The sequence below is a fragment of the Melospiza melodia genome, chromosome 6 (genome assembly GCF_035770615.1).
Source record: "Melospiza melodia melodia isolate bMelMel2 chromosome 6, bMelMel2.pri, whole genome shotgun sequence".
Classification (NCBI taxonomy): domain Eukaryota; kingdom Metazoa; phylum Chordata; class Aves; order Passeriformes; family Passerellidae; genus Melospiza; species Melospiza melodia.
Window position 1 is genome coordinate 47749657 of NC_086199.1, and position 72089 is coordinate 47821745.

Below are 72089 nucleotides of genomic sequence, written 5' to 3' on the forward strand. Positions count from 1 at the left end.
GAGCACCTAAAAGAATGGTAGCAAACCCAGGGTTACTAGCTCCCTTGAACAGCATTTATTCTGCAGGTGGCCCATTTCCCCAAGACAACTCTTTGTAGGTGGAGAATAAATACAGAAGTCATAACAGCACTGTACAAGTTATGACCCAGGGCTCAGTGGGACTGTTGTAATAAAATCCCAGGTCTTGATTTCTGCATTCTCATGTCCCAGGCAGAGACTAAAGGCACTAAGTCATGCAAAGGACTCTTTTCAACTTTTCAGGAAATATTTATATTAAAATAAATATTAAGAAGTAAATATAAATGTAGCTTAAAGCAATGAGACCATATTCTCTCTTTGTCTAGATTAGGAGAATGGGGACAATACAAGGAAAATAGGTAAAAGGAAGCATTGCAGGCAAAATGAGCTGTTTATTTTAAGGTTTGTTTTTGTTTGACTTCATTCAGAGGAGTAAAAACAACATGCATCATAGAAAAGTGCTCTTGAAAGAAGTTTTGGGTTCTTCCCACTACCTTTATGCTCTGTTTCTGTGTTTCATAAATCAGTTTCATGCGAGGATAAAATTTCATTATATAAACTCTCTTCAAACTAAAACACAAACTTGGCCTTTTATTTAAGTCAACCTTAACTAAAAGGAAGCAGGCAGAAGTGGTTCCCAGTTAAAAAAATTAAGTTAATTTTATTCAAATGCCTTAACATGCAGAAAAGATTTCATTAGTGTTCCAAATGCTCATGTTCTCTGTATTGTTTAGAATTTGTTTATTGAGGAATGTTACTGTTTAGGACTTTTAAAAGCACAGTTCCTGATCTGACAAGCTTGAGAATAAGCACCAAAGAAAAGACTCACACTGTCTGAAGCCTAGCAAGCCTGTATAATCAGCAAGATGAATTATTTCAAAGAAAGGAGGAATTAAAATAACATGAAGTTTCCCACAAGCGGGGTAGGATATTTTTTTCCATTTAAAGACCCAGTCCAAAAGCAAAGCATCTCAAATTAGTCATGGATCAGTAGGCAGGTCCTGGGTGTTTACCTCAGCCGTGTGACAGTATAAACAGCTGCATGTTCTGCTTCTCCTGCGAGCCCCTCTGCCTTCCCCACACCCGAGGAATGCCTGTTACATCAGCTGTGTACAGCAATCACACCAGGGCCCAGCTCCGAGCCAGGCTGGGCTCTGATGGATTGTTTTTGTCCAAGAAATGCACTGCCTTACAGCCTTGCACCCCACACCACTCTTTCTCCACCTACAGAGCATTTAGTCAACTGGTGAATCACCAGATCTCATCAGCAGCGGGATTTGGCAGCATCTCCCAGGCACAGCACAGCTGCAGAAGGCTGCTCAGGCCACATGGTGTGTGAGAGAAAGCCCAGAAACTTCCTATCACGCCTTTGGGGCCAGGTTAGGAGCCTTTGGGGCCAGCTCAGGCCCATCAAAAACTATGCAAGTGAATGTGAAGCTATAACCACAGCAGCAGCATCCACAGAACATCCCAGACAGCACTTTTAGGAATAAACAGTCAAGTGGCCTCTCTTTTCTCCAGGCATCTACTTAGGAAAGTGGTGGGAAGCACAACAGAGCTGAAGGTAATACATCCCCTCAAATACTCCCATAATGAAAGAGGCAGCTGGGCTGGAGGAAAGAGTAAGGGAAGGAAATGCAGAGAAAAAACCATTTTATGTAGTTGGTGGGAAGAGAGAAACAAAACCAAAAAGAGATAAAATGATCAAGCTGACATTTCAGCCTTCTTAAAAGGAAGTAGGAAGACCATGTCCTTCAGCCAAGCAGTTTCCTGGGTAAGGCAGGCTGGGTTTGCAGTGCCCATCAGAGAGCTGGGCAGTTGTGGCATTGCTCCAGCAACATCTGGCTGATGGACAGTCTGTGCAGCACAAGGCAAGCTCCCTGCCATGGCTCCTGACATCCACGGCCTGCAGCTGGTACAGGACATCACTCCTGGTCTAAAGTCAGCTCATGGAAGACGCCTGATTTCTCCACTTTTTCTCCTTTCTGTCAACTGTAGTCTTCTGCAAGCCGCACTTCAGAGGAGCACTGAGATGAAACATGGTAGTCTGCAGGTCCTCAACAAACCCCAGACACCCCAAAAACTTTGGAACAACCTGCCAGTTATAAGCTGTGTTAGTGATAATAAAAGTTTTAGTTTTGATATTTTTCACATTCTGTGCTGCTTTAGTGTGTGGGTCTGAGCTCCACATTCAGGGATGGTGAGCTCTGTGCACAGAGCAGGGAGACAAAACAATTCCTGCTCCAGCTGGGCACCAAGGACAAATGATCCCAATCTCAGCCCCAGAGCACAAACCCCGTGGGCTGCAGAGAGAAAAACAAGCAGGGTGGGAGTGCCTGGGCTAAAGCTGGAATGGGACAATGAACTGCAAGGTGCAAATGGAGCAGAACTGATCCCAGGGAGAGAGCCCGGGAGCGCTCGTGCATTTTGGGGCCATTTTGGGTCATCTTGGGTGCAGCCCTGGCTGGGCTCTGGTGCTGCCCAAGGTGGATCCATGGAGGAGATGCTTTGAATCAATCCCTGCTTTATTCTGTAGCTCCGTCCAGCCTCTGCTCCAGGGCAGCCTTCCCTAGAAATGTCTAGAAATAAACATTTGAGCTTTAGTGCTTTAAGAAAGGGACCTGCATGTCCATGGTGAGACATTGCTACTGCCAGAGCTGATTACAATGAAACAAACAAGGTGTGAGGGGTCAATAACTAAGCAAGTTCTCCAAGACTGACTCATTTACACAGAGGGGATTTTTGCTATGCTGCAGTCAGTACAGAAAGCTAAGGAGTAGATACGCATGCAGCTGCATGAAAAAATTGTTCTTTATTTGCCATTTTTTAACCTTCCTCACAAATGCAACCACAGGACAGTTTGGAAAGTAAGTGTAGGGTGTGGGTTTGTGACAGTCAGGCTCAAGCTATCTTGGCAACTACCTTGCTTCAGAGACAAATTTCTGGATGCTTTAATTCAAAGGTAGACTTTTATGTCTTAAAATTTTGGCTTTTGCAAAGATAGATTCAAGTGACATGATCGACTCCTAAACTCTGGTTCACTAGCAAGTCCATGAACCACCCAAATTACCAAACTATTTCTAACTACAGGGACTCATTTCTGCACTGGCCTGAATTTCATTCCAGCTGATCATAAGCTGGAATGAATTTCATTCCAGCTGATCAACAGCTGTTTAATCCCTGTCTAACGTCTAAGACATAGGACATCTCCAGAGCACTCCTTCAAGTAACAAACTGTTTGGCTGTTTACATTCCATGCTTTTATCTTCCTTTTCTAAGTGGGAGCCCCAAATTTACAGGTCCTACTAGCCAGGTAAATTCTCATTGCCAGAACTTCAATGTTTATAAGGTGCAATTATCCTCTTACCTTGACACAACAGCAAGGTCATGTGTTGGCCTTGGAGCACAGAAAACATATTAAATCTGAAAAGACAGCATAAGCCATCTGACCTTTTGTCTAGCAGTGCCAAACATCTCTCCTGTTACTCTGCCTCTGAAGGAAGCTTTGCTGGAGAAGCCACTTCACACCTGCAGAAATATCTTCCCTGAATGATGGGGTGGTTAAAAGCATAAAATATTTTTATTGCGCAAGTTTCCTCACAGAACCAGCGTCTGGCTGCAGGGCACTTCCACCTACAGCCCGACATAAAAAAGATCCTGCTGTATATAAGCTGTCCTCCCCCACTGGGCAGGGGCAATGGGAGAAGGGAATTCTTTAGTTACTACTCTGCCTCGCTGGAAGACAGACATTCCCGTAAAACTGTGTGTGGGAGCCTTTCACACTGAAACCAAAACAGTGGTGGAAGTAAATTCAGCGAGCTGCTTCTCATGCAGCGCAGCTGCTCCGTGCAGGGAGGAGGATATTTTATTGTACACACACCAAGTGCCAGACAGCAGCCCCAGTGCAGTGCCAGAGACACGGCTCTCCCTGCCTCTGCCCAAGGGATGCTGTTGTTAAAGCTCTTGGACCTTCACATGTCAGTCCCAGCCTGCCCCTTAGCACCCTGAGGAGCTGGGAGCAATGGGTTGTTTCTGATTGCAGCTGTTTTAATCCAATTAAATCCGTGTTTGGGGACTGCACAGCCAGCAGAGTGAATTGATGTGGCGCTCTTGACTTTCTAATTGCACCAGATTGATGCTGCTAGGAGAAGGAACGTGGGCCAGCCATGAACTCATGTGACAAATCTGTTTCATGGGAAAAACTCGTTGCACCTCATTCCTTCATGCAGCACCACTCCAAGGACATAGTGATGCCAAAACCAGGTCTTACTGCAGCCATGAGGCACCACATGTTACACGTTACACAGAAAGATCCTGTTGAGATGGTGAGACACAGTTTTGTTTTGCAGGTTTTAAACTCAATATGGGAGAATAGGAAAGGTTCATTCTCTGTCTTAGACCAAACTGACAACATTGAAATACTTTATACTTAATAGAATTGATTTTACACCCACCAAGAGAATAGTTAAACACTAAAAATCAATGCCAATCTCTAAAGTCCTATGTTTTTGATCACATTTGACTGGTCTGTAACAAGGTATATTGAAAAGTGTCAAAGTAAAGAGGAAAAGGTAGCCGAGGGTATAATGCAGTCAGCACCATCACACCCTTCATAATAAACAGAATATCAAAATATTAATGACAATATAATTCTGCCTGGCAATAAAACTAAATTGGCAGTTTAGGAGACTGGTATCCTAAAGCTGGCCTGTATTCCTGCTTCATATCAAAGGGAAAAAACTTAGAGAACCTGGCAATTCTGTGAACATCAGTGAAGCACAAGTATGGCTTTGTACTTGGCCTGAGCAAGTCCAACTACTGTTTATCTGTAATTTCTAGCCAAGAAAAACCTACTTTTCCATTAACCACTGAGGTAACTTCCTGTCTCAAACATTTGCAGCTTAGATTTCTCTGTCCTTCAAGGCATAAAGATTATTATTTGCAAAAAATATTTCAAGAAATGTTGACTTTTTTAACTCTAGTAGCATTACCAAACTATATTCCTAGGGCAGTTTAAGAGAATGACAACAATTCGGTATTATTTATAAGGGACACCCATTTCTGGAAGGCCACTGCAAAAGTTACATTGGAGATGCACTTTAACCAAGTACTGTGCCCAGAGCAGCACAACCAGTCAGGAAAAGTCAGGCTTCCTCATTATTATCAGCATCAGATAAAGATACCTCTAATTTGTATCAGGTGTTTGAGAATTCTTTATTAATTAATAAATGGGCATGGTACTTGAGTTACTGATTGCTCTTTGTTGACCTGTGGCATTCATATTCTCTGAAAAATCCCTTCTCCCAGGATTTTTCTTCTGGGAAGCTGAGAAGCCTCAGAGTATAAGGAAAACAAGAATCATCTCATTTGCTTCTCCTGTGTTTTGCTCACATGTGGAATGTGTTTGGAGATTGTTTCATTGGTTTCATGTGAATTGTTTTGACTCTTTGGCCAATCAGGGCCAAGCTGTGTTGAGACTCTGGAAAGAGTTACAAATTTTCATTGTTATCATTTTAGCCTTCTGTAAGTATCCTTTCTCTATTCTTAAGTATACTTTAGTATTTTTAATATAATATAGTATCATAAAATAATAATTTAGCCTTCTGAGAACATGGAATCAGATTCATCATTCCTCCCTTCATCAGGGCACCCCACAAATACAATATTGACCTGTGTATAACTGACCCTAAGGGACAGAAAACAACCCAAATTCTGGATTCAGGCGGGGATAAGGAAGACCTGCAGGGCTGTAGACACAATATAAAGAGATGATGGATCTTGTGCCACCAGCTCCAGCCCTGGGTACGTCTGTCTGGCAAGCTCTGACCACTGGGAGCAGGATGGTCAGAGCTGTCAGTGCCCATGCCAAGCCCACCAAAGCCAAGCTGCCCCCCTGTGCCAGTGGAAACTCCAAACAAAGGCACTCTGTGAGCCCGAGAGCAGAACTGCCATTGATCCTTACAGGGAACTAGGTCAGAGAAACCCCAAGGCCTCTCTGAGCTGCAGAAGCCTACAAAGGGATGTTTCTGCAGCTGAGGGTGCCTTGTGCCAAAGAACAGCCAATTAAGGGTCTTTTCCAGGCACACCCATGCACGGGGAGCAGGAGAAAGACAATGCCCCAGCCCCTCCTCAGTCCCAAAAACATCCTGTGGGCTAGCTGGGGGCAGGGAATTCTCTGCAAATAAATCCCAGTGGATGCCAGAGAGCCTCAGGCTACACTGTGGCACCAGCAACAGCCAAGGACTTTACCCACTGGGGACTGAGAGGACACCAAACAACCTGGGAGCTGTTACAGCCTAATTGCAGTGTGGTTGCAGTGCACTACATGGAGTTTTTAACAGCAGCTTGCAGTTAAAAGGTTCTCTGTCCACTGTCCCAGTCATGAGACAGCCAGTAATCTCTGTGTTTTCTTACAGCAAGTTATGACACACTAGGATTTTTTTTCAGACAGTTTAACAGGGAGATAGAGGACAACATTTATTTTAGGCATGACATAGAATGCTCTTGCTGAAATCCCATTAATGGTAAGAGTGCATATATACAACAGAACAACTAAGAAGGAACATGAAATACAGCTTGGCACAAAGGAAGAAACAATTTGCTTAGACTTCAGCATCTTGCATTGCTTCAGCCTAAACAAATGTTGTAAGGAAACAAGACTGAAAATTGGGTATCAGGCTGCCTGTATGGTATGACACAGAGGGACACTTATATTAACATGATACCTGAATACATTGTCTGGGAACTGCCTCTTACACACCAGGAACTTGTATCAATAGAAAAGCCTTCCTAAGCCTTAATTTTTTTCTTCAATTAGCCCCTACACTCACAAACACAAAACTCCCATAAGGATCTCTCACTGTTTTGGAAAACCCAAAATTGCACATCACAGGTGAAGAGTAGCAATGACAAAGCCTGTGGCAGGTGAGCATCCATATCCATCCAGCTCTTCCTTCACAGCACACAACTGTGTGTGAAACAATTCCCATCCTCCTGCTGCTGCTTCCCAGGAGTTTTAGACAGCACAAGAGCTCCCTCTGAGCAGCCCTGATGGCTCCCTCCAAAAACACCCAGGAGAAGTTTGAGGAGTGATTTTCCCCAACCTATTTCTGCTTGCCAATGCTGAAAAAACAAGAGGGCAGCAATCTGAACTCAAAAAGAAACAGGGCCCCCCTGTTCTTTCTCATGTTGTTAATATTGAAATTCTGCATCATTTTGGAGCACAGACATAGAAGGAAATCAGACAGTAGGAAGAATCACAAATAAAGTACCCTGGACACTCTGAAAACTTCACTTTTTTTTTTTTTTTAATTAATTTCAGCTATATTTTAAATGTGTAGAAAACAGCCAGCCTGCTATCCTCAATCTTCCTTCCCTCCAGTCTAATATATCCCTTTCTCCATCATATTTATCTTTTGGAACCCTTTCCCCTCATTGTCCCTGATGTGGGACAATTATCCTAATTTGCAACAGTCTTGCTTTCTTACCTATCTTCTACAATGGCAGCTGTATCTGAATTGTCTTTTTTCCCTCCCCACCCCACATTAAAGAAGATGTTTTTTCCTGTTCTTCATGTGAATGGGGGGTAACACAGAAGACTCTAGTCTTGGATTTTCTCTGTGCTCTACTAAACAGCAGATTTTACCTGAGTTGAATTGGGTGAAAGGAGAGAAGGAGAGCAGGGATTAGTTTGCTTGAGTTGTTTTTTTTTTTTTTTTTTTTTTTTTTTCATTTATTCTAACCAAGCAGCACAAACAAAAAAGTCTGATGATACAGTCAAGGGTATCCTCACTGGAGATATTTGAGAACATTTTGGCACAACCCTGTGCAGTGTGCTCTCGAATGACCCTGCTTGAGCAGGGAGGCTGGACAAAACCTGCTGTGGTGCCTTCCAACCTGACTTATTCTGTGATTAATCCGTGGAATTAATGGGAAAACTTCCTGCTAGAATAATAGCTCAGTATGGTAGAATGGGGGACAGCAACATCATTAAATCCTCCTGGCCTGGCCATGCAGAAATGGTGGGAAATTGAGACTTTTAATTTTTTTTTAATACAAGAGGTGAGGGAACAGAAGAAAAAGACATTTAAGAAGTTTTGAGGGGCAATTTCTAACAGTATTGTCCATAAGCTACCTACTGAGGGGAAAGTGAGATGTTCCAAAAGAAGAACATTACAGAGATAAGTTAGGGTAAGACAAAATGAACATTTCATCAAATTTATAGGAATTATGGGATCAGAAAGCTCCCTAGACACTGAAGACATCAGGACTTCTCCCATTACTATCAGTCATATGGAGACATAGGAATGAGATACCACAGCACTTCTGGGGGTTTTTAGTTATCACTTTAGTCTTAACTCCAAACACATGGGAATGTAGCATGCCACGCTAAGTTCCTATATAAAATATACAAAGCTCCTATATAAAAAAAATATAATATATAAGATATAATAAATAAATAATAATAAAAAATAATTAAATATATAAAGCTCCTATACTTTTATATAAAGTATAAATAATGAGAGAAAGGACTTACATCCCATTCTAGATAGCAGCAGGTAAAAGAGATGCATTACAAGAAGATTCATTAGCCACGGTGGCCATACAGGAAGCCAGGAAGGATTAGCATTGTACAGTATTCTGCAACCTGAGAAACACAAACTCCAGCTCTGCTAAACAAACAGCAAAGAATTACTCACCCTGATATTTCAGCTGCTCCAGTTCCCTCTTCTTAAACTTCATATCTGCAGGTACATACCATGCAGGTCTTCAGACATCCAGAAGTCCAAGTTTTTCAAGAGCCAAAGCTGCACAAGTAAAATAGCACTGCTGCAATTCCTCATTTATCAACAGCAGGGAAAAAAGACAAGGGAAATCACATCTGTTAAGACTGAACTCAGAGTTCCAAAAGCCAAGGAAAATGAAAGAAGTGCTGCTTGTGCTCACAGACTCTGTAATCTGATCAGGGGTACAGATTGGTTACAGGTGTAAGCAATTGGTTACAGGTGCCACTCTCAAATTGGCTGCAGGTGTCACTCATTGAGACCTGCCCCAGAGGAGCACGATGGCCCTCATGGATACCTCTCATTGTGGCATTTGGGCTGACCTCAGTATCTGTTTAATCTTCTTGCAGTCGAAAGCACACAGTTCAGCTATTGAGGTTTTCTTATCTGAAACTGACGTGTAAAAAAAAAAAAAAGTTTAAAATGATCCACACTAGACTTCTAAGTTACATTGCACAGAAAATTAAAAAAAAAAAAACAAAAAAAACAAAGAAAGCATGTGCTTAAGATATGTCAAAGCTCAGAAAAAAAGTGGTTTTTGTTGGGTTGTATCTAGGGGTTTGGGATTTTTCATTTTTCTTTTTTTTTAATGTTGTATTGCACTAAATATTTATTTGTTGTTTTTATGACATGATATTCTTACATTTTAACATTATTAACTTTTATCTGTGACTACTGACAAAATTCAGTGGAACTCTCTGATTCCACACAGTAAACACGCTCAGAGCCCCCCCACACACTCAAACTCTCTTGATTCAGCTTACAACTAGATGAAGAGCTTGACAAATTCAATGGATTTTGTTCCTGGTATAATCCTTCTGAAGGAATGCCTAACTTTTTTTGCAGCTGGTGTCTCAATAGTCTGTCTGTTTAAACTCTCTGTGCTTTTACCAGAGATGAAATACCCAGCATCCAGCTGCCTCAAACCTCCAGCTCTGCACTTGAAAAGCCCATGCCAGGGAGTGGCAATTACCCTTCAATGACTTTATTGACTAGAAATGATTAAGGCAAGCATGACTGACAAAGCTGAAGTGACCACTTTTATTTTTAACCCAGCACCATTCTGTACCCATCCAGATTTAGCTCCGTGTGGTTCCTGCATGAAGCAATGCCTCACCACTCCTTGTGTCTCTGGGGCTTGGACAATAAGAAGAGTTATCCTTTCATAACTGCTCATAATGGCTTTTGGAAACTTCTCATGGCTTTTTGGGGGGAGTGCAACAGAACTCTGTTGTTGTAAAGCTATAATTTTTTAATTATTTTCTTTCTTTGGATTAACTTATACTGCCATCATGTGGGCAGGAATCAGACAAGGAAGTATTCAGTGAAAACTCCCAACTTGAAAGTTTTCCTTTGCTTTTAAAACATTCTTCTTGCTAACAATACGAGCACTTACTCAAGGTTATTGAAACAGGGGCAAGACAAACCCCTGATTATTGGTTTGTTTTTGTTGTGACCTCACAGAAAATGTGCCAGTGGAAGGAGCTATTTTGGAGCTGGGCAGTAACTGAGGAGCACAAATGGTAAAGATGCTCCTTGATCCCTTGTGCAGGCTGCCCTGGAGCAGAGGCTGGACAGAGCTACAGAATAAAGCAGGGATTGATTCAAAGCATCTCCTCCATGGATCCACCTTGGGCAGCACCAGAGCCCAGCCAGGGCTGCACCCAAGATGACCCAAAATGGCCCCAAAATGCACGAGCGCTCCCGGGCTCTCTCCCTGGGATCAGTTCTGCTCCATTTGCACCTTGCAGTTCATTGTCCCATTCCAGCTTTAGCCCAGGCACTCCCACCCTGCTTGTTTTTCTCTCTGCAGCCCACGGGGTTTGTGCTCTGGGGCTGAGATTGGGATCATTTGTCCTTGGTGCCCAGCTGGAGCAGGAATTGTTTTGTCTCCCTGCTCTGTGCACAGAGCTCACCATCCCTGAATGTGGAGCTCAGACCCACACACTAAAGCAGCACAGAATCTAGTACTGCTGAGGATAAAGCATGAAAAGACAAAGAATGACCCAAAAGTATACATGTTCTCTTTTTTTGTTTTTTTACAAACAAACATAGTTTGAAAGAAAATTGCCACAGAATTTTAATTGCTTTATACATTCCTCATTATTTTGAAGAACTTAATCATTTTGGAAAAAAACCCCAAAACTTCAGTTGTCAGACAAGCCATTACTTATGACCAGTTATTTATTTGTATGGACTAAAGTTACTTTAAAAAAATTGTAGAAACTGTACAGTTAAAAAAAATTAATATAAACACAGTATAGTGCCAAGAACCCCCAGAACACAGACTGAAATAAGAGTCTGCTGGAATTCCAGAAATTATTCTTGAAAGACCAACAGTTTTCAAGTTCAACTACAGGACAGAAAACCAGGGCTGGGATGTTTGCATCCATATATATTTATTGATAGATATCTCTCAAATTTAGTTTACCAAAAACCTGTAACAGTCTTCAGAGAAGTAATAAAATGTCCAAGTAAAGACTGAATTTGCCAGCTTCATGCTCTCTTTCTGCACAGCCCTTTTAAGCTGTTTCTCATGGCCCCAGCAAGTGGCAGCAGCCTCACCATGAGCAGCACTGTGTTCCTCAGGGTCCCACTGCTCACCCTGGGTTCAGCAGACAGCAGAACATAAATAACATATTGATTTCCCTGGCAGAGAACCTTTTGAAGAGGGATGCCTCAAAATCCATGGAATATTCTTATTCAGGAATCTAACCTATAGCAGAAAATGATATTTCACACAAGAAAACCACATCCAAACTGTATAGGACCCCCAAGTCTGTATGCCGTAATCAGTTTACAAACAAACTTACATTGTGCAATGTAAAGAATGTACACAAAAACATCCATGTACTGCCACACAATTGCGACTTAAGAAATCAATATTATTATGTAATAAACACTGAAAGAATATTTTCTCCACATTTAGGTACTGTAGTTACCATAGCTTTTTTTTCTTTACAACTATTAATAACTGTTTTATTAGGAAATGTTGATTATAAAATCTTCGTCAGTTTAATAGCTTCATGATTGAGCTTTTTAACTGTTTAATATGCAGGTGTAACGTCACTCATTCATTTTCTGGGTGCATTTTCCCCTTGTGTTAAGATCAGATATATTCCCCCAGCTGTTTTGGGGTCTTCAGGACTTGTCATGTCACATCTTGCTGTTATACTTATTACAGCTAGAGGTGAAAGATTATTAAATTTATACCAGGTGTATTTAGTATTGGAATATTGTAGGTAATAGGTAATTAAGGTTACTTAAGGTAACAATAATTCTTTCACTTTCATAGCATTAATTTTTATTAAAATCAGGTTAGTTCTCTCATTCTTTAAAAGTGAAAAGCATTGTTCTCTCATTTGCCTTTAGACACAAGCTTGACAAACTAGACTAAAGGAAAAAATATATTAGAATTAATAGATTAGAATTTTAACAAAAAATGGTACAGTTGCAAAACCAGAGAAGAATTAAAAAATGGAGGGGTGCAAACTCTATACTAAGAATTCTATCAAAGAAACTGACAAATTAGTTATCTCCAGTACATAACAAATTTTTCTGTCATAAGGCTGAGGTTCAAGCTTGACAGAAAACCCAAGACTCCTCCTAACCCATGGATCAAGCCTATGTACAATAAAATAAACAGAAAAAAGGGAAAAGAAAGCAGGCAGCCCTCATTTAATCTACCCACTTCAGGTTCACTCAGACTTAGTACTTTACATTAACAAGCTCACACTCCTCAAAGGAAATACCTTGATAAAAAAGCCTTGTGAGCAGCGGTGCTGGAGGGCATCCAACATGTGCTGCTCATTTCCCACTGAAACTCTCACCAGCCTCAGCTGCAGCCCCTTTTCTGCTCCACCACTTTCCTTGGAAGCAGACATCACTCTCAAGGTGTAGGGAGCTCAAGAGAAGCAAATGCCAGCACAAATGTATCCCATCCCTCTGCTCACACAGTTTCTGTGCTACACAATGTTGAGAAACTCCTCTGGCTTGGCCTGAAGGGAGCTCCATGGATAAACACACTACATTTTCACATGGAGTATGCTTTTAGCCAGCTTGAGAAGGATTTCTCTAAACACAGGGCAGAAAGAATGTTTATTTCTTCTTTTAAGAGAGAAGAAAGAAACTTTCTTTTAAATGTCTTCTTTTAAATTTCTTTAAAAGATTTCAAATTGCTGTCTGGAGTTCTCGATTTGCAGCTGAAAGATGCCAGAAGTAATTTTGGAGTCTCAGTGAGACTCATTCTCTTCAGTTACCTCCAAGAAGAGTCTTGGAGCACTAAAAAGAGCATATCTTGTTAGTTACCCATCAATTCCATCAGAAAAGCTGACAGAATATCTTCACTGTGGTAGTTCCACACTGAAATGCAGCCCCTCCAGTAAAGAGGGACCAGATAAAACACACTGTACACTCAACAGAAAAGAACTTTACCAACACTCAGAGAAGCAGCAAGTGCTCAATATTCCTAGGCAAACTTCTGCCTAGATAAAACATACAACAGAGAAAATAAGTCTTCATCCCTTTGTCTACATTTGATTGTAAAGCAGCAATTTCTAAAAGCTCAAAGAGGCTTGGGTCAGTATCTTGTCACCTTGCCTTAACTTGGAAAAGTCATTTATTTTCTTTCCTCAGTCAGACCACAACATGCAACAGTGGTGAGATAAACAAATTATTTTGGCTAATCAAACCTAAAAAGTATTTCCCCTGTTTTCCATGAGGAAACAAACATATCTCCATTCTCCTCCCCTAGCCCTCCTAGAGGTGAGCCAATATTTTGTAGTGTTTCCTGGGGCTATCTGGCCATTTCCATTTAATGCTCAGAGCTGGTTGGAAAACAGGCAAGGGCTCCCCAAATCTGAGGGGATTCACTGCAAAATGGGGCTCCCCAAATGGGAGGGGATTCACTGCAAAATGGGGCTCCCCAAATCTGAGCGGATTCACTGCAAAATGGAGGTCCACAAATCTGAGGGGATTCACTGCAAAATGGGGCTCCCCAAATCTGAGGAGATTAACTGCAAAATGGAGGTCCACAAATGTGAGGGGATTCACTGCAAAATGAGGCTTCCCAAAATCTGTGGAGATTCACTGCAAAATGTGGCTCTCAAAATCTGTGGAGATTCACTTCAATATGGGGCTCCCCAAATCTGAGCGGATTCACTGCAAAATGGGGCTCCCAAAATCTGAGGGGATTCACAGCAAAATTTGGCTCCCCAAATGGGAGGGCACTCATTGCAGCTCTGGGAAGAACAGAACACAATTTGAGCACAAGCACCAGCCAGAGGGGCTGCTCCAACTGGGCTGTGGCCACCCACACTTTGTGTCCTGCAGCTGAACCCCTCAGCAGGGCATTTCCCCAGAGTTACAGGGCAGAAAGGAGTTAATCTTTTACAATCTTTGCATTCCTCAGTGGTGACCCTCAGGGTCTGGCTGTTTGCCAGCTGACCACTCACACAAACCTGAGAGAGATCCAGGCACTGGTGCTCCCACTCCAGTGTTTCTGGGGAAGAGAGTTCAGAGCAAACTGATTAAATCCAAGCTTGACAAGCTCAGAATCATCTTTATCATAAAGACAGGTGGGGTTTGATAAGCTAGCTGTTCACAAGGCTCAGAATTAGGCACTGCTGTCTCACTGTACATTTCAGAGATAGGAAGTTCTATCCAGCTCTGAAACTTTCTGCGGCAAAACCAATCTTCTGAAACCCTGGTTAGACAAACAAATCCTGGCACAGGTTGGGTGTGTTCATGCAAATAAATGAAAGCAGCTGCAAAAGTACAGTAAGTGTGTTCTCAGTTCTCTTTCTTCTGAATGCTGTACTCCTCTCTCTAAACAGCTTGGGTGTAAGTGATAAATCTGTTTCCTGGGGTGATGGAAAAGAATCCCAGGTGCTTATGTTATAATCAGTTAAGAACTGAGTTGTATATACAAGGCTAAAACTGAAAAGACTGATGAAGAAAATTTTTTTTTCCAAGTGTTTCTGAAATTCCTACCTGAGGGATAAAGAAGATCCTGTCATAACTTCTCTTTATTTAAATAATATTTATCCAATTGTATCCCATAATTAACTTTAAAAAGCTGCCATTTAGTTATTATTTATCTTTATCATTTATATTATTATTTATTATTATTATTATTATCATCACAGTTTTGGGGCAGTTCTGACTTTATACTATTTTTCCACATCCAGTGTAGAAGCCACCCTTAGCAAAACTTTTTAATCTAGAGTAAAAGCCCTAAACTCAGCTCTGCTCCTGGTAATTTGGCCCCTTTGGAGGAAACAACACAACCACGGGCACATTTCTGCAAAGGGCTTTAAAGAGAAATCCATTTGCTCACTCTGAAGGCTGAAATGTAAACGGACTTGGTCTGCAAGGTTCTCCCGAGGGCCCATGCCTTCTTCTGGGCTCTGCACACTGCAGCCCAATGAGGCAAGTGTGGGCAAAGGGTTTCTGCAGCACTATTATTATAATAATAATAATAATAATTATTATTGTTGTTGTTGTTGTTGTTGTTGTTGTTGTTGTTGTTATTTCTAGTGTGACTGGGATGGTTTGCACAAGTCAGAGTAGTCCAGCTGCGCCAAAAGCTTTGATGTGGGACTTCCCTTCTGTCCTTTCTCTGGATTTGTAGTACCTGCTGCTGGGTTTATCCTCCTCTGCAACCTCCCTTCTGTCCTTTCTCTAGGTTTTCATTACATCCTGCTGGGTTTACCCTGCTCTGGAACCTCCCTTCTGTCCTTTCTCTGGGTTTTCATTACATCCTACTGGGTTTAATCCTGCTCTGGGACTTCCCTTCTGTCCTTTCTCTGGGTTTACCCTGATCTGGAACTTCTCCTCTGTCCTTTCTCTGGGTTTGCATCATGTCCTGCTGGGTTTATCCTGCTCTGGGACCTCCCTTCTCTCCTTTCTCTGAGTTTATCCTGCTCTGGAACTTCCCTTCTATCCTGTCTCTTGGTTTACCCTAAACTGGAACTTCCCCTCTGTCCTTTCTCTGGGTTTGCATCACGTCCTGCTGGATTTATCTTGCTCTGGAACTTCCCTTCTGTCCTTTCTCTGGGATTTCATTGCCTACTGCTAGGTTTATCCTGCTCTGGAACCTCCCTTCTGTCCTGTCTCTGGGTTTACACTCATCTGGAACTTCCCCTCTGTCCTTTCTCTGGGTTTGCATCACGTCCTGCTGGGTTTATCCTGCTCTCATGCACAAGTTGTGAAGGAACAAGACCCTGTCCCAGTGAAAGTAGGGATGAAATTTTGGCTCTGCCAGTACCTTTCATGACCCAGGAAAAGTCTTATCTACTTTTCTGACCTAGATTAGAATATGCAATCCCACTGCTGGGTAAGTGGTGGCCCCCTGAAAATCAAAAACCCATCAGAATTGAGAGTGTCTAGGCTGAGCTTTGGGCTCAGAAGCACATGTTCTGAGTACTGGCTTATCTAGAATTAAGGCTAGATAAGGCAGGGGACATCAGTATCCCATAAATCCCACAGAGAACAGGAGAGACAGCACTGGCAGCCAAACTGGGAAAGGGTTTGGAGGGTGTTGCCTTCTCCATTTGGGGATTACCATAAGAAGAGGCACACTATGGCAGATGAAAAATAAATTAGCAGTTTATAAATGAACAAATAATGGTTTCTATTTGTGATCTTACAACGTTATGGATTGCATTTGCAAAACATCACCACCCAAGGTTTAAAAGCCATGAAATTGTCCAACAGGTAACAATGTTTTCTTAGGATAGACAAGAGAATAGAGATGATGCAGAATAAAATAAACCTGTCCTTACTGTTCCAGAAGATGGGATGGCAAATTGTTGTTAAGGGAATTCCCAAATGAAGATTTCATATGAACTACTGCATTTAGTAGTACTCTGAAAGAGAGCTCTTCTGTCCCCTATTTTGTCCTTTATACTTTGGCCTGGCTACCTCCCTTCCTACTGCTGTTTTTAAACAACATTTTATATATAGCCTCTTCAAGAACCCTTTCCAGGACTATCTTTTTTATCTTTCTCTGTTATTTTTACTGGTACTAGGAGTGAGGAAGTTACTGGTGACCATACCCAGGCAATGCTTTCACCAGACTGCTTTTTGAGGTTTCTTTTGCAGAAAAATCTGGCAGAAATCCACCCATCCTTTTAAATGACTGAGGTGCACTTGGCTTTGAAGAGCTCCTTTACATCTGAGAAGGATGGGAGGCAATGCAACAAGTGCCCATCAGCTGATGGAGCAGGAGATTCTAAAGTAAAACACACTGTCCTTTCAGATTTGAAGCGGCAATATTTCCTATAACACACAAGGAGCTCCAGAGAGGCTCATGCCTAAATGCTGCTCCCAGAGAAACAGGAATATCAGATTTTATGCATGTTGGGGTACATTGTCTGATACACTGCAAATAGAAAAGAACAAACTAGTTGCCATTAGGCAAGCTTTTACTTTATCAGGACAATTTAAGCTGATGGTCAAATTTTTATTTTCTTCATGATACACGTCAAGCAACCCTGCTGAAGGCTGGAGATGCCAAAATAAAATCTTAATGAGTTATGAGTCAATAGTGCTCACTCAGAGCAGAAGTTTAGCTTTTTATGTCTCTGTTAAAATCCCCCATAACCAGGTAGAAGGTAAAATCTGGCCTTTTGAAGGCACACTGAGTTAATGATTCATTAGTGTAACTAATTGAAACACTTAAAACACTGTGATGAATTGAGGGCTCAAAAGACTTGTCAGGTAAATGAAGGCAATTATTTTGGCTTGGTTGAGAATGCAGACTAGGCAGTGACAGGTCAGCACAAACCCAATAATGTGGGAGATCTTGTGACAAATCCTCAGGGAGGCAGAAGCATTAAATTTAGATGGTGGACAAAAGAATTAGTTACATTAGAGTAATTGAGATCAATTGGAACACCATGTCCTTTCTGGAGTCACGGTTCCCCTTGTAGTCTTGCAGAACAATTACTGTTTTATCAGTGCAGGGATTAAGATAAGAGCTTCAGAGCTGCTTAATTGAGGTGATATACAGCTGGAAGGTTTCTTCACAGAAAAAAACCCGGAGTTTCCTGATGCATCACCTGAACTGGTCAAGAAAGAAAATACTTGTTAAAAACTCTGTTCCTAATCACATAAAATGAGAGCAGGCAGGCTAAAGTTTCGTTAAGAATATAAATAATTGAAGTCTTGGCCTCATATCATGATTCTTTTCCCTGCCCACAATCCCTATAAAGTATTCTTAGCCCTGCAGCCTAAATAAAATATTTTCAGATTTACTTAATTGCATGTTTTTTCTAATATCTGTGATATTCCCCACGGAACTGGGCAGAGTAGAAATTGACAAAAACTAATTTTCAAAGAAAAAAAAAACTTTTGGTCAATCTTTGTCAAAAAAAAATTAGGAAGAAGAAGGGAGGCATTTTGAAACTGTTGAGCAAGTTCACTCTGTTGAATAGTAGGGAGTTTATTCTCCACAAAATAAATGGTTTTTCTGTAACAAAAAAAAAAAAAAAACAAAAAAAAAACAAACCAAAAAAAACCCCAAAAAATTACCCAAAGCCAAAACCAAAATCAAAAACCCCCAAACCTAACCACAACCTATGTCATTTATTTGAGCTAAACCACGTTTTTGTGGGTTATATTTAATTCTTATATGAGAAAACAAAGTATGCTTCCCTCTATTTCTCAGCATGCATCTACTGGAAGCACAAATAATCTCATCCATAGCAAACCTTTTTCATCTACTAGAAGAAAATTTTTCAGCCTATTAGAAGAACTCATTTTTAATGACTTTTGCTTTATGTGAACCATTAGTGCAGCTCCTAGAATATGAGACTTGTTTGTATCTTCCACTGCTTTGCAGGTACCAATGATTAGAATAATCATCAGCAGAGGAAAAGCTGAGATATATGAAAAAATAGCTCCAGCTATTGGTGACCATACCCAGGCAATGCTTTCACCAGACTGCTTTTTGAGGTTTCTTTTGCAGAAAAATCTGGGAGAAAGCCACCCATTCTTTTAAGTGACTGAGGAGCACTTGGCTTTGAAGTGCTCCTTTACATTTGAGAAGGATGGGAGACAATGCAACAAGTGCCCATCAGCTGATGGAGCAGGAAATTCTAAAGCAAAACACCCCATCCTTTCAGATTTTAGGGGGCAACATTTCCTATCCTAATTTGTGTGCTTAACACTGCGCACAGTTACCCCTTAGGCAGAGAGAAAGAGGTAAAAACGTGACAGAATGGCACAAGGAGCTGCAGAAAGGCATCCTCATGCCTAAATGCTGCTCCCAGAGGAACAGGAATATCAGATTTTATGCATGTTGAGGGATGTTATCTGATACATTATCTGCAAATAGAAAAGAACAAACGGGTTGCTGGAAGAGGCTGAGCTAAATGAGGAGGACAGGGAGAAGTTCAGTGGGGTAGAAGAGAGGTTGGTGGGAGAGATCTGCAAAAAACCCCAGGTGAGCAGTGTGAGACATGCGTGAAACTGGAGTTTTCTGTTTGTGTGAGACACAGAGCTGAGGAGCAGAAGGAGCTGGAGGTGGTGGGAGCAAAAGGAGAGTGTGCAGCCTTGTTCACATTTTCTGGAATATGAACAGCTGCCAATGCCAAGAAAAAGCTGGAACAAGGACTGTGGTACAGGTGAGAGGTGAAAAATCCTCTTATAAGAGGATTTCTCCTTGCCTGTCTCCTTTGGGTGACCTGCTGTAAAAGCAAACCTTCAGAAGCTTGATGCTGCTTTGGTGCTATTACCAATGCCTTAATGAAGGGATGGGACTAAATGGGCTAAAAAACATTTATTGCTCAGATAAACATCAGCAACAGAAGCTGTGAGATTTTAGAGGAGCAAGAACTCAGCTGTAGCAGTGTTTGAGGGTCCCCAGGATGAGGGAAGAGAGGAGAATCTTGACTCCATGTTTCAGAAGGCTGATTTATTTTTTTATGATATTATATTATATTAAAATGCTATACTAAAACTATACTAAAAGAATAGAAGAAAGGATTTCATCAGAAGACTAGAAATGAATGAAAAATAAAAACTCTTGACTGATTAGAGCCTTGACACAGCTGGACCATGACTGGTCATCAAGTAAAAACCACCACATGAGACCAATCAAAGATGCACCTGCCACATTCCTCAGCAGCAGATAATTATTGGTGACATTTCTTTTCTGAGGTTTCTCAGCTTCTCAGGAGAAAAAAATCTGGCAAAAGGATTTTCATAAAATATCGCAGTGACACTCAGCCATAGCTCAGAGTAGTCAGAAGTTTTTCCATTCTAAGGCAATATAGAACTTTGTAATCCAATGGAAAGCTGCCACAAAGTTTAATTTGTTTTTCTAACCTATTGCACCTTTAGTTCATTCTGCTGCACTGTGGATACTTTTATCCACAGTGCTTTTATATACTTTGTGGATACTTTTATCCACAGATACTTTTATCTACTTTATGGATACTTTTTGATGGGCTGCTATCACATGTACACACACATGCGCTTCTATTATAATTTATAAACTCTGGGCTTACTCCATGTTATTACTTTACTGCACTATAAACCCTTCACCATCTTATCAATGCAATAAAGTATCAATTCTTAAGGCATATTCTTACTTACAAGTATAGAAACAGAAGTTTATGATTTTTCTGCTTTATGTCTGTGTACTTTTATTTTTACACCAACCCAAGGCCACAAATCAAATCCTCCAGCATCTGTGGAAATTTCTGTCTTTCCATTTCCTACAGGTAGGAGACAATCAAAAAACCCAGACATGTTTATCTGCCCTTGTCTGTCCCTCCTCATTGACTGAGTTACTGTCATATTTTATGAAAAATCCTTTTGCCAGGATTTCTTCTCCTGGGAAGCTGGGAAGCTTCAGCTTCTCCATGTTTTACTCCTCTGGAATGTGATTTGGAGAATTCTTTACCCAGCATGTGAATTGTTTTAATTTAATGTCCAATCACAGCCAGCTGTGTCAGACTCTGAGCCTTGCACGGGTTTTTTATCATCATTCTGGTCCAGCCTTCTGATGTTTCCTTTTTCTTTAGTGTAGTTTTAGTATATGGTTTCTTTTAATATAATATTTATCATAAAATAATAAATCAGCCTTCCGAAAACTTAGAGTCAATTCTCATCTCTCACCTCATCCTGGGGACCCTCAACAACACCACAACAATCAATAACCACATCACGGAAATTCAGTGTCTGTGCCTAGACTGAAAAAGACAGAACAGACCTGGACAAGCACAAGCTGGTGGAGAAAGATGTAGTTCATACAAGAGAAGCAAAAATGTGAGAAGGGAAAAAAATCCAACCAAAAAAAGAGCATGCACTTTACCAAATCAGGTAAAATAAGGAAATGTCAGGTGTAAATTTGATATGATCTTAATTTGACTTTCCCACATACATAATAAAATTGCTTTTAAGCTTAGTTTAACTGAAACCTTCATGATTGAAATTAGAGTTCAAACCCTTCTTTGCTATCATTTTATAATTAATTAATACATCTTAACAAGGCAGCAGCGAACAAAAGTTGCTATTTTGAAGTGACTGAAGCATGAATATGATTTTGTTGCCTCTAGACTAGTGAATGATAAATAGTTGCTCCCAATCAATGAGGCTCATGAATGTGGAGTAAATATTTACATCTGAATGATGAGTATCTGAAAAGCAGATTTGTCATTATAGGCTGTTAATTGCAGCACTATTCAAGTTGTCCCAGAAGAAACGTAAATTACACATTCCAAAATGAGAAGACAGGCATTTTTGATGCTTCTTTTACATTAATGAACTGTAAACATTATAGCTTCTTACAGCAAAACAACATGGAAGAGGAAATCTGATGGTTGTGATTAATTACCATAAAATTATCACTGGACAGTGTCTCATCACAAGCAATGGATGGAAGTCTTTTCTTGCTGATGAGATGAAATCAAACATTAATAAACAAATCTATTTCCTTACTGCTAGGGTGGAGATGGATATGAAAATGAAAAACTTGCTCAGCTCCTCAGAACAGAAATATTCAAGTCCCCTTATTTTCCAATAATTTTCTTTAGCCAAGCAGAAACCTGGTGAGATCTTTATTTATTCTAAATATTTCTTGCCTTTTTTCTAGAAAAACACTAGTTTTGGTGTGTTTGTTAGTATTAATGTAGCTTTGAATCATCTCATGCCATGCTCTCAATTTTACCTATTAACTGCTTTTATTCTCACTGGTTTTATTCCACCTGCTCTTGGTGGTTAAAGGCCACTTTCACCAGTTTTCACTAATACATGAAACATCACTTTAAACTCTAGAACTTTCATATCAAATACAGGTTTTATTTTTTTTTTTAAGTGTCACTTAACAAGTAACTTAAAGCAGAAAAGAAAAGATGCTACTTCTTTGATGGGAAAAAGGGACTATATTACACCTAGAATTCAACTTAGTCACAAATTCCTTCAGTGAAAAATCTGCAGTTTTGAAGTTAAAAACTCTGATATTAATTCTGGAAAAAAAAAAATAGAAACACGTTCAATTTATATTTTTGCCGTATTTTCAGACAGATTATAAAAAGCTTGGATCTAATGAATACCATAATTATGTTACACATCTGGTTTGAATATTTCCTGAGTTTAAATCAACATCATCTGGGAAAGAACAGAATCTCAAAGTCTCCAGAAACTTGTAAAGAGCAGAAAGTACCTATTTAGATGTATTTATATATACATGGAGTGTGTATATATATATATATATATGGAGTATGTATATATATATATATATATACATACATGGAATGTATATATGTATATATATATACAAAATAAAATATATATAGAGAGATATATATAAAAATATAGCTATATATAGCTATAAAACATATTTTTCTGGGAAAATACCTCTCATTTGTTTGAAAGAAATGTTCTGGCTAGGGAAGGCATTGGAGCACTATTAATGTTCCTAATGAAAAGATTAATCTTTAAGTGAGGTCACTTGCTGCCACTTGGGAAGACAAGATGAAAACACATGAGAAGCCACTGAAAGAGTGGTTTTTTGTGTTTTCCTGCTGTACTGACCCTGATTAGCTTCTCCTGAGCTTTTCATGAATTAGAATCCACAGTGCAGCAGGTATTTCCCAACGCTGCTTGCTCTTTGTGTGCATAGGTGAATAAAAATCCTGCCTAAATGAGTGAATAAAAATGTTCATTTTTCATTTTTCTCATTGAGTACCATTTCATGCTGATAACCCACAAAGTCATGCATTTCTAACAGGTGCTACAAAAGTGAGGGAATGTGTGAAATGCTCTCCTGGCCAGCAGATAAGCTGCTGGCTTATCTTGACTACCTGGGAGCACAAGCTCCAGCCGATGTCCTTTCTCTTGCATTTCCACTGATAGGAAATCATTTCAATCAGGCTGGTAACAAATGAGATAAAAGAGACAAAATCCTTCTCACAAAGCACCACAGCATTGTCTCATTAATGACCACAGATTGCCCTTTTATATTTCTGATTGTAGTTGAAAAGCAGGGCAAAACCCCCTAATCTGTTCATATTCTATGCAAGCCAGAATTATCAGGATAATAAATATCAGGATAATAAAAAAAGATACTCTGTACAAGCCGGAATTTTCAGAGTAATATTAATAAATAAATAATTTATAAATTATTAATAGTAATAATATATTCTGTGCAATTCAGAATTGTCAGGATAATAAAAATTCATAAATAATTAATAAATAAATAATGATCATTATATATGCTATGCAAGCCAGAATTGTCAGGATAATAGTAATAATAATAAAATATAAATAAATAAATAAATAAACAAATAAATAATATACTCTGTGCAGCCAGAATTGTCAGGATAATAATAAATAATTAAATGAATAAGAATAAGAATAAGAATAAGAATAAGAATAAGAATAAGAATAAGAATAAGAATAAGAATAAGAATAAGAATAAGAATAAGAATAAGAATAAGAATAAGAATAAGAATAAGAATAAGAATAAGAATAATATACTCTGTGCAAGCCAGTATTGTCACAATAGTAAATAAAAATAATAAATTAATAATAAATGAACAAATAATGATAATAATATAGTCTATGCAAGCCAAAATAGTCACAATAATAATAAATAAATAAATAAATAAATAAATAAATAAATAAATAAGATTCATACTCCAGCTGGAGATAAGGGGGAGTTATTTCTGCTCAGACTGAACCTCTTAGTACGTGTATAACCAAATTGTTCAGAGGGAAAATTAATCTGCCAAGCTGAGCTTTGCAGGCTGCAGGGTCCCCAAGAGGCACAGTGCTGTCCCTTCCCCTGTCACACATGGGACAGCACAACATCAACTCTCTGTGACATTCTGGGGTGCAGCATGACTGGGACATCCATCTGTGACATTCTGGGGTGCAGCATGACTGGGACACCCCCCTGTGACATTCTGGGGTGCAGCATGACTGGGACACCCCCCTGTGACATTTTGGGGTGCAGCATGACTGGGACACCCCCCTGTGACATTTTGGGGTGCAGCATGATTGGGACATCCCCCTGTGACATTCTGGGGTGCAGCATGACTGGGACACCCCCCTGTGACATTTTGGGGTGCAGCATGACTGGGACACCCCCCTGTGACATTCTGGGGTGCAGCATGACTGGGACATCCCCCTGTGACATTCTGGGGTGCAGCATGACTTGGACACCCCCCTGTGACATTTCAGATCTGCAGCATGACTGGGACATCCCCCTGTGACATTTTGGGGTGCAGCATGACTGGCACATCCCCCTGTGACATTCCATAGGTGCAGCATGACTGGGACATCCCCCTGTGACATTTTGGGGCCCAAACTCAGGTCCAAGAGGGTGGCTGACCCTCCCTGGTGCTGATGTCCCAAAGTGCCACCAGGCAGTGCTTTCCTCTCTGCTCCTAACAAGTGTGCCAGCGGCAAAATTGTGATTAAGGACTCTGAGGTGACTCCTCAGATCCCTGATTTCAAAGAGTACGAACTAAAAGCATCCAAGAGGTTCAACTTTTCCCAGCCTGCTGTGCCACCTGTATGTTCCATTCCAGGTGTCACACCAGGCAGAGCAATATTCCTCTGAGCTCTGAATGCTGGATATGCAAAAATACAGCCCAACCTCCCGCAAAATCTTCCTAATTCTCATGTTCTGTCATGCAATTTTACACAATTGAGAAGAACAGGCCATTGGAGGAGAGGAATGACGGAGGCTCAGATGATTTCATCGGGGTCATGAAGCTGCTGCTTAACTTATGGCACAAAAGTTACTGATAATGTTTAAAATTATTCCTTTTCAGTAATTTGTCCAGTCTCTTTTTCCTTCTTTTAATTTCATGTATATATGAATATATATATTAAATTAATATATATAATAATAAAATTGTATAACAATGAAATGAATATCTATAATTTCATATATATATATACACATATGAAATTTTATATATATACACACACATCACAAGAAATGTAAATGAGAAAATAAGAAGCAGGTAAACATCAGTTAAGAATTATACCTAAAAATGAAATTAGGACCACGTTATTTTTGTCTAAATGTAAAAAAAAATGCTATACTTTTGGCTGTTGGGAGTTTTTGTTAGAAAAAATAAAGATGTTTAGGGTAAAAATAAATAAATGTAGGTACAAGAAAAAAGTAAGTGATGATTTTGTCCCTTCCCCTTTGAAAGCAAAGGATGAAACTCACTACTATGAAAGAAAAGAAAAAAGTTCAAACCATGTTTGGAAAATGAAAAACAAGTGTGAAAATTATATGCCAGGAGAGAAAGAATTAGCAGTTCTAAGGTCTCACATTGCAAATTTTTCTTTTGTACATAGTCTAGTAAATCACAGTGAGAAGCTTGTGATGAGACAGAGATGTCAGATCAAATCCACTGTGTTTCCTGACCTAGGTATCACATTCCTAGAAGGGCCACCTTTTTTTTTTCCAGGCTGAAAAGATATCCCCTGGTGGCCTTTTCCTGGGGACAACTGTTTAATTCATGCCAAGAATCACAAAATGGCAAATAGAAAAATGCTGGCTGATGCTGTGTGCCACTGTGCTGCTGTTTGAGCTCATGTTCTGCTTTCACTGCTATGCCAGAGAGTGCCAGAGGAAGGCAGAAGATGAACACATTTTCTACATCAAATTGTAGTAAAAACATTCATGACTGCTCCACAAACAAGTTCTGAATAATCCACAGATTGTATTGAGTCCCCTAAAACTAAGAACTATGCACAAATTACAAATTTCAGCCTTGAAAAGAAGATAATCTGCAAAATGATCAAGACTAAGAGAGAAACGTTAATTACAACAGGAAAACAAAATTACTTTGCCCACGTAATGCATTTTAAACTTCAGATACATGTCTGCACAGAGCAGTCATCACTTTGCCCCACGTAAAATTGTATGTCAGCTTAAAAATGACAATGTTGCATGGGTTGAGGCCTCATTATGGGGAAAAACAACTGGTCCCTGTGCTGACTGTACTTTAATTTTATATTATTGACTGGACACAAGAAGTAAAAAGGCTTTTGCATTTGTGGAACTGATTTAAAACTGACAATAACACACTTGTCTTCTGATACAGAATTTCCATGTCAGAATTTCTATTTCTCTGTGAAGAGTTTACGCATAATTTTACAAAAAACTTTAGGAGCCCGCTGCTACAGCAGAAGAACACAGATAAGCTAGTAACTGCAGAGAAAGTAAAAAAATCCAAAGTAACCCATCCAAATTTTTTTTAAAATAATTTTTTAAAAATTGTACAAATTCCCACATTTGATGTGTGCACACAGTTATTTGTGGCTGCTGCACAAAAACTCTTCCTCACTCTACAGTATCCTCAATAACCACCCTTAAACAGCATGTTTTGCCACTCCAAGTGACACACTTCAACTTTCCAGGATCAAACACATAAAATACCTTTCAGCATGTGGAAGATGGAGGGGACATGAGGTCTTTTACCTGAATTTTTGAAAACAGAATCAGCTGTGGTGCAATAAGCTGAAAGCAGTGGAATGCAGTGATTCTCTGCTGTGGTTCTGGATACAGACATGGAAAACCCTAAGAGGGAAACAAGGCATTCTTTCAGTGCTGCTGGCTGTGCTGTCTCAATATCATGGCACTATTATAATGTTATAATATAACATGTTATATATATATATATACATACTGTATATAATGTTATAATATAACATAATTATAACGTTATAATTATAACATAACACAATACAACATAACATAATATAACGAACATAATATAAACATAACTCTAATACAATACAATAAATATAATACAATAAATATAATACAATAAATATGATATAATATAACATAACATAACATAACATAACATAACATAACATAACATAACATAACATAATATAATATAATATAATATAATATAATATAATATAATACATTATATGAGGCATAATTCTGGGTGAGTAGTGATGTGGATGGAAAATGGGATGAAAATTCAGGCCCAGGGTCACTTAGAGATCACTGGTGTACCACAGGGCCCTGTCCTATTTAAAACAGAATCATTTATGTTGGGAAGGACCCTAGAGACCATTGATTCCAGCTCAGCACTGCCAAGTCCACCACTAAACCATGTCCCCAAGTGTGACCCCATGGTTTTAAATTATCTACAGGCATCACAACTGCACCAGTTCCCTGTTTCAGCCCATGGCAATCCTTCCAGTGAATTATTTTGTTCCTAATATCCTATCTAAACTCCTCTGGGTCAACTTGAGGCTGTTTCTCACAGATTGAAGGATGGGGCAGTGTGGTCCCCCAGCAGGTTTGTGGTGCCACAACCCTGGGAGGGTGGCTGCCATCCAGAAGGTCGTGCAGGACCTCGATCACCTGGAGGAGTGGCCTTGGCAGGAACACCCCCAAGCTCAGCAAAGTGTCAAGTCCTGCAGCTGGAAAGCCAGGCACCAGCAGGGAATTGGGACTGGTGGGTCCCACAGCTTGGTGGGACAGGAGCTGGGGGACACCAGGCTGAACACGAGCCCCCCCAGTGAGCCCTTGCAGCGCAGCAGGTTCATAATCTTGTCCTGGCTGCAGCAGGGGGATTGCTGCCAGCAGGAGCAGCCACAGGTACAGAAATGGGGGAATCCTCTGCTCTCCTCAGCCCTGCAGAGGCCAGGGGACTGCTGTGTCCTGGGCTGGCCTCCCCAGCCATCAGAGAGATGTGGAGATACAGAGAAAACCCAACCAAGGGCCTGGAGCCTCTGTCCTGAAGAAAGGCTTATTGTATTTCCAGGGTGCTCCCAGATGAAGGCAGGAATGATGAATCTGACTCCAGAAGGCTAATTTATTATTTTATCATACTATATTATATTAAAGAATGCTAAAATATACTATACTAAAGAATAGAGAAAGGATACTTACAGAAGGCTAAAAAGATAATAATGAAAACTCCTGACTCTTTCCAGAGCCCTGACACTGCTTGGCCCTGATAGGCCAAAGATTCAAAACAATTCACATGAAACCAATGAAACAATCTCCAAACACATTCCACATGTGAGCAAAACACAGGAGAAGCAAATCAGATAATTATTGTTTTCCTTTTTCTCTGAGGCTTCCCAGCTTCCCAGGAGAACAATCCTGGGCAAAGGGATTTTTCAGAAAATATTAATGTGACATACGCTGACAGCTGGAACTGTTTAGCTACACTAAAATTACAGAAAACTACATTTTACAGTGATAGGTTACATGCCCTTTGCTCTTGTCTCTCTCTTTGCAGTTTCTAGAACATCCTGTGCACCTAAACCCAATGGACAGATCTCACAGGATTGTGTTTCTGGCTAAGAGAAATACAGCATGCTGCTAAAGCCCTACTTACAGTGCTTGGGCTTTTCTGGTTTTTTCTTAGCTGACAAATGATGTATTACATGTATGCATTCTTCTAACCTCACACTCATATCAGCTCTGTATTAATATTCCACATAAAGTCAAGTTAAAGGTTTTCAACTGTACTGCATGAGTAGAACAATTGATTTTTTTTTTAACTCCATGTTATCTGAAAGATCAGAGGTAATATTTTTTATTATCACTAATAATTTTGAAACATAACAACTACATTTCCTTTTACAACATAATTTAACAAACCCAGGAGGACAGATTCCTGGATCCAACTTGCAGTTGTAAAAGCTCAGATTACCTGGTGCTTCTACCACTGACCATTACAAAGCCCTTAAATGGCTCCACAGGTGAGTTCAGCCTCATGGCACTGAGCTGCTTAAATTCTAGTTGTAGCACCTCAAAGTCCTGTACACATTTCCAAGGTAAGGCTCTAAATAAAACAAAACTAAAAAAGTCCCTCTAGGCTACAATATTACACCAAAGGCTCACCAAAACCTCCCTGGTTCTGTTGTCCTGAGGAGCTGTCCTTGGGAACCACTGTATCACCTTTAAGGATTTTAAAACCACATGTCATTCACTTGAATTTCCACCCCCATGTTGTCATTTTCATGGTTAGTATATTTCTCTTCTCTTTGAAGATGCCTCGTTATTTTCTAGTTGAATTAGTCACTCCTGTTGGAGTGACTAAAACCAATGACTAAGAGCATAGATTATTCTAAAAATAAGAAAATACAACACTAATTACCAGGCAAGAAATTAATGTTTACAGATTTTTCACTCTTCCTTTAAATGTACTTAACAATTCCCAGCTTCAACAAATCTAAATGTACCCAGCCAATTCTAGGACATTTACTTCCAAAAAAAAAAAAAATGGATGGACAAGTGTGGGAATAATCATTGGAAAAACTGTCAATGTTCTCTTAAAGACAAATGGAACTATAGTAATCAGAAGATGTAGAAATCTGCAATTTTGCAGTAAGCACATTTATTTGCTTTGAGTTTTGCTTTATGTCATGTAGAATAACATTCAACAGAACATACCCCACATTTTCTGGAAATAAATCAATTTCTGTATTTATATTGAGAAGGTCAATATCCTTGAGTTCTTTCAGGGCCTACAGATACATCCCACAAATTTGATACCTTGCCTAACAGGAAGGTTTACCACAATAGTGCAAAGAATTACAACAACAATGCAGTTTTTAGGCTGCTGTTTTTCAGCTAGAGTGATGGTGTTGTGCATTAGTGCTTTAGGCAGTTTAAGGAACCACCATGGTGGTGTTCTTTAAATTTATATCCAACATCCCTCTGCCACCAAATGGAGCCACCAGCAAAAGTCCTGGCAAATGGAGCTTGGATAGAAATTGGTGACAGCTCAAACAAACAGGGTTCAATGGCAACGTTTACTCTGCTATTTACTGTAGAGATAAAGCCCACAAAAGAAAATTGATTACACAATAAATGTAAAATAACGCATATGGAGACCAGAAAAATAAAAGTGCAAAGGGTGAGAGAGACCCTTAAAGCCATGGGTCCAATTGCCAAAATTGCCTCAGACTTGATCAAGAGATTATGTTTAAAGGATTTAGCACCACTTAATCATTTAACACTTACCAGCAGGCTCTGGGCAGCAGAGGGGCACAAGGATGTCCAAGGATGTCCAGACCTTTGCTTATACGGCTGCAAGCTCAGTCACCAGGTTCATTCATTTAGAGACTAATTAGTATTAGTATGGAGGAGGCTAAGCACAGGCAGAAGACAGGTAGAAGAATTATTAAAGAAAGGCTTTTTGAATTCAGGCCTGGCTTTGCTCAATTGCCAAAGCTGCCCTGTCACCTCCTCCACGTGCAGCTACCCAACAGTTTGCACATTCCCATGTGAAGCTATTTTGAGGATGAGAACTTGATTAACACAACAACTTATTCTAAAAGTGAAAAAGCAAATGCTCCTGCAACAACAAGGGGTTTGTCCCATGAGAACCAGTAGGAAAAAAATGTAAACAAACCAAGAATCGAGAGATTTGATAGACAAATAAAAAGCTATTTACTAACCAATGAATTAGGTGGAAAGAAAACTACTAACCAAGGGGAGCCAAACACGAGGCCAGTGAAAAATGTGTGAAAATGAGTTATGTGAATGAAGAAGCAGCTTTCCTGCGTGAAGAAAAGAGAGTCCTGGCTGATTTATTCCATTAATTTAGGCAGTGATGTGATCTCCCAGGGGCATTGGGGGTCATACACCCTTGTACTGCTCCTTGCTCAGAATAGGCAGGGCTGACCCTGACTCAGCTGTGCTGGAGGTTCAGGAAAGGTCCAGGGAACAGCAAAACTCCTAAATCAAAGGACCCCGTGATTCCTGGGACTGTAGGGTCTGGATTCCTGACATTTTAGGGTCTGGATCCCTGGGATTTTAGGGTGATCAAGGAGAATGGGGGGGAGGGAGGGGGCCAGGGGAGGGCAGTACACCAGCAGTGGTTAATGTTTGTTCTTGTAAGATTACTTTTCTACTTAACTTTGCTTACTTTTCTACTTTCACTTCAGTGTAAGATTGCTTTTCTACTTAATGTTAGGTCAATCAGGGCTGGATCCAAGCTAAGTGGCAAGATTAGGCAAAGATTTGGTGCAGTCAGAGCTGAGCTTGTAACAGCAGAGAGTTCATTAGTACATCCTGACTGAAGGAAAAAGCTCAGAGTGGACAATTGTTTCGATACTGGATGGATTTCACTGCTGTTCCATTACTATTTTTCTTAGAAATATACAGATAATTTTATTAAGAATAAATTCATCAAAAAGTATCAATTATTTAATTCAATTAATAGCATATGTTGTATAAGAAAACATATTAATATGCTTTTCCTCTTATGTTTATTCCCCCAAAACAAAGCTAAATTGATATTGTAATAGTGCTTCAGGTCTCATATAGATCACTTAGAAATTACAACTCTGCAGCATCATTTGCTGTATAAAAGCAGGAATGGTGCTGATTTTACAGTAGATAGAGACAGCAAGATGAAAATGAGCAGCAAAACTAAATAGTGAGAAAAAGATGGCAATCTAACAGGCTGTACACCAAACACTTGGTGTACCTGCTCCTTACAATTCCATCTATCAGTCACAGGAAAAATATGAGGGCAAGAAAAACTAACTGGTTTGACTGAATAGTACCCAGAACTTGTTCCCAGCTGGGAGAATTTGAGGTCAAATTTGAGGTCTCTGTCAGAGACCAAGAAATCTGTCAATACAGTAAGTGTTACTACATTTAGAATATTTAGAATATATACATTTAGAATATTTAGAATAACTACCTTATGCAATTGTTTTGGTAACAAGATCCAATTTCATCTAATGCAAATGGTGAGGTAGAAATGATAGCAGAGGAAACTGTTACTGTAGAATACGATCTAATAAACCTAAAACATAACATTATCATATTCTACTATTTCCCCTCTGAGTAGAGGACTAAGAAGTCATAATAAATTCATCTTATGAATCTGATTTTTACCCTTGTTGCTTGCAGATCAGGTAAGCACAGCAGGAAAAGTATGAAAATGTATTGATATTGCAATATCAATATTGATATGTTTGTCCTACCGGTTTGAAACAGTTATCTTCTATTCAAACAGTTCATAAAATTACACTGCAACAAAGCCAATTCAAGTTTTATTAACCATTGGCTGCCATTCCACATGTCATGTTTCCATTTGAACTAGTGTCCACTCACTTTTTTTTTGGGACACTTTAGTTATTAATATTGTTGCTGTTACTGGTCATTTTTTTACTTCATTTCTGCTTCCAGTAAATTGTTCTTATCTTATGTGATTGTTTTTTTCCCTTTGGGAATTCTCCTCTTTGTCCACTTTTGAGTGGAAGGGGGGGGGGGGAAGGGAAGCTTGTGGTTCTGGAGTCTCTGTGAGGGTGTTACCAAAAATCAGTAAAAGAAAAAGCTCCTTAACCCTAATTTAGGGTGTTATTGTTTTACTGTACATTGGGAATTAGATCCAATATTTGGGGCATGTTTTTCTTTTTGCCACTGGCATCATTCCAATTTTTAGGTTCAATACTACATTTTTAGTGGAGTAGGCATGAAATCCTGGAGAGCAACGTTGTTGACTGGGATTTATTTGGATTGCAGACAACAATTGGTGACACAATTTTAACTTTTTTGTCCAGTTTCATGTGCACCCCTAGAGTGATGAAAAGGCAAAGCAAAGCACAAGAAATAAATTGGTGTTGACACTTATTGCCATGGTAAACAATTATGTTTTCATTGCTATGAATTGGATTTTGGGAAGTAAAAGAAGATATCAAATTGCAAAACGTTGAAGTGCTAATCCCACACACTCCTTTGTGCTCTTCCAGTACAGATGGAAAACTTCTGCATCTAGCAAATTCAAACAACAAATAAAAGCTAAACTTTGCCAACCCCTCTAGGAATGCATGCAGAGAAGAAACAGTTTTATTTTAGCTGAAGGAACATAATGCCTGGTCATTTTTATATACCTTGTTGCCTGTAACTCATCTGCAACTTCAAGGCTTTTCTGTGCTCATTGGCAAGCAGGAATATGTTCAGATAAACTCATGGGAGGTAAAGAAGTGAATGAAAATTTTATTCGAAGTGCTGTATTTTTCCTGAATGCTTTAAATCCTACTTTAATTTTATTGAGACTTTCTGGAAGTAAATCTGATTTTCAGCTGAGAAATGGAAATCTCATTAAAGGCTATTAAAATTACATTATCTACATTATCTAATCAGTGTAAATGATACACATATGATATAAATAATATAATGTTCAAATTCAAAATCAACATAATTGATATTAGTTCTCTTCATCATCAGTTTTATTCCACCTGATATTTCAGAAAAATTAAGTTCATCTGAAATTTCATTCATTGATATTCTCTATTGTTTGAATGTCTTAGTATTTAAATTCTTTCATGTGAACTACTCGGACTCTGGTTCAATTGAAAAATGAAATATGATCATAAAGACAAAAAATATTCAGTGATTATTGTTACAGCACCATTTTTTCAGCTGCTGGGAAAATACATTAAATGGCAAGGTCAGGAAGGAATTGCATGTCTAGAAACATTTATGAAAGGATTTGGAATGCTAGCCAGCTCCTTCTCTAATGATTCATGCTTAATTCCTTCAGCAGATAATGATACACAGCAATAGTAATATTGCCAGTTTACAGCCAGCTCTAGGGAAAAATTGTCTTTCTTAGCTCTGCTATTTGAAAACAAATTCAGATTTTGTTTCAGGGTGAGTAGTGAGCAATACTATAGAGCCCTTCCAAGTTCTGAAGAGTCCCATTCTGCTGTGTTTACACATTTAAAATGTAATTTCCATACAGACTTTCATTGATTCCTATGACTGCTTTTGTAGATGAAAGCAGCAAACTCAGCAGAAAGAGGCCATAATCTTTCCTCACATTCTGCTCCCCTTAAAAAAAATAAAGCAATTCAACAGACTTACAGCAGCATTACTGAGAACATAATCCTTTGGGCTCCTTTTAACTGCATTTCAAGCCAAAGACCTAGGGTTAGTCATTCAGAAATACCTGAAACAAACATGGGAAAATATCTTCAGTGAAGAGCAGACATTTTCATATTTTCACATGCCTGATTTTCATCCAGCATCACAATAGTGTTTTTCAGTATCTGTGGATCATATCTGTAACTAGAATACAAACACTAGTGTCAAGTTTATTTTTAAATTTATATAAATCTGTATTTAATTATATACCTATACCTATTTTACATGACTTATAACACATTGCTGTACATTTGTTTATGTATTACTATCAATTGTATCAATACATTATCAATATATTGATATAATTGATGGCAATATAAAAATATATAATCTCAAATATATAAAAATATATTTTTTATATATCTCTAATATATATATTAGAAACATATATTATATATTAAATATATTATATACATTATATACAGTATATGTATTATATGTTATATATTATATATTATATAAAACATAATTTATATGCCTCTAATATATAGATTTTAATGATAATTCATATTATCTTATATATAATAAATTTTTATTATTACTATTATATAATATTTTGCTATTATATAATATTTATTATATTATATATTATATAATATATACCTATATATTATATAACATATTATACAATAATAATATTAAATATTTTTAATAGATAAAATATTTCTCTATAAATAAAAATATATAAAATATATAGTATGACAAATAAATATCTAAACAAATACAATATCAGCATATAAATTTATTATTTACATAATGCTTTAATCCAAAAAATTACACTTCTACCTCAGCTTTCTACCCATGGGAATTCACAGCATGCTCTCATTGAGGGATTTTATTTCCTGCAGGGTAATTCACAGATACATGCATTCACTGGCCATCCAAATGTTCCATTGATCTTCCATAAATATGGAAGGAGCTATATATAGCTCATGCTATTGTGGGCATATGTTGTGTCTCCAGGAGAATGTGATTAGACGAGATACTTGGAATAATTCCATGAAACAACAAATTGAGATAATGAGTGCACTGAATAACCAAAGCCTTGCAGACATTTATGGACATGCTTAACTTCATGCACACTACTAATCCCATTTAAATCAAAATGTGCCTTTGCAGGGACACCACGGAGCTGGATGCTAAATGGGATATTTTTAGTGTGCATCAGGAGAGTATCTCTGCACTCCTCAGTCCTGCAACACTCTGAGATAAAAATGCACTCACTTTAAACAGAATACCCTGTAATGAAATCTGGGCTGGACCACATAATGAACTCAAATCTCACAAAACCCACTGAGCTACTCTATATCTTAGATTACCCTTGCTATATTAAACTGCTCAATGTAATTTAAAATCATAAACAAAGGGACATTAATTCATAGTTTTGTCAGAATTTGCTAAAACATTCCCAATCACAGAATTGTAGAAGACGTATTTATAATGTGCTGAATTTCATCTCTTCAACTTCACAATATATTTTTTTTAAATTGACTTTTTACACTAACTATAATTAGCAGATTAAGGTCTCTATGTTTTATGAATCCTTCAGATACCAGGAGCCAAGAGGGGCATTTTGAAGGAGCTACTTTTCATTTTCCATAGAAATCAAAAGCAAAACAATTTCAGTTCCAAACCTCAAGACACATGCTTTTCCCATGCATGCACAGTCACTTAGTGACTGGAAGGCTTATTCTGTTTAGAGAATCAGAAGTGTTGCAGGCTATGCACAAAACTGAAATTAAGAATACTCTTTTACTTTCATGGGATTCTTACCTGGAGGAAATCAGCCCTAAGATCTGTGGAGTGAGGAAAAGATTGACATTCCTTTTTCTGTTTCTTCAACATCATGTGAAATGACAGTTTATTCAGCTCTTAAGGATGAAACTCTTACAATCCTATAACCAGAATAGATTTGATAGACCAATAGAATTGTTTCTGTTGAAAAGGATCTTACAGACTACTCAGTTTCTGCCCCCTGCCATGGGCAGGGACTCCTTTACTATCCCAGGCTGCCCAGAGCCCCTCCCAGCGTGGGATGGGACAGCCACAGCTCCTCTGGGCAAGGTGTGCCAGAGCCTCCCCACCCTTGCAGGGAAGGATTTTCTCCTAATATCTCATGTACACCTACTGTCCTTCAGTGTGAAGCCATTCCCCTGCTCCTGTCACTGCATCCCCTACAAAAAGTCCTTTTCCATCTCTCTCATTGGCTCTTTTCAGGCACAGTTAGGTGATCCCAAAGCCTTCCCTTTTCCACAGTGGGAAATTCCAATTCTCTCAGTGTTTCCTCCTACATGAGGTGCTCCATCCCTCTAATCTTGGTGGACTAACTCCAACAAATCCCTGTCCTTGCTATGCTGGGAGCCGAGAGCTGGATGCAAAGCTCCAGGTGGGATCTCCCCAGCGCACAGCAGAGGGGCAGGATCCCCTCCTCATCATCTGCTCACCCTGCTCTGGCTGCAGTCCAAACCCAGCTGCCTTTCTGGGCTGCCAGTGTACACTGCTAATGATTTACTCTGGTTTTGGTACCTTGAAATGATCCCAGCAGTGATCCTGGATAAAGCCATGTGGCATTCATATTTTCTGAAAAATCCCTTTGCCCAGGATTGTTTCCCTGGGAAGCTGAGAAGCCTCAGAGAAAAAGGAAAACAATAATTATCTCATTTGCTTCTCCTGTGTTGTGCTCACAAGTGGAATGTGTTGGAGATTGCTTACCTACAGGAGATTGTTTCATTGGTTTCATGTGAATTGTTTTCACTCTTTGGCCAATCAGGGCCAAGCTGTGTCAGGGCTCTGCAGAGAGTCACGAGTTTTCATTATTATCTTTTTAGCCTTCTGTCTGTAGCCTTTCTGTATTCTTTTGTACAGTTTAGTTTAGAATTCTTTAATATAATACAGTATCATAAAACAATGAATTAGCCTTCTGAGAACATGGAGTCAGATTCATCATTCCTTCCTGCCACGGGGCACTACCCAAATACGTTAAAGCCATGCCTCAAATCTTTCAATAATTGTATAAAGTGTACATATATTTGTATAAAGTATATATATAATTGTATAAAGTATATAATATTTTTTAAAAGTATGTATCCAAGGTAAAGCCATATCATCTATCTTTCAATAATTGTATAAAGTATATATACAATTGTATAAAGTATATGACATTTGTATCAGGTATGCATCCTGGATAAAGCCATACCTTGAATATTTCAATAATTGTATAAATTATACATTATATATAACGTATATCTGTATAAAGTATATAATATTTGTATCAAGTATATAATAATTCTGTAAAGTATGTATCCAGGAAAAAGCCATACCTTGAATCTTTCAGTAGTTGTATAAAGTATATATATAATTATATACATATAATTATAAAGTATGAAGTATAAAGTATATATTATATATAAAGTATATCTGTATAAAGCATATGATATTTGTATCAAGTATATAATATTTGTGTAACGTATATAATAAGTGTATAAAGTATATATCCAAGATAAAACCATTCCTTGATTCTTTCAATAATTGTATAAAGTATATATTATATATAAAGTATATTTGTGCAAAGTATATAATATTTTTGTAAAGTATGTATGCAGGATAAAGCCATGCCTTGGATCTTTCAATAATTGTATAAATTTTATATTATATATAAAGTATATCTGTATGAAGTATATAATATTTGTATAAAGTTTATAATATTTTTCTGAAGTATGTATCCAGGATAAAGCCATACCTTGAACCTTCAATAATTACTCTGCCAGCTCTTTACACACTGCAAGAAGCTGCTCCTCATCCCCTCTCTCAGAGGGGCCCTGTCTGAAAAAAAGCACAGATCAGTGGCACAAATGGGCAGGAGAATGCTTTTACAGACATCACTAAGAGAAGGCTGGTTTAATTTCCTATAAATGATAAAGTACAGTTGCAGATGAATGGCCTTTGGCAACTAAAATTGTGCCCATAGTATCTACATCAACGCAGTGTCTTAACTAGAACTCTGAGTCAATATCTTCTATGTCAAGATATTATAATTTCTGAAAGCAATTTAGAATAAATGCTCTCATTCTTAATGTAAAGCATCATATTTTTTAAAGACAAGTTTCAGACGATAAATAAATAATCATATTTTTATTACATCAATGGAAAGTTAGCTACTGTGACTGGAAGGAATTTTCTGACTAAAGGAGTAATATTTCCGTCAGGTCTAAAAGTGTACCCATTAATTATGTGCCATGATTTCAGAGAATGCCAATAAAAATGATCAAAGGAAGCATAAAATAAACAGATCAAGATAAATGTGTAGAGAAAGCAAAATTGGGGTCTGAGGGTTTTTTAACAACACAATAAAAAGAAAAGGTAGAAAACTTGAAAATGACTGATTTTGTTTTGCAAAGGTCAATAATTTGATAAAAATCAAGCTGAAACTGTACATTTGCGTAAATATCCATGGATTTGATAACAACATTGCTGTAAATCATTAAGATTTAGATTCAAAGTATTTTTAATCCATTGGAGATTTAGTTTGACCTAATGTAAATCACATTATCCATCTGCCTGCAGAAGCAACCTTAGAACTTCTAGTTCTAGATACCACCACCAAGCAGAAAACTGTTGGGAAATCTTTTCTTGATATAATTTATAAAATATTTTCAAAACTTTTGTAATTCCACAGGACAGATAAAAATTTGCTAGAACTATGGTTTTGCATAAGTATTAAATAAGATTTTCATTATATAAATAATAATAGAAATAATATTCCAACTGATAAAGTAGTATTTCAACTAATATTCTAACATTTGTTGAAATATACAGTTTGAAGTTGAAAAAAGATAACTGGAGTCAATAGCAAATACACTGAAACAGAAGAGTTTAGTTATTGCAGAAAATTTAATTCTCTTGCAAGGGAATGACATCATACAAGGTGACATGGAAAATAGCAGTGTTTCATCACATGCTGCCATTTCTTCAGCAGGTTCTAAAAGGCTACACATGAATAAATTCATATTACTAGATCTTTCTCTTTAGATTTCAGCATAGGAAAGTATATGAGATATAATGAATGGTACAGTTCAAAATCTATTTCTCAATATATTTCTCTCTTTTGTGATTTGGTGTTCCATAAGTCTTTCTCAAGGCTCTAAACGTATTTTAAAGATGGACAAAAAAATGAGTCAGGCTGTGATTAACTGAGCTGGAAGAAAAAGCAGTGACAGCTGCCTTGGGTTAACCAGCCGAAGTGATGTACATTCAACAACAGCTCTAAAAAGAGTCATCTGAAAAGAGTCTAAAAAGAGTCATCTGAAAGGTTCATCAAAAGCTTGATGAACCTTTCCAGCTTCCTTAGAAATAGCAATAAGAGTTTGTTATAACTCTTGATTTATTCCAGTGAGCACCAGAACAAGAAATCTTTGAGTACATAACATCCCTAAAGACTATTTTTAAAATAATGCTATTTAATGCAGCTGATGATTTTCATTAACCACCTTATTCAAACATCTTAGGTTTGCCATTGTGAACACAATGATTAAATCTCCAATAAATCAGCATCTGCAGAGAGCCCCTCACTATGAAAAATGGTGCAGGCTTTAGTTATGAGGGTCTATTTATTTTAACCACTATCTGCCACAGGCCTGTGGCTTTGTCAGTGTGACAGTTTCTTCAGGCTCTGCAACAGAAATCTAATGGAAAACACAAGGGCAGTTCAATGACTGAATCACAACTCAGATTTATTGCACAAAACCATCAAATAATTTTAGAAATTTCACCTTCACCACTTAAATACACTGAATTTAGTAGCAGGCTGTAAAGTGCTGTTGACCTTGCAGAAAACCTGCTGTGGCACACAGAGCTGCTTAGTTCAGAGAGGAGCTGTGCACCTCCATGTCTTTCCAAAAAAAGCTCAAAGAAAGAAAATAAAGGTTCATAGAAGAACCTTCAAACATTCATAAGGAAGAAGCTTTAAAGGCTCATAGAAGAACCTGAAAAAGAAGGTTCATAAATCTGAGCAACTAAACACAGTTATCACCACATCCAACATTTTGATTCAAGTAACTCAACTGTTTCACCCAAACTCCAGAGCCACTTCTAACAGCAAGGTATCTTCACCTGGAATAATTCACTAAAATTCACTTTAGTGAGCTGAAACAGAGTTGTGGCAATGTTAACCTCTGTAGAGCATTGCTGAGAAAGCACTCTCTGAAACTGGAATTTTCTCCACAGCCACAGGAGCCTATATGAAATTGCAGTAATTTCAAAATGGCACCAATTGTATATATATGGGTACTGAGGTGGGGCCACAGGATTTACCTGTGGTTTATGTCATGGCATTCATCACAGAACTTGAATTGTATCCACCTTCATTTTGTCTTTTCACTCTAAGCCACAAATCCCCAAATATTTCAGATGGCAGGAAAATTTTCTAATGTAGGAATTCTAGGAATTTTTCGAGTATACTTTATAGGTTATAAAATAATACCTTTGTTCAACAGAACCTGTTTCTTGAAGAGATTTATATTGCATTAGTCAGGGTTTCAAAAGAGTCTCTGTAGCCAGCATTTGGTTTTATGCTTGTTTAACCTCTTACACATGAGAAGGTGGCAGACTTGTGGATAGCAATTACAGCTGAACAAATATAACAGATTAGATACTAAACAAAGGTCCTGCCCAACTAGAAAATTTCAGTCTAATATATGGATACTTGAAAAAATTAGAGGTCAATGATTATTCAACAACAACCTAACCTTTCACATCATCTGACCACTCCTCTCGTTGTACAAACCAAATGCTCTTTACTCTTCCAAAAGGTATTTCTTAACTTAATGGGTGTTGAAATAATCAATCTTATCCCCATTGGCATTGATTAAAAAGCAGCTTGAATTTTCCCCTGCAGTATTGTGAAAAATGCATATTTTATTATTAGCTTTTTGCAAATATTAAAATGAATATTTTATGTGTTATGTTAGAAAGTTATGCTGTATTGATTTTCTTAAGCAGTGTGTAAATATAGTTTTAGGTTATAACACAATGTTAAAATAGAAACAATGCTATGTAAGATACTTTTTTTAAGAGAGGACTCGCAAAGAGATAGCAGCCACAGGACTCTTAAATCCTAATTTTTCAAATTTTGTCCTAAACCTCAATTGTTAAAATTTTTTATTAGTCTAATTATATTGCTATTTTTATAACCATTTTATTAATATTAAACTTTTAAAATTTTAAAAACAAGTGACTGGCATTTTTCACAGGTATGTTTGCAGAATAAGGACTTTTAACAATAATAGAGGACATTCATTCCAAATCATTATTTTTGTAGAACAAGGATTTTTCACAGTAATGAAGGATGTTAATTCCAAAGCGGTGTGCAACCACTTTAATATAAGATATGGAAAAATGTAACTCAGAATTTTATACAAGAATGGGTCCTGCGATTTCTTGAATTTTTTCCATTGTTTGGTATCTGGAAATTCTTAGAAAACTCTGCTAAATACAATTTTCTGCTGTGGATTTTTTTTTTTTTTTGTTTTGGTTTGTTTGGGTTTTTGGTTTGATTTTAATGCTGACTGATTTTTTTTCATCCAAACAAGCCAGTAGTAGTAGAAGTCTGATCCTACTTTAGTGACACTACTACTTTAATCAAGATTAGAAGGGGTTCCTCTTCAAGTTTTGTTTCTTATTTGTCTTTCACTGCACTGCAGATATTTTCCAGCAATAAAATTTTTTTTCCAGCTCAATATTTTCCAAAGTAAATAGGCTATAAGTAGCATCATTGCTCTTGGTCTGATATATTTTCTGCTGGTTTTCTTTTCTTTTCAGATTGTTACAAGGCCAGAAAGCAGATAATTTTCAGATATTTTATTCAGATATTTTTCTCTTTTCTTCTTCCATAAGAATATCTAGTCTGGATTTTTTTAAAAACATTCAAGAAACTTGAAAGATGTCAAAATTGATTGAAAAGAAATATATATTATTGATTCCAAAGTGCTTTTCTAACAGAAAATGTGTTTAGATATTCTGTTTCAAAAATCGAGAAACATAGGAAACAAATTGAAAAGAAATTAAAAAAAAATAAGTCTGTTCTTACCAATGTTGATAAGTAGCTCTGTTCAAACAAGCATCCTCTGAGAGAGCTGATGAAAGAGAAATTGGAAAGAGAAGGCATTTAAATGCACTTAAGGTAATTTCCCTTTCAACTTTGAACTACAGATGGATAAAATTAGGTCCAAATCTCATCTCAAAATGAGTTTGAAATAAAAATGTATTTGCAATTTGGATACAATGAAACACTAAAATACTTTCTCATCACCAATTTAATCTCACAGCTTGAGAGACTGCCCTGTCCTATACACAGATAATGAATTCTCCCCGCTGGAGAGGGCTGGAAATTTGCCAGCACCCCGTTAAATGGGTCAGGAAAAGGTAGGAGGAGACAGAGCAGTGGTTACACAATCCTTGGTGGTTTAAATAGTGATAATGGGAAAAGACACATCAGTGGGGAAGAGAAAGGCCTGGGTCCTTCCTTTGGGGTATATCTTAAACTGTTAGCAATCTTCTCTGTTTCAGAACTAAATTGTCATGCTCTAATTGCCAGTTCAGTTAATAGAATTGCACAGATCTCTTCAGATTGTTTCTCTGAAAAGTCTCATCAAGATTTTCACTTCAAAATCAATATCATATTCAATTTGCATCTATTTCACCAGTGCAAAAGGTACTTAAGGTTTGTGCAGTGATTCATTTATTTCAACTGTTACATGTTTCTTTTATTAGTTGTCCTTTGGTATCCAAACCATGTAATTCTTTAGGGGCTGATGCTGTTCTAGCCTGGCAGAGAATTTCCACTGACATTAATGAGAGACAGATCTGTGAATTTTTGACAGAACAGACATAGCATGAAGATTGCTCATTTGGGATTAAGCTGGCCTTATATTTCAGTAAACTTGGCCTGCAGAAACAGCTTTTTTATTTCTCAGTAATGCCAGCCTATTAAAGTGTTACTATTTACCATGGCAGGAAGATTTCAAACTGAAATGATTCTATGGATATAGGACTGTAAGAGTTTCACCCCTAAATGCTGGATAAATTGTCTGTCACAGTCATATTTTCTGGAAAAATCCCCTCGCCAGGATTTCTTCTCCAGGGAAGCTGAGAAGCCTAAGAGAAAAAGGAAAACAATAATTATCTGATTTGCTTCTCCTGTGTTTTGCTGCTTTGGAATGTGTTTGGAGATTGTTTACCCAACATGTGAATTGTTTTAACTTAATGACCAATCACTGTCCAGCTGTGTTGGACTCTGGAGAGAGTCACAAGTTTTTCTTTAGTATCTTGTTAAACCTTCTGTAAGTATTCTTTCTCTATTCTTTAGTATAATTTTAGTATAACATTCTTTAATATAATGCCATAAAATAATAAATCAGCCTTCTAAGAACATGGAGTCAGATTCATCATTTCCTTCCTATGATGGGGGACCCCAAAAGTACCACAGCTGCCATTTCAGTGTGATGATGAAGAAACAGAAAAAGCAATGTCAATCTTTTCCTCACTCCCCAGACCTTAGGGCGGATTTCGTCCAGGTAACACTCCCATAGAAGGAAAAGTGTATTCTCCTTATTTTCAGTTTTGTACATAGCTTGCAATACTTCTGATTCTCTAAACAGAATAAACCTTCCAGTCACTAAATTACTGTGTGTGCATGGAAAAAAAGCATGTCTTGGGGTCTGGAACTCAGATCCTATTATATTTCTGTGGAAATATATTCAAAATATATATATTTATTTGATATATAATTATATATAATATAGAATTGTAGTTATAATAATTATATCTATATTGTTAATCATATAAATTAAAATAAATATATGTAGAAAATAAATAGATATAGAAAATATAATATTTATAATATAGTTATAATTACATAGTTATTAATAATTATATAAATATAAATGAAAATAAATAAATGTAGACATATAGAAAAAATTTCCATGGAAAATGAAAATTATTTTCCCCAGATAGCAGGCTGCCCCTCTTGGCTCCACATAAAACATAGAGCCTAATTTTCTAATTAGTTAAATTAGACCTTAATTTGCTAATATTTAATGAAAAAAGTAAACTTAAAATTATATAAAATATTGTGGAATTGAAGTGGATGAAATTCAGGATGTTAGGATGACATCTTGGGTAGAAACTATAGGGTTGAAGATGAAAAGGCAAGCAAAGGTTAGCACTCAGCTATCCCCTTTTATCAGGCATTTTTACCTGATATCAGACATTTCTCATCACCACTCTCAGTAGTTCCACCTGCTGTCTAACCTCAGTTCTGGTGTAATGAATTTTAGGCTCCTTTTAGCTTCTGGGATGTAAGATTCATAAAACAGTGAATAAAATTTTAACAAAATTTCCCTTATTACTTCTTATGTAATCCTCAAAAGCTACACAAATAGCTGCTTTCCCTCTTTTGTCTGACTCTAAATGGGAAAAGAGGTTTTACCAGGTTTTGTGCAAGAGGCACAGAGTAAATGAAGAAGAAAACTCCTCACTTTATCAGTGGCAGTGTACATCCCTGATTCTCCGAAATTCCACAGCAAACCTACAGATGAAAGAACCAGAAGAAAATTAGGATGGTAGAGAGGAGTGTTGAGAGCTCAGCTCACCATTCCCCCTCATATTCTGCTCCTCCAGAGAAAGGATGAAGACTTTATCTTAAATTAGGAAAAAAAATCAGAATAATCAGAATAAATACATTTATATATGTATATATATATATATATATAAAATTAATCACGTGGACATATGTGCATATAATTCTCTTTCCCCATATATATATATATATTATTTTTTATATATAAATATATATTTATTTATATATATATAGATGCTTGGACATGCAGGCACAAACATGGGCACACTTCAGGGGAGTTAACACTTTGATTTGGCTGTTGATGTTTTCTGAGTTGCAATAAAGCTGAACAGTTGGCTCCCAAATTCTTCTTTACCAGTCTATCTTATTTAACCTCTTCTTCTGTTTCAGGAGTTTTCAAAAAATTATGGCCATGTTAAACAGCCAAGAAATTGTCTTGGCTTCTAATATTGTCCTCCATTTTCAGCTGAGGGGAAAAAATCCCCAAAAACCAGTTGAGAATTATGTAATTCTGAATAAGTCCTGCCCTTTAATTTGTGAAGATTTTAGGGTCATTCTCAAACAATTTTTTTCTCTGGTCTTTTACTGAATTCTGAGCTTTTTGGTCAAATACCACTACAATAGATACCTGTTTAAAACCACCAATTAACACCAATTAGTATAACAATGCCACAGGTCCTAATTGTCTCATTACAACAGCTTTGTGAAAAATTCCTTGGCAAGGAGTGCAAAGGCAGTGCAATTCACTACTTTTCACTGCAGAAATCAGAAAACATGATTTAGGATATGAATACATTATTTAGCCAGATGGCTTTTCCTGATATTACTTTCTAACTTAAAATGAATAACTTAAAATGAATTCTGATCTTACTATTCTTTCAATAATCTGGTTTTAAATATTGGGAACCTTTCCATTGCTTTTAAAAACCAGATGGGCTCATTGAAAATGTTCTCCCCTCTCACAAAGTTGGGTAGTTACTTCCATCAGCAAACAAAAATCTCCTCATACCCTGTGCCTCTCCTGGGCACAGAATCTCCTACCAGGCCAGACCACCCAGACCTCTCAGCACCTCTGTTATTGTGCCACCCAAATGTCACTCCCAGCTATTTTAATCCTGGGCCACGTGAAATATTTGTGACTATTTTAGATAATAAGTAGGGCAGGTTGTTTTCTGCAGAAGTAGTATTTACTGTGCATGTGGGTGGTTGTTTTTGTTCCTTGATTGATTCAGACAGATCGGGTCTTCCAGCCTGGGGAATGTGGCACGGGAATTTCCACATCCTCACAAGTGGCAGCACTCTGATCCCCAGTTGGCAGTGGTCATTCAAGAGTTAAAGACCAATAAAAGATCAATAAAAAGATCAGTTAAAGATCAATAAAAGGGTCTAAAACATCAATCTGGGAACAGTTTTATGGAGTGAAGCTTGTTAGAGGACGTGACATCCCATTTTGCAAAATTGCAAGCTGATGGGTAATACTCAAAACAATTTCCTAGCAAAAAATGATTGCAGAAATTTAAGGTAGGAGCAGCAGCAATCTGTATCTAAAGCCAAGGGAAAGCTGTTTTCATACAAGCTGCAATTTTAAATTAGTCAGATTTGATAGATTGTTACCAGCACAAACTGAAGGGATAAAAAAAAAGAATACCCAAAACCTTACCCAAACAAGACCAGCTGTTCCAGATATTTTTCTCAGTATTTCTGCATATTCACCAGATTGACTGGCCAAGCAGAATCACCCTGAGGGACTCAGTTATGCTTGACAAATCAGAGATGGTATGGCTCTGCTTATATACTCTTGAAGCATGAACTCACTCTCATATTTAAATTCCTGTTTGCTGGATTTCATTTTTAAAGCTTATTAAAATTTTTATTACATTTATTTATTTCAATTATTCATTTATTATTTATTCTCAAATGTAGAATAATGTTAATGTTTATTGAACCTGAAAATGCCCCTCTAATCAACACTTTCATTATCCCTAAAAATTATAGGAGAGACTTATAGAAAGGGAATTGGAACAAATACCAAGAGACTTATAAAGCAAAACATGTTCTGACTGACTCGATCAGTGTAAAAAACACCAGGGAAGTTACTTCCCTTCAATGTACAGTCTTGGCCTACTACTCTACAAGCTCAATAAAAACAAATTAACATCCCAATTGCACTTCAAGGAATGGGTATCCATTTACATGGATACTGCAAAACATCTGGCAATGAATTCTGAAGCAGCCTATGTGCACTTCTGAATCTACTGAAATAAGGTAAAAAATACTTGCTTTTATTAAAAGAAGGCTTCTTATGCTGAAAATATTCTTACTATTCCAGCTTTTTGCAAAGAACCTAAAGACTGCTCAAAATAACTATATATCATATTAATTATATATTCTATGTATTCTGTACGTTAAATAAAATTAATATAAATATAATTAAATATTGATAATTAATATTATATATTACTATAGCAAATTATATCATTTTTATCAGCATGGAGGGCAGAGAATTGTTTATTAAAAGGACTAAACTACTTCCTGTGATGTGCAGTAACGTACTAAGTTATAAATACCTAGCTAAGCTGCAGTGTTGTAGTGTGTTGAAAAGTTTATTGTATTACTCCCCTATTTTAGGTATTGTTTCCCCCCTGTTTAATGTAAATGGTTCTGCCCTCCCCCAGTTCGGCCCTGCCAATTATGTTGTCCCCATGGCAACTCCCGCCATTGGGGTTGTCAGTTTTTTCGGTTATATAATTTCTCCTCCCTCTCCTTCCCTTATATGTGGACTTTCTCTCCTCCCTGGGCCCAGTCAATCACCCCCCCACTCCTCCCAACTTTCCAGAATCTTCTTCTCTCTGGGAGTTGTGGTTGGCTGTGGTCCCAGGGCCCCTCCTTTACTTTGTATTTATTGGTTTCCCCTTTTATGTCAGTTATGTTAAGTTCGTCCCTTCACCCTTCCCGATTGGTTCCCTGTAAATCCCACCCATATACATTTCCCCCCCCCCCTTCCTTTAAAATCCCACTTCTCCTTCCCCTCTGGGCCCCTCCCCGGTTGGTTGCTCCTCTGTTGGTTCCTCAGGAACATCAATAAACGGACTGAACCCCCGGTGAGTGTCCTGCTCCTTTCCTCGTGTCGCCATCAGCGAGAGCCTGTCCGCAGCCAGCACCGCCCAAGGCCATCCGACGCCAAGGGGTGCTGGCAGGGAATTGCAGCTGGGCGTCGGCCCCTGCCCTCAGCTAGCCGGACACTGACCCTTTGAGCCATGTACGCCTCGCCACACTGCAGCTCCAAAATAAAATAAAAAACCAGATATATATAAAATGAAACATACATACATTGTCAGGTCTCAGCTCTTCTCAGCAGGGAGACTTTAAGGAAGCTCAACTTGCCTCTGAATCTTTCCCCCCAAAAGTCCCTGAACACAGTTAAATTTACCATTAGCAGCCATATTTTCCACAGCTTTCAGGTCTTCCACTTCTCTTTCCTGCACCCTTTGCTTTAATTTTTGGTATCTGGAGCTAGAGGTGGAATTCCAATAACATTCTTGTCACTGCATGGATAATACAGATGTTTTTACATTTTCTCCCCACTTCCAAAGGACATTTCTCTAATAATTTAAGGATTACAGCTGTTGGTTTTAATAGAACTCTGCAGAACATATTGACAGCTCCTGACAGTTTCATTCTGAGTTTTGTTTCCATGAATGCAGGATATCCAAAACCAAATTATGCATCATAAAAAATACATTAGGAATGTGGGTTTTTCCCTTATATTACAGATACAAGGCTTTGGATTCCAATGCATTCACTCCCTTAATGACTTGTCCTCGTGCATAACAGCAAAATAAATAATTCTTTACTGCGTATGGCTCATGAAAAAAAGGAAAATGGAACAGATTCAAGGCCATAAAGCCTGCTCCCAGAAAGGACTAATGCAAGTCATACATCCTGAGTGGCCTCTCCATCTCCATAATGAATAAACCAACGAATTCTGAGAGAACCAGTTTGGCCTTGACAATTTCAAGTGAACAAATCCAGTGTTTGTGACAAGTTCAGCCACCAGTCATGCTTCACCAGTGTCACTGCCTGAAAATATCAGCATCAGAAATGTCCTTCAAGTTCCCCCTTTCCATCGCGATTATTCATGTACCATAACAGACACTCGTGGCAAATCTCTGTAGCAGCAAATTTCCTCTGGAAAACACCCTACAGGTTTGGTCTGAGCTCTGGAGATTGGTGAGTTTGCCCAGGGTGAAGGGCAAAAAGCCTGCAAACCAAGCATGGATTCTTTCCATGAGCATGAGGCTCCAGATGCCTTCAGAAAACCTATTCAGCATCAATCTGTATCGAGCTGGATTTAGGAAATGTGGTGGTGTTTGCAGGCCTACAGGATGAGGGAAGAGATGAGAATCTTGACTCCATGTTACAGAAAGCTGATTTATTATATTATTATATTTATTATATTAAAAGAAAATTATAAACTATACTAAAGAATAGAAGAAAGGATTTGATCAGAAGGCTAGCAAGGAAAAGAATGGAATGAATAATAAAACCTTGTAATTGACCAGAGTCCCAACACAGCTGGACCTGTGATTCGTCATCAAGTAAAAACAACCACATGAGACCAATCAAAGATACACCTGTTGGAAAACCATCTCCAGACCACATTCCTTAGCAGCAGATAATTATTGTTTACATTTCCTTTCTGAGGCCTCTCAGCTTCTCAGGAGAAAAAATCCTGGCAAAAGGATTTTTCAGGAAATTTGTCTGCGACAAGGAAACATCCTAGAGACACCAAGATTATATGGAAAATTCACTTGGTGAATTCCTACATGAATTATTCTTGACTTGCAGCCTTCCCAAACCAGCAAAAAACCTTGAGATGCTGTAAGCAGAGGCATCTTGGAGACTCATCCCCAGTTTTTCATAGTGTTTAAAAGGAGATAACAATGGGACTGGCTTCCTACATTTATACTGTAAAATCAGGAAGCCCAAATCCTTGGATTTTCAATTAGAATCCCAGCTTTGGGATTTCAGACAGCCAACAGCAACAATAAGGCTAATAGCTTCAATTTTTCGCTCTGTTCCAGAGGCATTGAGAGAATATTTATTTAAAAAATAACATATATTTGGTTTCCATAACAACATTTTCTGAATGGCAATAAGTATAAAAACAAATTAACCCTGCAATTCCTGGTGTTCTTTAGCAGCCTGTTCTGTCCTCAGACCGCATTTTTAATTAGCATTTAAAGAATAATCTGATTTTTCATGCGTCACACATTGGGGTTTAGGGGGCTTTTTGAATCCTCAGAGTATGGCTTTTCTGGATTTATTCCTTTATTTTTTCCCTCCCATAGAGCTCTAACTTACAAGTTCAATACATCTCCCTTATCTACATCCTGCTGGGTATTTCAAAATATCTTCCCACACATAACAAGCAACTTGTTGCATTTCTTTTATTACTTGTGTACTACCTTAAGGGTCATATTCTGTTTAAACAAGCCTTCAAATTATCAACAATTACTTACTCTACAATATATTTTTTCCAGTGTTACATTTAGGAAGATCTGGCACAGCATCCAGGCTGTCAAATGGTTCTGATGAGACGCTAAGCTCATTTTTAGAGTATGAAATGTACTGCATTTTCTGCAAGCACCAGACAGAATTCCTGGTTCAGATATTTCTTACTAAAATAGAACTGGGTTAACAGAAGGTGGTGTGCAGTTGGTGTCAAAAGAATGACGTGTTCAGAAAAAAAGGAAAAAACAAAAGAAGAAAAAGTAATGATTTTTCCTATTCTAGGCTTGCTTTAAAGAGAGACAAAGTGTTTCTTTCTTCTATATCCTGTATATACCTTATATACACCTGTATATATATATATATATATATATATATATAAAAGTACACCTTATAAAATCTGTATAAATCTATATTTATCCTGTATAAATCTTTATATATCTTTTATATCCTGTATATAAAATCATAACATCTAAGGCTTGGGGTCTGTTGTTGGAAAAGTTCCATATACAGTCATGGCAAGGACACTGATTTATTCTTTTCAAAGTCTGATCCAATTTCCCAAGTATTTTATAACCACAATGGGTTCCACCCAGCAGCCTCCTGCAGAAGGGTCTTGTCTCTTTTTACCCACTGACTTCCAAATCTTTCCCAGTTGGGGAAAGACAGAAGGCAAAATACATCATTTCTGTGATTCTATGCTGATTTTTGTAGACGAAAGTAAGCAAAGAAGCCATAAAACCATCTCTTTTTTCCATTTTCTAGTCAAGAAAGACTCACTGAAACTGATGATAATAAAAATGGTTTTACAGGTGGTTGTTGGGGATGTTTACCTTGAATTTGTGTTCTGAATGTCTGCTTTTATAGAATATGTTCAGCTACAGCATGAGTGTGCCTCCCACGAGTGGAGCACTTTAAGTTCCTGCCACCTGTGGACTCTGTTCTCATTTGTGAAAGTGCTGCTGCATGAGAACAGTTTGCACATGTAAAGGGAGAATAAAAAAATATTAAATTCATGGTAATTGAAATGGAAATCTTCCAAAAGTCTATGTCCAAGAAAGCTGCTAGCATCCACTCATGAAGGGGTCAAATGCATCAAGTGCAATCTTTAGGCACTTTTCAAATAACACACAAGCAAAACTGAAAGAACGTCCTCCTGTTTTAATTAGAAACTCTGACTCTAGACAGATAGAAAGTCCGTTCCAATTAATAACGTAGGGCAAAAAGTATGCTTCTGTCTCCACAAGTACTAGAATCAAGTGGGTTCCTGCCAAAAACGTCATACCGTATCGCACTTCAGAACCTGTTGTCGAGCCTAGAACTGAGGAAGCGAGTACGCAGACGTGGACCGAATGGAAGGATCCCGGGTCTCGCCTGACGCCTCTTGTGCCTGACGTTCTTTGTGCATCGGTGGAACCCATGAACTCTGATTTTGTGCCAATGTTATTTATGAGTATGCTAATTGAATGCTAAATGTTTGTTTAACAAAGCTAATTTTTAGTAAAAACTTAAGTTAGTTATTGTTTTTGTGTAAAAAGAATTCTACCAAAACTTAGTTCCTGAAAGAAATGAAGCAAAATCAAATAGTATACTTGTTTTGCTTGATTTTAATTGTTTTTTGTCATGCAGATTTGCCTGTAGATCAACCAAAAACGAATGTTTAAGTAAGCTTAGCCAAAGCTGCCAAATCAGATACTATATGTCTGTCTAATTCGGAACCAGAAAAGCCTTTTTCAACCTGTTTAGTTAGTGTGCCAGTGAAAGAGTTGCCTTTAGTCAAAAAACAATCCAATAGTAAACCAAGTAGAATTGACAATGGAAACAGTCCTTCCTTCAATTAGAACATTTAGTCCAAGAAACTTCTCAGGGCAGCATCTGAACCTCAAGAATTAGAAATTCTTAGTTCTTTGACCATAGATTTTTGTTTTACTTTCATGATTCATGCCTAGCGAAAATGTAATCCCCCAAAGTTCAGTGTTACTCATCATTATTTTGCATATAAAAATTTGAGGTTTTGGTGTAATGTTTCAGACAGTTGGGATCTGGTTCCGGAAACGGATCAATATCCACAGCAATTGCCAAAAGGGTATTGGATCATTTGCGGAGACAGAGGTCGGCAAGGCATTCCAGCCCACCTTGAAGGTGGCCCTTGTAGCATTGGTATGCTTACCATAATTGCCCCCACTGCCAAAGCGGTGATGAAAAAGAAACAAAGGAGAGCGAGAGCTGTTCCTCATTATGATGAGAACTGTCAGAGTGATTTTATGCCTTAGAATGCCGCCAGATAGAAGTTCCTAGCTAGATGATTTGTTTCAAAATAAGAGTTTTGCACCTTAGCTAAAGCAACTTTGCAAGATAAGTCTTTACGTATTAAGTGTTCTAATACTGATATTAATAGTAGTACCTTGTATACTCTGTTGTGTTCAGTGAATGATGAACAAAACAGTCCGAAAAGTTTTTGTCATACAAACAAAAAAGTTAAGAAGTAGAAGCACAGGGAGTGTTCAAAATCTCACAAAAGCAGTCGATGCAAGTATTGACATAAACGAAAGTTTTGAATTAAAGCCTTAAAATCGACCAGAGTTTTTTGAACAATGACTTGTGACTGTTGCCAAACGTGATTCATATCTCTTTCAAAGATTGAGCCTTCACAGCATTAAGTTGCTGTACCGTAATATACCAATGCTTCAGTTTAGTACAAATAAGTCTCCAACAGATAACAAACAGAAATTTTGCAATAGAGCTATGAAACGCAAGTAACAAGCGACAAAAAAATGAAAGCTTCTAAGTCAAACAGAAAAAGAGATACATTAAAAAAAAACCATTTATACTCTCAAGGAGAAATGAGATTCAGATTCTGGTTTTAATGGCTGCCCCTTCATAAAGTGAGCATTTACCTTGTCAGTCAGGAATGGTACTAAATTGCATAAGAATTGCAATTTCACCAGTGAGAAATTGTTTCTAAAGGCTGCAGAGACCGAATAGAGGATAAAACAGAGAAATTAACAACACAATTCACTGCTGAAAACACCTCAACTCCAGCTCTTGGCAATTCTGAACAGAAAATATTCCCTTTGTTCAAGTGAATATTTCCATTAACTTTACTGGGGTCCTCCCTAGCATTTAATTTTCCTGCTGGTTCAGTATCCATTTATGTCCTATTTAATATTTATAATAGAAATTTCATTGTTCACAAGTACTATGGTATGCAGTTGCAGTAGCTGAGATAGGCATCAACTATATATATAATAGACATTTTAAAATAAATTATATATCTATAAATGTATTTATATATGTATATATATAGAATTTTTTTTAAAAGTGTATATATATGTATATATGTGTGTGTGTGTGTCCACAGACACACATGGTTTTTATGGAAAAACTGCTAAATTCTGCTAAATCTGATAAATTCTGCTAAATTTAAACCTGCTGCTGCTGTAAACCAGAAGGGACAAAAATACAAAGCAGTTCCCTAAAGCGACCACTGAATGCTATTATCCACAAAGGGCAGTGAAGAAATTATAGCAAAAAAGAAAAAAAAAATCAAGAAAAAAATATTGATTTTGTACTTTAGAAAGTGTAAAAGCACGTGTTGCTCAGCCCCTGCTCCTCAGAGCACACCTGCCACTTTTCTATCCAATTTCTAGCAATAGTTCAGATCCACTTGCATAGAAAAAAAATTAAGGGAGTATGTTACATATAAGGCATTCATATTTTTGTAATTTTTACTTCAGCATGTTCGCCTAACTGTGCACAAAACAGAAATAACCAAAGATATTTCTTCAGGTGGCAGGGAGAACAACCTCAGGGTAAAACCTCTTTACTAGGGTACAGCTGTTGGCATGAAGCAGTAGGTTTCAAGATTTGTCTTTGTGAAATGTACTGCCATTTGTAAATAATTGGAATTATCTGTAGAAACAATCCCCTCTATGGTAAGTGCATGGGGATTGTTTTCAGTGGAAATCATTGTAAATAATTGAAATTATCTGTCGAAACAATTCTCTATATGGTATGTGCATGGGGATTGTTTTCAGTCAAAATCATTGAAAGCAACTCAAATGATGTGTAGAGTGGTAAGTGCATGGGGATTGTTTTCAGTCAAAATCACGGTAAATAATGGAAATTATCTGTAGAAAAAAACCCCTCTATGGTGTGTGCATGGGGATTGTTTTCAGTGGAAATCATTGTAAATAGTTGAAATTATCTGTAGAAACAATCCCCTATATGGTATGTGCATGGGGGTTGTTTTCAGTGAAAATCATTGTAAATAATTGAAATGATCTATACAAACAACCCCCTCTATGGTGTGTGCATGGGGATTGTTTTCAGTGGAAATCATTGTAAATAGTTGAAATTATCTGTAGAAACAATCCCCTATATGGTATGTGCATGGGGGTTGTTTTCAGTGAAAATCATTGTAAATAATTGAAATGATCTATACAAACAACCCCCTCTATGGTGTGTGCATGGGGATTGTTTTCAGTCAAAATCATTGTAAATAACTGAAATTATTTGTAGAAACAATCTCCTATATGGTATGTGCATGGGAATTGTTTCAGTGAAAATCATTGTAAATAATTCAAATGATCTGTAGAATGGTAAGTGCATGGGGATTGTTTTCAGTCAAAATCATTGCAAATAACCGAAATTATCTGCAGAAACCATCCTCTATATGGTATGTGCATGGGGATTGTTTTCAGTCAAAATCATGGTAAATAATGGAAATGATTGGTAGAAACAATCTCCAATATGGTATGTGCATGGGGATTGTTTTCAGTCAAAATAATTGCAACTAACTGAAATTATCTGCAGAAACAATCCCCTGTATGGTATGTGCATGGGGATTGTTTTCAGTGGAAATCATTGTATGATTTCCTGGAGCGCTAAAAATAAGGCAGATTTCACAGAGCACAGCTTTCCTCTTTGCCTTTTCCTTTGAAAACAGCTGTTCACCACATAACCCTGGTAGCTGCTAGCACTTTGAAGGCTCACAAAGACAAATCTATCCTTCAGTGCCTCTGCAGACAAACTGCAATAAGCCCTTCTCTCAGCATCCATCAGGCACAGCTGGCTCCATGGATGCACAGGGATGAAGCATCACCTGGAAGTTGTCCTACACAGCATTCATTGTACCATTCCAATCAGGAATAGGAAACAAAACAGATCACTTTTTTGGGAAGCACCTGATGCAGATAGGTTTGGCTTCATGACCCAGGACAAAAACCATGAATGAATTTCTGCATTTTGTTATTCGTTACATAAAGGGCCACAACACCTTAACGGGAAGCAATACATTTTTTTCTCTACTACATCCTTCTCTCCCTTCCAAAACAGCTTGTGCAACACCAAGGGAGCAGAGGAAAGGGAGCAGATGGTGAGAGATGCACCCTTTAGCAGAGCAGCCCAAAAGTCTCAATTCAAACCCTCCAGAGAAGGGCAGGTGCTGCAGCAGCTGCTGCTGATCGCAGGAACATTTCCAGGCAGGCTGAAAGAACCCAAAGATCCCAGCACAAAATGTTTCTGCTCTACCTGCAGCTCAGCAAGGCTGACAGGTGTTCAATGCCCTTTTCTCCACCCTTAACTCTCTGTTAATAACTGCCTGACTGAAGTAAAATAAAAACTCCTTGCAGTACCTATAAATATAGGTACTTTGTGCAAGATGCAAGAGAAAATTCTTATTTTAGGAGAATGCACACACATTTAAATACCTTAAACACATTTAAGACAATGTGGCTGTCCTTCCCAGATAGAATTTTTCCAGATTTCTCTGCAATTCTTTCCAGTCTCAAGGTTTCAAGAACTCCTGTTCATAGAGGAAAATTTAGAGCATTTCCATTCAAATAAAGCTCAGCATTAGCATATGCAGTCTACAGCCTGAAAATGAGGTTGCCAGGGGATTACAGTGTGCTGTTCCAAGAGAAAAATAAAACAGTAAATCCACATGCTAGAAGTTGCTAACTAGAATCAGCTGTAACCATAAAGAACTAGTTATAAAAATGGCTTTTCTTAATGAGAAAATAAGAAAAATAAGAATTTTTCTTATGTTTTAACAGCAGGTATTACTAACTTAAGAACACAGGTATTACTTTTAAAAGGCAGGAAGCATAACACTTTTATAAAATTCTCTTGAAAAGTTGCCCATGGGACATGGATTTTGATGCTGGGTGCACCAGTGCCTTTCTCAGTCACATTTTTCTGCTCATTTTATTTTCTATTCTTGCAGCTGGAAGTGCACTGGACCTCCAGAACCACAAGGAATCCCAAAGGAGGAATTTCTGTGAATGAATGCTTCTCCCACAGTTCCCTCAAGAGCACTGCATCCATTCATCAATGAAAAGCTGAAACTTTCAATACAGAATAAAAATATAATCCCCTCCATCCCTCCACTGGATTAACACCAGTCTTCAAAAAAACCCAAAAAGGTTGGAACAAAAAGATTGAAAACAACTGCCATATGATGGAATGTAGGAATTATTATATTTACAGTCATAAAAATTTTTCCCATTTTTTAAAATTTAGTCTCTTAACATGGGACATGACCATTGTTCCTCTGAATATGTCTGGGAGTCATTCTTAAAGTATCCTAGCGAAAAGAACCTACCAAAAGAGGGTGAAACCTCAGTCAATCCTAAACTAAACTAATTTTTTGGAGATATTCTCTCAGTTTAATTGCAGAATGAGTCATGTTTAACTATCCTTCTAGGTTACAAATTGAGAGTTCCTCAAATTTTATTCTGTGTATATAAATAACACATGTGACAATTTAAAACTCTTACAAATATTTTTTTCCAATATAAATCTGCTGATAACACACATAGTCCCAAAATGAGAACAATTTTTGGATTTCTGAGACAAAGGAGATATGTTATTACTATGTAATGTGTTTTGCTTTCCAGAATAGAAACACAAATCAGATTATTTTAGATAATACTACGAGAAGAACTTGTCTCAGTGCATTAAAAGCTGGAATGAAATAATCTTAAAGAATTATTTAAAACTATTTGATATGAAAAAACTGTAGTTAGTGGATTTCAGTTTGCAGCCTTTCTTTCCAGGGGTCTATGGACTATTTAAAGAGGGGATTCACAAAATATTAGTTATGAAAAACAGTGTAGGGTAAGGGCAAAGTATTTGGGTTTATTTGCATTAAGATCTGGCAAAGGAAGAAACACTTGAACACTGTTGCCTTCCTTCAGATGAAACAACAATTTTTCATAAATGGGCTTAAGAAATTACTAAAAAAGAAATAAAAATTTAAAATGCAGTTTCCCTCCTCTCTAAAGAAAACCAAGGGTTTACATCATAGCTGGGAGAATATGAATTGTATAGAGACTGATACTGGGAGGCAGAATCCTTAATTTCTTTAAGCTGTGTTTAAGAAAATTAAACCCAGGCCTTTTTGCACTGGTTGAAGGTGATGCTTTCCTGCTATGAAACAGGGAAGTCACTAAAATGAAATGATTGTCAAGTTCCAACCCAATGGTCTAGGCAGAGAAAGGGGAGGAAAAATGCTGCCTATATTTGTGAATGGAGCTATAATTTGTCTACCTGTGATATTTTAAACTTTGATACTTGTAGATATAAATAAATGAATCTACTCCCACAATTTACACTAACCAAATACACATACCTATTGTTTAGACACAAAAGTGAAATCTGTCACTTATGAGCTTTAGAGTCATAGGCTGAGCTGAACTTACAATTACAGTCCTCTCACACAAGCGATGCCTCAGGTTTCAGCTTTTCTATGTTTCACATTCTATGCTGCTTTAGTGTGTGGGTCTGGGCTCCACATTCAGGGATGGTGAGCTCTGTGCACAGAGCAGGGAGACAAAACAATTCCTGCTCCAGCTGGGCACCAAGGACAAATGATCCCAATCTCAGCCCCAGAGCACAAACCCCGTGGGCTGCAGAGAGAAAAACAAGCAGGGTGGGAGTGCCTGGGCTAAAGCTGGAATGGGACAATGAACTGCAAGGTGCAAATGGAGCAGAACTGATCCCAGGGAGAGAGCCCGGGAGCGCTCGTGCATTTTGGGGCCATTTTGGGTCATCTTGGGTGCAGCCCTGGCTGGGCTCTGGTGCTGCCCAAGGTGGATCCATGGAGGAGATGCTTTGAAACAATCCCTGCTTTATTCTGTAGCTCCGTCCAGCCCCTGCTGCTCTAGGGCAGCCTGCTCAAGGCATCACAAATACAGATGTTCTGATAGGAAACACAGTGCTAGGTGGGTCAGTTCTCATCCTGCAGCAGAGTGCAGGTGACCACCTACTGCCCATTCTTTTACTTTCTCCCTAAACAGCCCCACATTTTCTGCAATCCAGCACAACTCTCTGAGTTACAGTGACTGTTTACCTGAGTAGGTCCATGGGAAATATCATATAATAACCAGAGCATGTTTCCTGGCAGAGTCAAGATTAGTGAGTTACAATTTTAGAAGCAGTACTACTCATTTGGGCCTTTTGGCTTTCATTTTTTAATGAGGTAACCTTCTATCTTTGTACCTTCATTTCCATCCTATGAATTAATCATCAAGTGTTATCCATACAAAGGCTCTCAATGTTTTCCTAGTTTAGATATGATTTCAAGGCTCATTATTACATTCAGTCACCAAGAAATCACTTCTGCATCACAGCTGTATTCCACCTACAAAAGTGAGCAAGACTTCTGTTGAAGAAAACTGCTAAAGTGTAGGTATTTCATGGCAAGAAACATGAATTGTGTTGATCTGTTCATAAGGCAAAAAATAACGAGAGGCTGAGCATTTTAATAACCTGCTAATATCACCAACTGGGTAAATTGTGACAGGAAATGCATCTTGGTCTTGTGTTACTGGCATTAGGCTGCATTTTCCCTGCAGTGTTCTAGTAACTCTGTGCAGTTTGTGCAGTGTTCTGGTAACATGCTGTTCCTACAGGTGCTGAGTGGGAAGATTACAGTGGGGGATGTGATGGATCACTCTCTGGGGAAGCACAGAGATCTGTGTGTCTGTCTGACAGCCCTGGAGTCTTATGATCACCTCCAGAAGCAACTGTGTCCTTCAGTCTTGGTGCTGCTGTTTATTCAAAGCACAAGTGGCTACCAAGATTTTCATGGCTATCTCAGTGACTGGCCCTCAGCAGCTCTTCCAAATGCAGCTAACACTGTTTTCCAGCAGTTTTTGTTAAAATAGCACCTGTGTTCACTGGAAGTCCTTTTATTCTGCAGTTAGTGAATCTCCTTCAGAAAACTGTAGGAAAATTAAAACCAGGCACATTCCTCTTTCACAGTTGGATGCCTAACACAAACTGAAAGGAAACTGAAATTGAAAACAAATTAAATGAGAAAGGATTTTTAAGGATTATAATTTTTTGCCTAGATGGTTATTCAAATCAGGCTCCTTTACCTAATGATTACATTTTCATTTTCGTACTTAGGCTCTCACATGCACATACGATGAGTAGAAAACCTACCACGACAATTTATTGCCTGCAGTTTCAAATTATTTGTCAGAAAAGATGAGTGTCAAACTCAATGAACTGGTTTGTTCCTGCTCTGTTCTCCTGTACAACCAAGATGAAACATGCTCTGTGGACCTTTTCAAGCACCAAGTAAGCACACTATTCATCAACTCACCTACAACCACATTTTAGAGGGTTTTAGGATGATAAATGCCCTAATGAGAGGATGATTTTTGAAATGACAGATCAATTTTTGAATACACAAAAGTTTCCAGCAGCCATAAGGGCCATGCTGGCTGTGACACATGAGAGAGGCATTGATGGTGGAGGGACAGGGAGAAGCACAAACCTCCATGTGGGTGGTTTACACCACAGCATCAGGGAGTGGCCTGAAGCAACATCTGATTGTAGCATCACATGATCGTGTCATTAAATCATGGATAAATATTTACTATCTTCTTCCTGCCAATTCCATTTATGTCTAATGAGGCAGGAGAGAGCAGCTTCCACACAACCCAAACTTTACTCATTGTATCTACTTCTTTACTGAGCAGCTTAGAAAACAGCACAGGAAAAATGTGGTTTAATAAGACAAAACTGATGCAGACTGATAGATATCTTTGGCTGATTTGGCACTGAACCTGGAGAAGAAGTTACTTTTTTTTATATTCTTTATAGTTTTATATTCTTTATATTTACTTTATATTATTTATATTACTTTATATTCTTTATTTTCATATTTTTATTTATCTTCATATTTTTATATTAGTCTTTATATTTTATGTATCTGCACTTGGCACTGAACCTGGGGAAGAAATTGAATTTTTTTTAATATTCTTTATAGTTTTATATTCTTTATATTTACTTCATATTATTTATATTACTTGTATATTATTTTCATATTTCTATTTTTTATTTATCTTCATCTTTTTATATTATCTTTATATTTTATATATCTGCACTTGGCACTGAACCTGAAGAAGAAGTTGAATTTTTTAATATTCTTTATATTTTTATATTCTTTATATTTACTTCATATTATTTATATTACTTTATATTCTTCATTTTCATATTTTTATTCATCTTCATATTTTTATATTATTCTTTCTTTTTTATATATCTGCATTTGGCACTGAACCTGGAGAAGAAGTTGAATTTTTTTTATATTCTGTGTATTTTTATATTCTTTATGTTTACTTTATATTATTTATATTACTTATATATATAAGTATATATATTACTTATATATATAAGTATATATATACTGATTATTTACATTATTTTATATTATTTATTTTCATATTATTTTATATTCTTTATTTTCATATTTTTATCTTTATATTTTATATTATTTTTATATTATATTTTTTAATATTCTGGTTTGGCTTTCCCTTGTACAGCAATGCTCAATTCCCATGTTTGAAGATCAATATAAGGCATTTGGAAGTGCTTGGATGAAAGACTTCATATAAATGTTATTTAACAGCTCTTGAATTGTTGCTTACTTAGTATTCACAAGTCATAAAATAGAGACTTAGCTGCTGTCAGTTCCACTTAATCTGATAGGATAAAAAATTTTCATATAAGGAGAAAAAACCTCAGGAAAAGCATTAAGAAAAATACTGGTTTCTAAAACTGAGCCTTACATCTTTTATTACAAAACTTACGGGTGGAAATATTATCTGACTTTAATAACTGATAATTACTGAAGACAGATAATTTGTGAAAGATTCCTCTTGAGTAATTTCTATTATCATAAAATCTATTATTATTATTCCTACTGACTTTTCAGAAGTATCTGCAAAGACATCAAGGAGTGATCTGGTAGTGGAAGAAAAATGGCTACAGCCAATATTTGGAATCTTTTTTGTTTTAGGAAAGATTGATGAGAAAAATCAATGCATTCTGTGTGACTGGACCAAAAAGCACTGTCTATGCAACACAACTGATCAAAAAATTACAGTCAGAAACAAAGACCTAAAGATGAGATTAAGATGAGGTTAAATATTTGTGTATCAGCATCATAGTGATGTGGCATCATACAGACTTAGGCATCAGAAATATTCCTTATCTTGGTACTGACTACCTTTGTCAGCACTGCCATAGACACAGGAGGATTTCACACTCTGATTTTTCTTTCAGCCCAGAATGAAAACATGTACATAGAACTCACACATGTGGGCAGAGGAGAGAGGAAATATTTCAATCTTAAGGTAGTTTCTCTTACCACACTGTCTTTTTCCTGTTGAAGGCAGCAAAGCTAACACATTTTGAGGCTCAGAGAGACAGGCTTCTGCTTTACATTCATAAATTCTTTCTTCTTAAGCAACTGCAAGCAGCACAAATTAATATAATTTAGTCTTCATTAACACAGAGTAATAGGATATGTTGTACACAAATTATGATCGAAAAACTAAATGAGCATCGAGAGGTTTGGCATCTCCATGTCAGACAGATTTCTGCCTAGCATCTGGCAGTCTGAGGTTTGAAGGATAAACCCCAATACTCTGTGAGCTCTTATTGCAGAATGGAGTGGTGAAGCATTTTGAGACAGCATTGTATTTGCCCATTTGGCTTTTGTGGGTTCTTTGGGGTTTTTTCTACTTCTGTTGGGGTTGGGATTGGAGGTATTTGAGATGACAGTTCACGTTTAGACTTAAGTGTTTATTGTTTTTATTAATGTTATGGCTTTCCAGCTGTGAGTTCTGTAGTCTTTCATTAGCAAGACACAAAATGGCTAACTATCTCTTGTTAGAAGGTCTTTAAATGCTAAGCAATCCAATTAAGAAATTATATTTAAATTATTTTCTCTTTTAGCTCAATAACTGATCACTCGAAGTCCACTATGCAGACTTCTCTGTTTAATTACAAAATACCACCCAAACCCATGAAGAAGAAGAGGTAAAGAAGAATAACGTGTCTCTGCCTTAAAACCTCCATCCTGCATCACATTTACTTCTATATTCTAAAACCCCAAACTCCAAGTTTTTCACCCTGTGATATTACACACTTCTGACCAACTCCACACCCGTAATCCCAGTGCAATTTATCAATTTTGGAAGCCAGTTTCTCAGCCTCAGGTGAAATGCATATTTTCTTAAGAGTTAGTGCTTATGAGTACAGAAAGTCTAAAATTCTCATTATCCCAGGTGCCAACAGTTTTCACTCTTCCTCAGCAGCTGAGTGCCTGTGGTGATGTCTAAAAGTCAGCCTCTACAGCAGCAGAGCCTGCAAGTCACATCCCAAGCCATGGAAAGACAAGTTACTTATCAAAACTCCTTTTCTCCCTGCTTTCTGCTGCCCATGAAAGAAAGAAACCCAAGCAACAGACCAGAAAGACCAAAATGATGGGGGACCTCAGACTGCAGGCAAACCACAGAGTTTGTGTGGTGCCTGAGGGATGCTGAGGGCACAAACAACTACCTTGGAAGCACCACTTAACTATTACCCACACGCCTCACTTGGGTCCCCCTTGCTAGAACAACTGTGAACTTGCCATTAAGTGATCATCCCCCTAAATGAAATGGGAGTTAGAGCAGGAGGATGTGCTCCAGTCATTTCTGGAATTCACAGAAATTCTGGAATTCCCTGCTCTGCCCCTGGAGCTGAGCTGACCCAGCAAGGCCACCCAGTGAGGGGCATTTTCTGAGTGCTGAGGAGCCCAGGAAAGGGGGCAGAGGAGCATCCATCCCCTCTCCCTGCCCACCTCAGGCTGCAGGGAGGAGTGAGTGGTTTAGTGTTTTTTTCCTGGTCAAGCTCTGCAGTTATCACTACATAAGGCAATGCAGTGGCTCAGGGCATTCATTTCCCTGAACTCAAAGTCAACTGCTCACTCTGACTTCTGCCTCCACCTGATGAATTACTTGTCTGCAGTGCCTGACCTATAAATAAACACAGCATCTGTTGGAATGCAGGTCTGAGAGCCTGGCTCAATAAATCACTCTCCAGAAAATCCCAAAGCTACAAAAACTCTTTCCACTGCTTCTGTCGTTTCCCCTCCTCTGCCGTCCCATCCAGGGGGAAAAATTTCTGTGTTCTTGCTTTTTCTTTTCCTGTCCTTTACTCTGCCATGCATAGATCTATCTTTTCTCCCATCCAGAGGGAATAATTTCTGTGGTTTTGCTTTCCCCTTTTCAATTTCTCAAAGGCATACCTTCAAGAATAAATAGGAAGACAATAGCCAGAGCAGCTGCTATCTTTTATATAAGGTGAGAGCCTTCTAATGCAGTGGGAGGCAGAGCACGGCTCTCTCTAATACATGGCAGCTGCCCATTTCCTCAAGGACAGTACTGAAGCCAGCATTAATGGGAAATGCCCCTTTACCTGTAGCAAAACACATAATTTTGTTTGGCTGAGGTGGTTAAAAGTAATAGATTTGGAGTTGGCATTTTACCCCTGAAAGATGATGCAACTGCTATTAAAACAGACGTATTCTTTCCTGTTAAGTTTGTAAAATTATCAAATGTAAAAAAAAACCTAAACAACTCATTGCAGAATAATGAAAGACAGAGGAACAAAATTATTACTTCTAAAAATATCTGTAGATGAAAGCAGTGTTACATACCTTCAAGAATTAATAGGAAGACCCTCACAATTCAAGAAGAAAATTGTTGAGTTTCCACAGGGGTTGAAGTTGGTCTCTTACAAGTTCATTTTCTCCTCCGTAAGATATGAGACGTAATCAGAATAAATGTCTGTGTTTATAGAGGAAAGAGCTGAAATCAGAATGGGCTTGAGCTCAGATGTTCACTTTCACCAGGCAGTGCAGCATCATCTTTTGGCAGAAATACTTCTGGTTTAAGTTCATTATTCAAATGACAGGTCTACCACAAACAGCAAAAAAAGTTTTATGAAATAATATTGTTTTATCTTGAAAAGAAAAAAAAATTTGATCACACCAAAAATTAGCATCAGGATCATGTATGGTTTTGGTGTTAAGCTGAAAATTTCATGGGGACATCTCCCATGCAGATGCAAATATCAGATGGGAGTTTTATAATCTGTCACAAATCAGAGCAGAGGCTTTGGTAAGAAATTACTTCAGTTAAAGACTCAGGGGTAAAGTCAGTCCTGCAGCTGCCCAAGACTTCTTGCCTTGGTGCTATGTTGGACAAGTGCAGCCTAGCTACTCAGGCAGCATAAATTCATTCCTTCTCTTTCTTTCTGAAAAAACAGAAAATATGACACTGAAAATCTTTTGGGTAATAACTGCTGCAATTCAACCTCCCTTTGTACACATTGAACCTTTTGCTTTCGAAAGCTCATTTTAAAATATTTTTCCCCAATAAATTTTTTCTCTTATTTTCAATAATATGTTCAGAATGTAGATTAAAATATAAAAACAATGTTTTAAAATTATAATATTATCCAGGTTTCAAAGTGTAATTCAAGAACTCATTGCCTCATTAGGAATTTTCAATTGCATGTGCATTTTTCACTCTTTACTGAAGAACTTCATATGCAACTTTGAAATACATTCCACAGACCCATTGCAACTATTAAACCTTTGAAATAGATTCCATAGACCCATTCCAACCCTAAAACTTCAGAATAGCTAATGAGGGAAGAATTATTTATAGCTTAGCCTTTGGCAGAAGGAATTCTAAACAATTTCTGAATCAAGCTCTATAACTTCAGAAGGAAAAAATAAAAAAAGAAAAAAGAAAGAAACCTCTGAAGCCAAAGGGATAAAAGAGAAAAGTGAGGTACTTTTTTCTATGAAATTATTGGCATTTATGCTCCTGTTGGGTTTGTAATTTTAACAGCAGCTCTGGTACTTTACACTGAAGGCCTTTGATGCACTTTGCCAGCCATAATGAATGCATCTTAATATTTCTCTAAAACAGCAAGGTGGTGTCCTCAAACTAAGCATGAGAAAATGACACAAATACACAGAAAGGATTTCTGACCCATTTTGCAATGCATCGAGCCACTGAATCAGACAGTGTGCAAATTTCAGATCAGCTAAAAGCAAGTAGTCAGGCCAGCTCAGGGAGCACAATGAGAACACAGAGAAAGAGCTCCCCAGGAAGCTGGGAAGCTTTCTATTCTAGTCTGCACTGCCAAAATGAAAGGAGCTACTGCCCCATTTAGGAACAGAATTCCACATCTTCACCCTCTTGAAAAATACCTTTTATGCATATATGTATTTTATATATCTATACATAAAATATTGTCTATATATAAAATATTATTATAATATTATATATAAAATATTATAAAAAATAAAATATTACCTTCTGCAAATCAATGAGGTTCATGGAAAACTGAGGAGAAAGGAAAAATAATGTTATTCTCATGATGCTCGTATGGCAGAATATAGGACTATGAGGTAGGAAATAGGATGAAAAAGAGACAATGCTATTTTTTGCATTTATTTCCCTTTATTGCATGCATTATAGTCACTATTTGTCATACCACTGTGTAGTGTGACAAAGAGGTGCACAGGAAAGCATATCCAGCTAAACTCTCCTTCCTTTCTGCCAGCTGAATGACAAAAATGTTCTGCCCCCAGTACTTTAAGAATTGGAGAGATGCTGTTAATTAACCTGTTCCAGGCACAGAAAATTCTCTGTGGATGAGACTTAGTGTTTTTTTTATAACTGCTAATGATTTGAGAGATGAACAGGAATTACATACGGTAAAATTCAGTTTCTGACAGAATTTTCAGTCAATACTCAGTCAGTTTCTCCCTTGTGTTGCAAAAAGGCAGTGTGTTTATCGCTGTGAAGATTACAACAGGTTAGGGAGTAATCCCTGCTGGACAGCCTGGGTCTAAAATAGCAAAGCATCTTTTTATTTCATGCTACTTATGCTGGACTGATTTAGCCCATTCATGGCTTAAGCACTGCGTTTAATCCTCAGAACTCTCAAAACAAACAGTCCATAATACTCACATGAAATGCTGATTTTTTTTCAAGTGCAACTGAAGAGATTATTCCAACCCTCACCCAAGCCCCAGAATACACTGCCCAGGTCAGACAATACGCAAAGATCAGACTCTGGAAACATCAAGGTGATCAAAATCTGCCCCTGGTTATGAGAGGAAATGGACCTTCAATTTGTCCTGTTTCTGGGGTTCTGATCAGGACTAAAGGACTTTCTGTCAATTAAAAAAAAAATAATAGAACATATTAGGCTTTATTTAAACACATCTGGGGCACTGCCTCTATCTCCCCCTTTTTCTGTTTATCCAAGAGGGATTGCAGAGTGAGATGTTCTCTCAATGATCCCTTGACTTGTGGAAGAGGATGGAATGCCAAAGGTGTGATGAACACCCCAATCCATTAAAAATGTGGCTGCTTTCTTTCCTGTGCAGGCTGGACTATTGTATTTGTGGGGTGTCCCGTGACAAGGAGGAATGATGAATGTGACTCCATGTTCTCAGAAGGCTAATTCATTATTTTATGATACTATATTATATTAAAGAATACTAAACTAAGCTATACTAAAGAATACAGAAAGGACACAGACAGAATGCTAAAAAGATAATAATGAAAACTCGTGACTCTTTCCAGAGTGCTGACACAGCTTGGCCCTGATTGGTCATTAAATCAAAATAATTCACATGAAACCAATCAAACAACCACCTGTGGGTAAGCAATCTCCAACACATTCCAAAGGAGCAAAACACAAGAGAAGCAAATGAGATAATTATTGTTTTCCTTTTTCTCTGAGGCTTCTCAGCTTCCCAGGAGAAACATCCTGGGTGAAGGAATTTTTCAGAAAATATCAATGTGACACTGGACCATTGTCTGGTTTTATTCCTTGAGGCACACCCAGTGAAGCAAATGCTTGCAAAAGGTGATGACAAACATGCCTGGATCTTTGTCTGAAAACATCAAGGTGTAATTCCAAGAGGGCCATCCTGCACATTCTTACAAGGAAAGGAATAAGACAGTATCAAAAGGGACAAATCCATGTAAAACTGAAAATCTGGAGCCAGCTCTCTGAACCATGGATATTTCTGTGCAGGAGGACCCAACATGGAGCAGCCAGTGGGTGTGGAGAGGAAGCACTACTCAAGGACCACCCTGCCTGGACAAAATTAGGAATTGCAGGGAATTTAGGGGTGATTTCATGCCAGTAGGACCTGTTTACTCCACACATTCAAAATCTGGAGCTAAATTTATGCCTCATAGGCAGCAATTCATTCCATAATTTCATCAATGGAGAGCATTTATTGTAAGCACATGAAGTTGGCTTCAGCTGGCAGCCACATCAGCCACTTGGCAAACAAGGATTTAAGGAAGTAGCTGCCATTTTCCTCCTAGAAGTCTGTCCATATTCCATCAAACCTTGGCTGCACGACAGCCAGATATAATGAACCAGCTGGTGAGAACCCAGAACTGCTTGTTCTGGGCTTCAAAACCTATCTGGGATGCTGGGAAAAATACTGAGAGTCACATTCTTATGAAAATATTTAGAGTCACATTCTTATAACCAGCACTGCACAGAGAGTAGTATCAGCACTCACTTGGGCATCAAACCCTACAGATCTAGTCACACCTCTGACCTGCACAATGCAGCTATAACCCAAAAGGAATGGTACTAGAAGGTGAGCAAGATTTCCAGGGTTTCAGCTGTGAAGTCAAGCTCAGTGTTGGTGATGTGTGGTATCAAAACATCTGAAAAGCCCTTCAGGGTGCAGTAATTTTACACACAAGAATCAGAATTGTTAAAAAATAGCTTATCAATCACACCAAAATATTCAGTCCCATCTGACTTTTTTTTTTCTATTTATGACCTTCCATTACATCTCACAGTTTATTTGCATCGGACAAACTTACTTTCTGTGTTGGACAGCAGCACTAATGGTGGCTGCACATCAGGATGAAACAGATAAATAGTCCTGCTGAAAGGAAAAGTGAGAAATTACTAAGGTAGATATTGAAACATTCACCTCCTTTCATGTGATTTATTTCTGTGTTAATGTTCCTGTACCATGTCCTGGCTCAATGCTTAGGCCGCAAGTCCCACCATTAGTGCAAATATGGTCTACTAGTACAAATTCACTGGAAAACCTGAAAGCTGCATGGATTTGCCACCCTTACAGACAAAATTATATTACTAATAAAATTCATTTCTTGATCATAATGCTTCAGCATTCATATACAGAGCAGAGTTTCTTTATATTCTTCTCAATTTTCTCCCCAAATTCATTTGCCCTCTTTATGTTCATCTCTACATTCCTTCATTTGTATTACTGGAAAAAGCAGTGACCAAATTCACCATCAGAACTTATTTCCCTCATGAACTTTCATATGGCTACCTATTTGAGCTCAAGCTCAGGGGAACATGTTTTCAAAGAATATATATTGAACATACAGAAAAGTAAAAATCCTTCAGTTAATTAAGAGACTTCACTTTTCCTTGAAGTTTAGGCTAGTTCCAAGCCCCTCCTAACCAAGTCCAAACCACATCATTACAGCCTACAAGACCCATCATTTTATGTTGTTGAAGGTTGACTCCACCTTGGTTAGGTGGGGCTTGGAACCAGCCTAAACTTCGAGGAAAAGTCTCTTAATTGAAGGATTTTCACTTTTCTATATGTTCAACATATAGTCTTTGAAAATGTGTTCCCGTGAGCTGGAGTTCAAATCATCATAGTTCTATGTTTTGTTAACCTATTCCAGACTATTTTTATCCCATTCTTTGGCTCTAAACTAAATGTGGGTAATGCTCATCAGGTGTTTGGGTTCCACTTCCATTGTTGCTTCTCTCTTATTGCTACTTCCTTAATGCAAGTGCCAGCAGCAAATTGTGATAACATAAGTAAAAGTGAGAAATGTGCTCTGCCCATTTAAACAGTGATTAAAGCACAGAGTATTTATGCCAGAATTTAATCTACAGCTCAAGAAATCAGCATTTACTTGATGCAATCCCAAAGAATGGTTTGTAGTTAATATTCTGAATTTTTCTCCACCAATAGGTGGTCAATGGTGATTTCTCAGAGTTTCCAAGCCACACAGCACTCCTCTGCTAGAAGACTCTCAGAGTTACAACTCAGCCTCAGCACCTCCTCCCTGCATAAACCCTCTCAAATTTCCAATGCTATAACAATTACAGCAACAATAACAACTCCACCTGCACGATCACAGCTCCTCCTGAGCCTCTGGTATCAAGTACACCTTTTGTAACCTGGCTGATAATGCACAATTTAACAGCCTTGCATCACAAAATACCTCCCATCACCTGCACTGCCTGGAAACCCGAGTTTCCAATTCCTTTCCTTACAGAATTACAAGTGCAGAACAAAGGAGAACTAGAGGTGAGTTCACACTCGAGGATGGCCAGCACAGAGCAATATATTAATTTACTACTGACATCACCTGGTTTACTCATCATGTGTTCCCAGATTTAAAGACTATTTATGCTGTATATCACCTGCATTTATGGCAGAAACAAAGTCAAACCTTGTCATCCAGTTACCACTGGATATATATATATATATATATATATATTTATATATCTATCTGTATAGCTCTTTATGTTTTCAGTGGACATCCTCAAATATTAAAATTTAAGTAATTTACTGTCTTTCCTTAGTGCAAGGGCCAATAGCAAACTGTGATAACATCAGTAAAAGTGAGAGATGTGCTTTGCCCATTTGTACAGTGATTAAAGCACAGAGTATTAATGTCAAAATTTAATCTCTAGTTCAGGAAATCAGCATTTACTTGATGCAAGCCCAAAGAATGGTTTCTAGTTAATATGCTGAGAAAGAAACTTGTCAGTGTCCCAAATTACCAAAAAAACCCTATTTAGATCTGTATTTCAGCTACCTAAATACAGCAACAAAAAATAAGGGATATCAGGGCATTGCAGAATATTATCAATGATAGAGGAAAAAAACTCAGATTTTTTTTTTTAATGTCTGTGGGATCCATCCACCAGGCACACCAAAACCAAAATTTTCTTATTAAAAGCTTCAGTAGATGAATGAATTAAGTTTTTCATGACTGAAATATTGGAGTTCTTCCAAATCATTGCAAAGTGCAGCCAACATGGTCCATGGCACTTAACTGTCCAAAAAGCTTTCAGGAAAATCCTCCATCAGAAGTGGTGAGGTGATGAAAGCAGCCAGGGAGGTTAAGCAAACAAAGTTAAGAGCAGGAAAGCAGTTCATGAAACAGGAGATCCCAAGGATTAATTTGGAAATTCCTCTGCAATACCCAGAAAAATAATTTCGCTGTCTCTGTGAAATGGGAAGCAGAGGGGAACAAATGGTGGTATTTTTTTCAAAGTCTGCACATAATTTTAGCATTGCACATTTATGTCACTCTACTGATGTCACCAGAGAACACCTCGGGGTCTGAGCTGTGTCTCGCACAAGAAGATGCTTCACTCACATTTTGCTTTTTGGCTTGTAGATGTCACACAGCTCCCAATTACCCTAATCCATGAACTCTCTTACTACTGAAACAGAGGATGTTGACAGCCCCAGAGCCAGTGGTCTCAGTCTGGACTCCAGATGGGTGATTCAGAGTCAAAATGCCTCTTTAAATTCTTAATAAACATATAGAAAGCCTTAGTGCTAGGTCCTGAGAGAGCATCAGTGAAAAGAGCAAATACAAACCACGGGAGAATCGAAACCAGCAAGTTTGCCTAAAAGGAAGGGAAGGAAATGATTGTACATAAAAGGCTGGGGCGTGAATAAAGTATTTTTTATTTTAAAACACACCCAAATGCCTTTTAAATTTAACTCATGTTCATTCTAAAAGTATATTTTTGTAACTAATTGTATCAATGTGGAAAAATGCATAGCCTGTACAACCTCTGGAACTGAAGTTGTTTGTCTCTTGAAAATGATAAAAACAGGACAAAAGCTTCACCTAAAACCAGCACATAGCAACCACTAGTTGATAGCACAACTGTAGGAGGCTATCCAAGGCACGAAATTTCTCTGAAAAATCCATTTCCCTTAAATGTCTTATTTTAAACAAGCAATTAAACACAGTTTAGGCCCTTATGAGACATAAATAAGTATTTTTAGTCACAGTAATAGAGGCAGAAATAAAACATCTCACACAAAGTGGCACAGATTTGATACCTGATTTTTCTTCTCCCACTTCAATGTTTAGGAAGTACTGTAGTAATGTACTAAGGCCTCAGATTTTTAGATTCTACTGTCAAACCATTTTCTTAAGCAGGGGCTAAAGGCATTAATACATAAAAATAAATTGAACTTGTTTAAATATGACCTCAGGAAAGTGTTTCTATAGCAATGAAACTTGCAGCAGTGACTAGTGACCTGCTTTCCTGAGATAGTAACAGAGGTGTCAACTTCATCCTAGCCACTCTAAAA

At 37.8% G+C, this 72089-nt stretch overlaps 3 long non-coding RNA genes across 3 annotated transcripts; all 3 read right to left on the minus strand.

Annotated features, from left to right (window-relative positions):
- Nucleotides 1–17172: 17172 nt before the first annotated feature.
- LOC134419786 (uncharacterized) lies at nt 17173–38013 on the minus strand. The gene is made up of 6 exons (XR_010028163.1): nt 37940–38013; nt 35974–36095; nt 34226–34344; nt 30280–30406; nt 26758–26856; nt 17173–17868 (listed from the first exon to the last, which is right to left on the minus strand). It is a non-coding gene; the product is annotated as an uncharacterized LOC134419786 (long non-coding RNA).
- Nucleotides 38014–43263: 5250 nt separating this feature from the next.
- LOC134419875 (uncharacterized) lies at nt 43264–56151 on the minus strand. Its single transcript, XR_010028186.1, has 3 exons — nt 56056–56151; nt 44733–44782; nt 43264–43350 (listed from the first exon to the last, which is right to left on the minus strand). It is a non-coding gene; the product is annotated as an uncharacterized LOC134419875 (long non-coding RNA).
- A 5871-nt stretch (nt 56152–62022) lies between these two features.
- On the minus strand, nt 62023–66258 carry LOC134419787 (uncharacterized). The gene is made up of 4 exons (XR_010028164.1): nt 66200–66258; nt 66019–66048; nt 64347–64476; nt 62023–62111 (listed from the first exon to the last, which is right to left on the minus strand). It is a non-coding gene; the product is annotated as an uncharacterized LOC134419787 (long non-coding RNA).
- Nucleotides 66259–72089: the final 5831 nt, after the last annotated feature.